Source organism: Rhinichthys klamathensis, unplaced genomic scaffold (genome assembly GCF_029890125.1).
Source record: "Rhinichthys klamathensis goyatoka isolate OS25496 unplaced genomic scaffold, OSU_Roscu_1.1 h1tg000073l_1, whole genome shotgun sequence".
Classification (NCBI taxonomy): domain Eukaryota; kingdom Metazoa; phylum Chordata; class Actinopteri; order Cypriniformes; family Leuciscidae; genus Rhinichthys; species Rhinichthys klamathensis.
Window position 1 is genome coordinate 873,616 of NW_026606616.1, and position 54,944 is coordinate 928,559.

A 54,944-nucleotide genomic window follows, 5' to 3' on the forward strand; every position below is an offset into this window, starting at 1 on the left:
CAAAATATTGAAATAATATATTGACAAAAAACATATATTTCTATAATCTATTATACACACAGATTCATAGAAAATTTTATTATTTATTGTTTCAATAATTTATTTTCAAGGATTTGTAACTGATTGACTATACTGCGTGTTCCAAAATATTGAAATAACATAGTATTGACAAAAAGTACATATATATTTCTATAATGTATTATACACACATATTCATAGAAAATGTTATTATTTGTTGTTTTAACCATTTATTTTGAATGATTTGTAACTGACTGACTGAATTATTATCTGTGGTAACAAATATGTATGCAAAGACATAATGGACTACAAAGCGCATTATGAATTTCATATAATCTATTTTCAAATAGTCTAATTTGGCCTTGATTTACATTACAGTGCTCTTGTGATTCTAATATAATGCATGTAGCCTGCTGCCTAATTAATGTGTGATTATTTTGTGAAGTAGATAATTACTGTTACTGCTATTCTAACTAATTAAATCACAAACTTAGATTTTATTGACTTTTTGCCTTTTTAATAACAAACCTCATTCTGCTTGTTATGTCAGAGTAAAGGCAAACTCTCCAGTGACCTTCTCTACAGCCGCAGATGTGGATGAACTCGAGGGTCTTGGTTCAAAATGAGGTCAGGGGTCACGGAGAGGTCCTCATATGACCCTCGGGCCAGCAGGGCTGCTGTCTGTTGATTCTGTGTGAAAGGAGAAACAGGTTGCACCCTGAAACAGAAATGTACACACCAAATGTGACATGAAAGACTGCATTATTTACTGCTTTCTATCAGATTAAAAATGAGTTTGAAATTCAAGGTGGAGCTTTCATTATGTATATGACAAAAGCAAAATAAAATGATGTGGGCGTAAATTTATATATAAATTTATGCTTATGGTGCTTTTGCATCCTTCTTGAAGCATAAAAGCATAATGACATGTGAGGACCGCAACAAAACTAAGGGTGAACATTTTGAATATTGTGTAAATGAGTTGAGCTGTGCTAATGTTGATGCTGTTAAGCTTTTTTGGCAGGACAAGGTTAATTGAAGCTGTGATGCAGAAATGATCGTTCTCAAACAAGCAGCACAGCAAGGCCTCGTTGAACGCCAAGGCATTGATAAAGACGATATATTGTGTGACTATGTGGGCGCAGATGTGTTTGTGTGGACAACACTATGTCTCAGCATGTGTTCCTTAGCTTGCACACAACACGCAGTATTCATGAAGATGATCGAGGGGGTCGGAAAACAGATATTTTAATCACTGTTGTCTTGACGCGAGTGGCAAATGTTGTAATCGGTATAATGACGGTGTAATCTGCATGTGTGTTTACCGTCGAAACAGCAATGCGTGAGCCACAGGAGCAGACGAAAATTCTCTGTAACGCCACCTACTCAAATTATGGAGCAGGAACATATTTGCCAGGGCGATGTGTTAGTGGGCTGGTGAGCTCAGTTTTGATTTCTCACTATTCAAAATTTTCACAGCGCGATTATGAGCCGTACTTAGTTCGCCGATACCAAATAAAGCAGGTTTCTTTTTATGTCTTATGTCACCTATCAAAACAGAAGGTCTTCCTCAGGTAACAGAAAAAACGCAACATTTATGAAAGGACATTAATGACTTTATTTTAAAGGAATGAAAGCCAAAGGTGTGGGTGTCCGAGTGTGCGTTTGTTTGTGTGTGTGAGTCAGGTGTGGCTCATGCCTGGCTGCACAATGACCGATGTGAGGCTGTGTGTGTGTGTGTAGGGTGTTTTTGTGTGTCTGTGCGGCCCCCCCTACACAGTGAACACTGGCAAATAGCTAAAAGCTTCAGCAGAGAGTGCCATATGTGAACAGAACTAAGCCAAAGCAGGGGAGCCATATGCACTTCGACTGCTTTTTTTAGCTAATTATCCCAAAATGTCTGTTTTATAGAACAAATCCGTGAGTTACACTGCAATTACAACATAATGAGCACTCACACACAGAAAATGTGGAAATATCTACAAACAACATAAACATAGAGATGCTGACAGAATTTTTTTTTTTTTTTTTTTTTTAGGGTGGGTGGGGGATAATGAATGTATTAATTCATTCATTTTTTACTAAATTTTTTCTAAAAATGTCTAGATTTCTAAAAGAGTGTTAATAATTACAAAGATGTACAGGATGTAACACTGAATTAAATGTGAAATTTGAAGTAGAATTTCTTGTAAAACGTATTTCAGGATTGTTTGTTTTATTTACAACTTTGAAAAATCAGTTTTACAGTGTATGTGTGTAATCCTGATTACTCAGCTATTTTCTCTGTCTGGCTGAAATAATATGATTTTATTCACAAATACCATATGTGTTTAACCTCTTAACCCTGCATGGGCCCGCCGGCGGGCCCATTTGCCATTGCATATTTAAAACAATAATATCTTAGTAAAAACCTAAAGTAATATTGCCAAACTATATATCATTTGAAAGCTTAAAATCTCTAGTTTTCATATTTGGTGGCTGTTATCTAAAATATAATACAGAGGAGCAGAAATTTATCAATTTGCAACAAGAATATTTCATATTCATTAGGAGTATTTAGGCCTTTATTTTGAAATAACAATAAACATGAAAAATCATGAAAGATTGGTAGAAACCTCAGTTTGTTTTCATGCCATGAGTTCAAAAGATAACACCAAATCCATTTTATGAGAAAAAAAGGTCTGAAAATGTTTTAAATATAAAGAAAAATTTATGGATTCTCGATTTGTAGTGCGGCTGCGAGCTATAACGCTATAACGTAGTCTTTATGCATTTATTAGAGGTTTAATTCAAATCAAATACTGCCAAACCACCCCTACTACTTCTGAATAGGATGTCTACTTCATAAATTGTATGAAAATTATGGAAATACATGGTTCAGATCACTCAAAACATATGAAAATGGAGGCGCCCTTATATGGGCAGTAATGGAGTCTGGTGTTCACCTAGTGAAAAAGTTGGGTACTGCGCCCGAATAAAATCTTACTGAAAGCTCATTTTTTGAGAGATCAACCTAAAATTTGGAATACAACTTGTTCAGATATTTGACTTTAATTTTCTTGCAGTTTTAGAGTAAAATATATTTTGTAATATATATATTTTATATAAAATATTAATCATTATATTTTTACATTATACAATTTCATAAACTCAAACTTATATAACTTTTTCTCTGTTTCATTTTTTACAATTTCTGGACTTCTACAATAATCTGGAAAATGTCTTCTTTAAAACAAGACCAGCCATAGGTCTATATTCCAAAGCATTCCTGAATTACAACCATTTAAGTTTGGATAGTGATTTTTATGTCTATGCAAAAAAAAGGGGGGTGCCAGTTAACAGGTTAATGATATCATTTAATTATTTATATAATAAAATAAATTGCCTGAGACACCAGATCCAGCTTGTTGTATTTCTGGCATCAGTTTTTTTTTTTTTTTTTTTGTCTCTAACCATATATGCATGCACTTATTTTCTATAAAATATTTAAAATTCATGTATACAATATATATATTTATAAATAAGAAATATTTTGAGGTTTATTTTCTGAATATACATAATTGTCGCACTATATGATGTCACAGTGAAACCTATGAAAGCTTGTTTCCACAACAGAATAAAAAATTAAAAAGGTAATTGTGACTGTTATCTCACAATTCTGATTTTTTTTCTCACAATTGAGTTTACATCTCACAATTCTGACTTTTTATCTCAGAATTGTGTGATATAAAGTCGCAATTACGAGTTATAAAGTCAGAGTTGTGAGATATAAACTCACAATTGCGAGAAATAAAAAAAGAATGAGATAAAAAGACGCAATTATCTTTTAAACAAAACAAGCTTCCATAGAAACCAGCCATCAAACAGACTAAAATTGAATTTTTGTTTTTAATGTTTTGACTTAAAGGTGCATTGCGCACCTCTCTGAGTTTTTGCAGAACTATGCCCCCCTCTGGCGACAAGCGAAACTGCCTTACTGTCTTTGTCTTGCGTGGAGTTTGCGTTGGGGTTTATGAACTACAAGACGGTCTCTTTGAATCCATCTTCTACTTTTGTCGAAAGTTGAGTGAAGTTTTGTCGCTCGAGTTGTCTTCCCTAATACGGAGAATGGCGGCGAATACACAAACCTGCCAGACATAGCCAGGGGAGCGTGAACGCGCATGACGTCACGCCCAGTCTCACGTTCCGGCCCGAATCCCTCTTATTTATTTTACTGTACAGGATTATAGAGGCAATCGCAGTGATCAGAGAAGGGCTCATTCAGCCCATCAGGCAATTGTTTAAGCATGTATGGGTTAGAAAAACGGGTATTTTTAACATGAAATGTTGCGCAATGCACCTTTAAGAAAATATACCACCCATAAATATTTTTACCAGCCATGAAACTGTTTTTGCAAAAACAGGCAGTTATGACACCAAAATTTTAGATACCAGTGAAAATACACAATTACAATTTCGATGCAACATCTAAAACTACCAGCCTATAAATGTAAAACATAATTAAAGACAAATAACAGTAGTTGTCAGGGAGAGACATAAAAAAAAATAAAAAAAAATAAAAAAAAATCAAATGTAAAATAACACTAGATAGTCTTCACTGTATAAATTCAACATAAATTACCCCTTATTAAAGTTACAAAAGCTATTCAGTCAATGATTTGTTTTTGTCCTTTGTTGTTTGATTAACATTAAAAACACAGACAGCATTAGAAATGTTAGGCTGCTGTCACTTTAAGACCTAATCCACGGATCCATTACACTGATACTGATACACATCTTTCTCTACTGTTTACGTTCACTTAAGTCATAACAAAATATGTTTACTAGGATACTTGTTTGACATTTGTTTGTGAATTTGTCCATTCAAGCGCAAGAACACAAGTTCAATTCAGTATTAGATGTATGAGACGCAGCTTTCTGGGCCCGGATGTGACAAAACTTTCCACACAGCGCGTGAGTAACTAATTGAGTTCTCTTTTGCATCATCTTGCACTAGAACTTTTTTATTTAAATTGCCAAGGCTTAAACTCTTATGATGATTCAGCACTGGCCCATCAACTGTCCCGAGTGTCGTTCACCTTTGTTTATGTTTTCACAACACTGCATTGTTAGAATTCATAAAAATATTACTGGCCAACTAGTGATTGACACCGTTTCATATAGTCGCCAACGACAATTTTTCATCGCATTTGGTGCTTGGCGAGTGTTAATTTTAGGCCCTGGATATATCCCTTGTGATAACTTCCCTGTGTTATAGCCTCTCGGTATATTGTTTGCTGATGTTTTTTTATGGTCTTACAGTATGAACAACCCCGGTGTACCTAATTTATTTTTGTGTAGTGTCTGTCCTAATGTACCTCTCTGGTGACTGGGAAAAAGAAAAGCACCTGCAGTGTTGTTTTCCCCTTGTGTCCTGGCCCTCAGTGTCAGAGACAGCAGAGATACAGTATAGAGAGACCTCATCAAGCTCTCAGGGCCTCCGATGGAGTAATGGGACGGTCTCTCTTCTGCTCTGAGTTTGTGGCTGTGGCTGTGAGTGTGTGCGTGTGTGTGTGTGTGTGTGTGTGTGTGTGTGTGTGTGTGTGTGTGTGTGTGTGAGAGAGAGAGAGAGAGAGAGAGAGAGAGAGAGAGAGAGAGAGAGAGAGAGAGAGAGAGAGAGAGAGAGAGAGAGAGAGAGAGAGAGAGAGCGAACCTGCCACTGTGCTGTAGTGCTGCATTACAGCCGCACTGTGGATATGAGCCTCCTGGTGGAGCTCCGCCTGAGGGCCTACTACAGGTGGGTCAATCCATCAGTGGGCCGGAGGGGGAGGTGCTGCAGGGAGAGAAAGTTCAGCTTCGGCCAATCAGAAAAAGGCATTAGGATCAATGCTATCCATTAAAGAGCACACTGACCTTCCAGTCACACTGCAACCTCAATGTGTGTGTGTGTGTGTGCTTCCAAGGGAATAAATTCTGATCTTTTAATTATGCTCTGTCCTCAGTTCAGCCTCACCTACATATCAGATTTTGTGGGTGATTAAATAATTTCCATTTTTGTGAGTGCAAAGGGTCTGTGGGAATTTATCTCGTGCAGATTTCACATCGTCACGCTGCTGTCCTCAGATCACCCGGAAGATTTTCGGAACATTGTTTTTCACATATTTAGACATAAAAATTCCTGCTCAAGCCACGCAGCTCTTGACGTCATCTCTATGGGTTTCTCTGACACGTTTCGATTTTAGAAAGGAGTCAGAGCCATGGTTTAGCATTAAAGGGATGGTTCACACAAAAATGAAAACTCTGTCATCATTTACTCACCCTCAAGTTGTTCTAAACCTGTATGAATTATTTTCTTCTGCTGAACGCAAAAGAAGATATTTTAAAGAATGTCGGTAACCAAACAGTTGATGGGCCCCATTTTTTTCCATCAATGATGCCCATCAACTGTTTAATCTCCAGCACTTAAAGTCAATATTAAGTAATCATTTTCACTTGAATAAAACTGGTTAATTTAGAAGCCCTTTTTTTTTTTTTTAGGTTACTTGACAAAACATTTTATACAGTGTACTAATTCATAAGCTTTTTTGGGACAGATCTAATACATAAAACATTCAATATTTTACACAATTTTAAGTCGATTTTTAATTCGAAAGAAATTAATAATTTTATTCGGCAAAGAAGCATTAAACTGATCAAAAGATACAGCAAAAATAATGTTCTAATAAAATAATATAATGTTACAAAAGATTTCTATTTTTAAATAAATGCTGTTCCTTTAAACTTTCCATTTATCACAAAATCCGGAAAAGAAATTTATTAAGCAGCACAACTGTTTTTAACATTGATAATAATAAGAAATGTTACTTGAGCAGCAAATCAGCATATTCAAAATATTTCTATTTTTACTGTATTTTTATTCATGTATTTTTAACATATGTCCTCTTAGTTGTATGGTGTTTCCCCCAGCATTTATTTAACTGTTGGTTTATAAAAGAGAAAAGGAAAATAATAAAATCTTAACAAATAGTTGTTTTCAGTTGTTTTTCAGAAATATAAACAGTACATACATACTACCGGTACATACATATACATACATTGTTACATACATATATAGTTTGGATTATTGCATTATAAATGAACACTGTATGTACAGTAAGTCTGAAGAGTCTATACAAAAAAGAAAGAGCTATAATGAGAGTCCGCTGATAATCTGTTTCATTGTAAACCCCTTTTACTAGCAGATTTGGTGTGATCTATGTGAGCTTTCAATAGTGAAACAACTGCTTCAGTCATGCTGCAGGCCAGTGCCACCCCTCCTAACACACACACACACACACCCTCGCCAGCTCGCATGTCCTTAACAATCTGAAGAGCCTTTTGACAGCTGCAATTAAGCATGTTAATTAGAGGCACAGCACAAAGAATAATATTTACTGTGATTGGGTGTCCTTCGACGCCTCGCCAAATCAGATCTGAGGGAGCTCATTGTCTACAAATGCAGCCCCCCCTTCCCTCCCCTCCAACCCCCCGTCCCACCCTCGTATTGTACATGACACCTTACAGCCACTGCGTCTTATTTCTTTTGCAGTATGGCAAAGCTTAAGATGGGAAAAAATGCTTTTAAGGCATGCGAGGATTAACCGTCTCTTGTGAAATACTAAGGCATCTCTGAGAGCGGGCGAATATCTGAGGAACCATTTCCTCTTGCTTTTGTAAGCTGAACTTTACATCAAAGTGCTTGATTAATTACTGATAAGGGACTAATAAAATATTAATGCATTTTGTAATTAATGGGACCTCAGAGCCGCATGTCCTACCACCCCCAGCTAAATGTCTTTTTGAAAATAAGTTGTATTCCTTTTTTTGTGTGTCTCTCAGCTGTCTAACGCCTCTGCATTTTCTTTATATCTTTTTTTTTTTTTTTTTAATGGAAATGATTCATAATTAAACGTTTATCCAGGAGGAGCATAAACAAAGCGAAATGTATATTTCCTTGGAATAAAAGAAACAAGACATGTTCTTTTTTTTGTTCAGTGGCTTTGAAAGTATTGAGTCTGGAGGGCCTGAACTGATGGTCACGCCATTTCTTTTTCATTTGCTGGGGCTGTGGGCTAATGGACAGAATTTTATAAGCCTCCATACTGCATCTCACCACTGCTAACCTCATTTCAAGTGTTGTCAATAATGCCCTTGTGCTTCATTAAGAGACAATGACAACCATCCTCTTTAAAAAGGATGATTTTGACTTTGAAAAACTGTGTCTCAAAATGTGGGTTAGGCTTCAAATAACACGCCGCATACTAAAATTATCCCCCTACGTGATCCGCGTCATTCTGCGTTCATAATGAAAAGATTTTTCTGCTTATATGGAATATGGACACCCACCCACTGAATAAAACTAAATTGTCTCAGCAGAATCACATATTAAGTGGATTTGTCTCGAATCAAACAAATTATGCTTTATTATACAGTAATTGTGATATTTAAAAAAAGTTGAAGTAAATTCAAATCAATCTGACCCCTCTGAATAATTAAATATTGCTGCATTAAAATTGGTCTGATGCATATTCGTATTTGCTTATCAGCAAACCATTTTGTATTTCAGATTTTAGTATTATTGTATATACTATTAAAGTTTTTATTAATATTTTGAATTGGCTTTTATTTTTTCCAGTTGTTATTTTAATTTTAGTTTAATTCTTACTCATTTATTTATTTTTTATTTATTACTATTTATGTTTAATTTATTTTTGCTTTAGTTTTTACTTATTTCCAGTAACTTTAGTGCTTTAAATTAAAATGATTTCAGTTAGTTGCAAAAGCAACATTTGAGATTTATTTAGTTTTTCATCTAACATTTTATTTCAGATTTTTTTTTATTAACAAACATGCTTTAATAGTCTTAGTTTTTTTTTTAGTTAAAATAACCGTCTGTTTTGTTTAATTACTTTTAGTTTGTTTTTGTTTTGTTTTGTGTTTTTGATGTACTTTGTATTTTGTTTTTGCTTTGCTTTCTTATATCTGTTATAAATCAGACAAGATTCAAAAACATTTTAATGCTAAAGATGAGTTTTAACATCTAATATAATATTATGACATCTCAACAAACAACTCACTTTCATTTCATATTTAGCTCCGGCGCACACTAAACGTGACCTAGTCTGTGGCTCAGACTGTATGCAAAACCAGCCAACATTCCCCATTCTCCTTCCTGAAGTGCATCACAAGCATTGCACAATAAAAACTATACACATTTGTTTTGTTGACACGAAGCAATCCACAAATATCAATATACACAAAAGCCTGTATAAAAATGCATGATACGGATCAATTTGACTGAGATTAGAAATCTGAAATGTACAAGTGACAAATGACAGAGAGGTTTTATCGGAACGGGGGGAAGCAGACGTGCTCGCCGTAGTCTCTCCCTGCTCTTATCTGGAATTGAGGGTGTGTTTTAAGCATAGCCTCATTACTGTCTGATGGGTTCAGTGACAAAGCTAATACAAAGCTTTTTCATACAGACCAAACGCATCCCTGTGAAATTAGGCCCCGGTGCAAATCGTGCAAATGTGTGTGTGTATCACAGAGACAGAGACAGAGAGATTGAGAACATGTGCACTTGTGAGTGTGTATCTGCGTGCGTTCGTGTGTGTGCATGTGCTGGTGTGTTGCAATATGATAAATGTGTTCCACCCCATAATCTATGTGTTTCAAAATATGATGTATGTGAGTATGAACTTTGAATTATTTCCTAAACAGAGGGCCATAAATCTTGTAACTTTGGTGAAGAGTGTGCGTTCTCTCTCTCTTTCTCTCTCTCTCTTTCTCTCTCTTTATATGAATAATGCAGTCGAGACTGGCCAGCTGCTTAGAGTTACAGAGTGAGACTGACTGCTGATGGGAAACAAACGGCTCTTTCCTGCTCTAAAGGTAGGGAAAAAAAGATACACTGGGTGGCAGATCAGACTGTCTGAGATGTTTTGCTTTCACCCAGCACCAAGGTCACGTCAGGCAGCAATCCTTTAACACAATGAGCGTGTGAGAGTGTGCGCGTGACCTTGGGACTGACGTAGGTGTATTTATGTGCGGTAACCCACCCTAAATGACAGAAAGCCATGTAAGCAGACCTGGCCCGAATACACCTGATGTAGAGAGGCTGTTATGGGTCAAATATGGGCGCATGTATACACTGTGGAGAATGAAATCCCATAATACACTGCAAAAAGCTTGGTAAAAGAAAATGAATTCAAATGATACATTTATTGGAAAGCATCAACAATAGAGTTTAGTAAACTATTTTATACAGTGCTGTGTGTTTTATGCTTATTTGAGTTCCATATCTTCTAGCAACATTCAAATCAATCATGTGGCACACAGAGTTGCTGCTCTAAATCGGTCATTTTTTAGACTATACAGGTCAACAATGGTAACAAACATGCACAAAATGCAATATTATAGTAAAAATATAAAACATGCTTTTATATTCCTAGCGATTGATTAGATCAAACTTGGGTTACACTTTATTTTGATGGTCTGCTTTAGACATTCTTCTAAGTAACTTTGCAACTGTATAACTAACTCTCATTAGAGTATTAGTAGACTGTATAGACTGTTAGGTTAAGGTTAGGTGTTACAGTGTTAGGGTTCGGGTTAGGAGAATAAGTTGGCATGTTGAATGTCTGTTTGGGGAACATTAAAATAAAGTGTTAGCAAATATTAAACAGACAGTCTTACTAATACTCTAATGACTGGTAGTTGACATGTAGTTGCAAAGTTACTTATAGTTAGTAAAATGTCTAAAGTGGACTATTGAAATAAAGTGTTACCCAAACTTGCTTTGATTTGACCCCAAACGTCTCGGTTACTGATGTAACCCTCGTTCCCTGAAGGAGGGAACGGGTGACGTGACGTCGACATGATGACGTAATTGGGATCATTTCAGGGAGCCCTATCAACTTCGAGTGTCTACAGAACGAGCCAATGAACGTTGGCGTGCGTGAGAAGCGTCACGCGCCCCGCCCCGCAGCTCGGGTATAAACAGGAAGCAGGCGCACGCACTCATTGTTTTTCGCTGAGGAGCCGAGATTGTGATGGCCGTTCAGCGATGGTCAGCAACTGTGGCGGCGGGACGTCACGTCTCCCGTTCCCTCCTTCAGGGAACGAGGGTTACATCAGTAACCAAGACGTTCCCTTTCAGTCGCTCACGTTCGACGTGACGACGTAATTGGGATCCCATGGAAAACGCCATCGGTTGCTGCCACATCCAGCGCCCTACGCAAGACTCTCAGAGCCCCAACTGGCTGGGGCGGAAGGTTCGGACTGCTGCTCCGTTATAACCCACACAGTGGAACTCTTGGATAACATTGGGAAAGCGTGCCTTTCCAGGGGAAGGGGACGCTGCGGAAGCCACATCCTGCTCGAAGGGAGGTAACATGTGGAGAATACACATATGGACTGGCCGGTAGGGGCAACATATGGAATGTCACTGGGGTGGCTCCAGCCTAAGAAGGGGAGGTTACACCAGATAGTGACGGCAGAGCGGACTCTGCCAAGGGAAAGACACGGGCTCACCGCAGGGAGCTGGTCGTGGAAGAATACTCATATGGGATCGCCGCAGGGATCACCACATATGGAACCCAGCCTAGCACAAGTTACACAAGCATACGAGCACTAGGCCTGGCGTCGGACGCTCCGCAACGTCCGACTGCCGAAGGGGTGCAGAGGATCTCACAGGGTTCGCCTGAGTGGGGAACTCGACTGGAGCAAAAAGCGCACGTATCCGCTCCATGGAGTGGAGCCTTCTGCTGGCCTCCATAACAGACGAAGGGCTGATCTGAGGTCCTGAGGGTTTGCGTTCTGTCCACGTACAGGCGCAGAGCACGGACGGGACAGAGAAAAGCCAGGGCTAGGTCTGCCTCCTCCGAACGCAGCGCTTGCAGTTTCACCACCTGGTCCGGGAAGGGAGTGGTAGGAACCTTGGGCACGTATCTGGTCCGGGGTCTCAGGATCACATGAGAGTTAGCCGGGCCGAACTCTAGGCACGATTCGTCGACCGAAAATGCATGCAGATCCCCTTCCCTCTTGATGGAGGCCAATGCAACCAGGAGTACTGTTTTACAGGACAGAATTTTTAACTCAGCTGACTGCAAAGGCTCAAAGGGTGGTCTCTGAAGAGCCGAAAGGACCAGAGACAAATCCCAAGGCGTCCAAGGCGTGTCCGCTTCCTCCAATGCTGTGAAAACAGCAGTTGTGAGCTGTAATGCTCGCGGCCACCGCTGATCGCGCCTTCACACCAGCGTACAGAGTATTCTCTTTTTGAAGTCTCCAACGATGCAGCAGTCTGCAGAAACTGCGGGGCGCGTGACGCTTCTCACGCACGCCAATGTTCATTGGCTCGTTCTGTAGACACTAGTTGATAGGGCTCCCTGAAGTGATCCCAATTACGTTGTCACGTCGAACGTGAGCGACTGAAAGGGAACCTGATTTGCTAGGTAATCAGCGTTGCCATAATACATAATAAATGTGATTTTCTTCTTGATATTTTTGAGTTTCGACGCAAGTAATATACAACATGTGTTGTCACATGGAGTATTCAAAAACAAGTTAAATAAATAAATATACACTATGATCCAGTTTTTTTTAAAGAACTTAGTACTTTTATTTAGTAAGGAGGATGCATTAATTAATAAAAAATTGACAGTAAAAATTCAAACAAATGCAGTTCTTTTGAACTTTCTATTCATCAAAGAATCCTGAAAAGCTGTATCATGGTTTCCACAAAAATATTAAGCAGCACAAGTGTTTTTAACATTAATAACATTAACATTAATAACCATAAGAAATGTTACTTGAGCACCAAATCAGCATATTATGATTTTTGAAGGATCATGTGACAATGAAGACCGGAGTAATGATGCTGAAAATTCAGCTTTGCCATCACAGGGATTTTAAAATATTGAATTAAAATATAAAACAGTTATTTTAAACTGTAATAATATTTCACAATATTATAGATTTTACTGTATTTTTAATTAAATAAATGCAGCCTTGGTGAGAAGAGGGACTTCTTTCAAAAACATTTTAAAAAATCTTACCGACCCCAGACATTTGAATAGTAGTGTATATAGAAATATATACCAATTTATTTATATATATTTAAATAGTCACCTTCATTTCATTCCAACCCCACATATTAAGATTAACAGTGAATAATGAAGTAATTTTTGACCTGCTCCTAACTAATTTTTGGAATTTGACAGTAAAAATCACCATCCATTTTTTTTTTGGGGGGGGAAAAGAGCAGTTGCCAACTTCTCCGTTTGTGTTTCACAGAAGACAATATGACATAAGGAGGTGTAAATAACGACAGAATTTAAATTTCTGGGTGAACTATTCCTTTAATCTCTCTCTCGCCGCACACAGCGAGAGTCTGAACAGTCCTGTGGCCCATTTTGTTTGCACATAACAGTGTGATAACTGTCAATTGAGATAAATATTTAGGTTAAACATATTTCAGTGGAGCTAGAGGAGGGGTTGCGTTAAAGGTTTGGGCCAGATCTAGCGAAAGCATCTTCAGAACACCCTTAAAACCAAATAAAGCCACTTTAGCGTGGCGGGGTGTGTTTAACACCTCCCTTATGCAATATTAAACGTACGTGTGTGTTGATTTAAAATGAGTCTGGGAGTGAATGAGGGCGAGTGTGTGTGCGAGTGTGATCAAACCAGGACGCTCCTGACTTCGCCCTTGTCAACATTCTCTCATGTCCACCATCATTCATCCCCCCCCAGACTGAACCCAAAGAGACCAGCACAGGCCAGTGCAACTCAGCACATTCCTCCCTCATGAATTTTAATTAAACACGCTGCCTTCCTTTCACTCACTCCCCAAAATAAATGGTTGGAAAATATAAGACATCTGCCCGGGATATATCATTTACATTTCTCTGACGATAAATCACCGGCCGCTGTTTCAGATATCAATTAGATGAGTTGCATTGATTGAATAAATTCAAACTGTCTCGGGCGGCCAGGATGTATGAGGGAGGCCTGCAAGGGGTGTGGCTGTCTTTCCACGGAGGGGAGGGAAACTCTGTGTTTGATCTGATTAAGTACTTTTAAATCACATGCACACACACACACACTCACCGATAGATTGCGTCGGATCTCACTTTTTACAACGGTCACAGCTCTTTCCATCCAATCAGAGGCATCAGAGGCACTTTCCTGTCAGATCTGGTTTGAAAAGAATCAGAACATCACGCCAATATTTCAGTAGGAACTGTCAAAAGATTCAAATGTTTAATTGAATGAAATACATTACACAATTTAAAAAAAAAAGTGTCGATATTTGCAAGAACCCAAATGAAGATTAAATCAAGAAAAGCATTTAATAGACGTTATAGAAGTGCCTTTATAAGTTAATGTATACTGTTTTATGCGTGACTACATTCGTTAACTTGTTCAATCACACTACCATACAAACATGTTAATGTTTTTTGAAAGAAGTATCTTATTGTAACGAGGTTCAGTTGTTATGGGAAAGATGCGGGAACCGGCAAACGTTCAACAATTTTAATAATAAATAAACAAATACAAAAATGAAAGTATAAGCCAGCAGCCTCTCGCGGACGACTGCTGGCCACCCAAAACAGAAACAAAACACAACATAAAATCAGGCCTGTTCCTCTCTCGATCTTCACTGTCGTCGCTCCTCCTTTATGCTTCCTCTCCTCCGTGAGAGATACGAGACCAATGCGTCGCGCAGGTGTCGCTCTTTATCAATCACGCCACCGGCCTCGCGCCGTTCTCCCACGGCCCTCGACCTCGTCCTGCTCGCCACATATCCCCATTGGCCCTCGCAGGCAGGGGGGTACCCACGAGACAGTGTCTACCCACACAACGCCATACACGCTGTCTGCCATCTGCCCTGTACAGTGAAAACCGGGATTCATCCGTGAAGAGAATACCTCTACAAAGTGCCAGACGCCATCGAATGTGAGCATTTGCCCACTCAAGTCGGTTACGAAGACGAACTTCAGTCAGGTTGAAACCCCGATGAGGACGACGAGCATGCAGATGAGCTTCCTTGAAACGGTTTCTGACAGTTTGTGCAGAAATTGTTTGGTTATGCAAACCGATTGTTGCAGCAGATGTCCGGGTGGCTGGTCTCAGACGATCTTGGACTGGGCTCAGGTCCTGGGCTGGTGTGGTTACACGTGGTCTGCGGTTGTGAGGCCGGTTGGATGTACTGCCAAATTCTCTAAAACGCCTTTGGAGACGACTTATTGTAGAGAAATGAACATTCATTTCACGGGCAACAGCTCTGGTGGACTGTGATTCCTGCATTGTGCTGTGAGATAAAACTGCACATTTTAGAGTGGCCTTTTATTGTGGCCAGCCTAAGGCACACCTGTGCAATAATCATGCTGTCTAATCAGCATCTTGATATGCCACACCTGTAAGGTGGATGGATAATCTCGGCAAAGGAGAAGTGCTCACTAACACAGATTTAGACAGATTTGTGAACAATATTTGAGAGAAATAGGCCTTTTGTGTACATAGAAAAAGTCTTAGATCTTTGAGTTCAGCTCATGAAAAATGGGGGCAAAAACAAAAGTGTTGCATTTATAATTTTGTTCAGTGTTACATTTTACACTGACAGAAAGTGAATAATGAAAGAAATTTGAGGAGAGAGAAAGTGTAACGAACACACAAAACGGGAAGATAGCGTTAGGTCCCAGGGGCGGGAGTTTATTAACAGACTTGGTAAGGAACAGGTAGAAATGCAGACAATAACACAAGAGCGTGGCTAGCGGGTTACAAGATATCAAGTATTTGGCAGGCTGGATGCCGGATAAGGTAATGTGCAGACAAGGTAATGAAGAATATTGTAAAAACATACAGTCTTAGAACAGGATACAGTCACTTAGCTCTCGTTCCAGCTAATCGACCGATAAGATGGAAATCAAACACCACAACAGGGGAAGTCCAACGTAACAGCAGGGAGTATAAAAATACAGAATACGGGAGGTACTCTGATCTCCTAGTAAGGATCAAACTTAAACACTGGATTATCTTCTACACAGGCAGCTTCATAAAAGTTCCAACTCAAAACAGTCACATTAATAGGGAAACAAAGGAGTCTCTCTAAAGGAGTGTCACTTATACGTTTAGAAAACAACAATATGCTTAAAATGGAGAAATTGTTCCTTTTGGTTTTCCACGTACAGATGACACCATTGTCAAAACGATCTCCATTCACACGGATCCGTGAAAACGACTAAAAACACTGTATTCTGCTGCCAGGCCATTAGATGGCGATGGAACTCTATAGATTGAACACAGAATACGCATGGGCCTTGTGTCATAATTTTTTACAGATTCGCTTTTTTATAGTTTACACGGAGACCGCTTTCAAAAACTTGCACTTTGAAACCCGTGTTCAAAAGTTTGCGTTGTCATGTAAAAATGAATGGCCAAAACTCTTCCGTTTTTAGTTGAAAATGGTGTCGTGTAGACAGCCCCTTAGCTTAACTCCAAGTTCTTTTCACATTCATCCATTAATCAAGTCCACATGGTTTAGATCAAATAATTGTCCAACAAAAGGTTCCCAGACCACTTTAACAAGATAGGTAAACATAAACACAGGTAAGGACAGTCAATGAACAAATAGTCCGTAGAACATACACAAAGGCCAGACAAAGACCGACTGGCTGAGCTGAGCTTTTATACAAGTCCAAACAACCATAATTAGCAGCAGGTGTGTCCAATCAACACTCAACACCGTGAGAACGGGTAAGTGACAAGCTGCGTCCTATATTCAGAGGCTGCATCTTTCAAAGGGCACATTCGAAGGCCGAGTGACGAGTGTGTCACCGCAGGGCGACAAAGACTGTCCAAATTCAAAGGCTCCTTCAAATGCGGCCTCCAAATGTGGCCTTCATTTTCGTGAAACGAAGAATACAACAGATGGATCTTTCGAGGCCTTGCCTACCACAGAATTCATTGCGCGATAATGACGACAGGATTTTTTGGAAGGGAAATTGCCAAATTACACTTGAAGAGTTTGGTTCCAAAACGCGATAAACGCCATTTAAAAAAAAAAAAATTAGTTACTGCAAAAATCAGTATATTATCTGGTTGGTATTGAAAAGTCAATGTTTAATTTTAAGTAAAATGCGATATCCGCCATGTTATTCTGTCATGTTTTCTCCCTTTCTTTCCAAACCGCGACAAACGCCAGTCTCCCTTCTCTGCAGAATGCGATATATCCGCTCTCAACCAATCACAACGCACCATTCCACGCAATGTAAACAGTAACGGCAGCGCCTTAAATACACCCGGCTTCCTAGTTTTTCTTATCTATTTTGTACTTTTCGATCAACAAACAAACAAAAAAATGAATAATTTTGACGGCATTAATGAACCTGTGGTTGTTTCTGCGGTGGGTAAGAAAGGTAAGGCATCGAAATCGAATCATTTACGCGAGGAGATTAAGAAGATGAGCCACTCGGGAGGAGGAAAAATGTTTTCTATCTTCTTTACAGTTCTTAATAAAAATATTATACTAATAAACTTACGTTGTTGTGTATTTTCAACAGTTGTTTATTTTCAACAGTTTCAATATGAAAAAAAAAACTTTTATATTGATTCAATCGAGTAATTGCATTTTGAATTTAAAAAAAATGGATTTATTGCATTTTGGGGGAAAAAATTATCCGTTTTTATAATAAATCTTTGAAAATCAAAACCTGGATGTAAAAATTTTTTATGTGAAAGCTATGTGAAAGTTTGAAACAGAAAATAGTGGTTTTCATCTTTCCACTTTCTTGGTAAAGAAAACACATTTTTACTCAAATTAATCTAAATGGATTTATTGCGTTTTGGAACCAAACTCTTCACTTTTAAACATAAGTATTGAGTAAGTATTGAGTTTTAACTTACTCAAATATCTAATGATAAAAATGAAAAAAAATAAAAAATAATTAGCAGATCAAATGTTGTCATATCTTACTAAGATGCGATTATATATAGTTTATATACTTTATTTTATACAGAAATGGACCATGGTGAACATATTTGGACAGTTTGTGAACCCTGTTTTGTTTAATATAAATAAATAAAAAGTCCAGTAAAAACGTTACTGCCACTCATTAACAGCAGCTGTCACAGTTGATAGGCGACAAGAACAGTCCTCAGTAGGCTGGACCGTCCCATTTAACAACGCTCAGTCTGACCTTCACGGCATTCGAAGGATGCAGTCTTTGAATTGGGACACAGCAACAGTGAGAGCAATCCTGAGTGCACATGTGACAAAAAAAAAAAAAAGAATGAGACCAGGATGTGACACAGTCCAGACTGAAAAACCTGCATCTATGGGATTACTAAAAGAAGGGTCCAAACCATACACCATCCAAGTGCCAAACACAAGTAAAAATTGGCTTTGAGTAAATAAATAAAACTCTTCAATTGGCTGGTAACTTTATTAGAAAGTGCAACATAATACGCTCTCTAACTGTAAGAATGATTATCTGACTCTAGCAGTTGGAAGTTACAGGAGCTATTCAAATCAAAGACATACTGTCTACTAAAGAAAACATTTGTCACACGTCTTCTAACTTTTGCCTCAGTGGAAAATTCACCATCATAAGTTCATCAAGCGTGCCTAAAGGTTTTTTTTCCCTTCAGAACTCCATGTGGCAACACATATGCTGAATATTCCTTGTGTTAGGCAACCAACACAAAGCTCTAAGGCACAAAATCACATATTGTGGCATTGTTGATTTCATGTTTTGTGGCAAGGCTCAAATCAGAGCGAATTTGATCTAAATACTTATAAGGAATACAAATTTGTGCAAGAAAGGTTTAAGGGGTTTTTATGATTGGTTGAAGCTTACTGTAATATTGCATGTTGTGTATGTGTGTTACTATTGGTGAGCTGTACAGTCCCAGAAGTGAAGTGCTGGCTTGCTGGAACCATTCATTATTGCAATAGCTGCTTTTAGTATGTTGCTTGTTATTGTTAGCCGTCTCTGTGTAACTTTGTCGCAAGACATAAATAAAGCCATCTTAAATAATACAATTTGTGTCAGACCTCACATCACCTCCATAACTCAAATCTGATGCTTTGAGTGGCACATTGACACATAATAACAAAATATATACACTATCGTTCAAAAGGGGTCATCAAAGATGTGTTAAATTTATCAAAAGTGACAGTGAAGGCATTTATAACATAACAAAGAGACTATAATATTCAACATACACATGAATATATAATATACATTATATTCAAATAAACGCTGTTCTTTTGAACTTTCTATACAAATAAACCTAAAAAAAGGATTTTTTGGAGGAGGAGGAAGAAGAACACTAAAAAGAAGAAGAGGTGGAGGAGGAAGAAGAACACTAAAAAGAAGAAGAGGTGGAGGAGGAAGAAGAACACTAAAAAGAAGAAGATGTGGAGGAGGAAGAAGAACACTAGAAACAAGAAGATGTGGAGGAGGAAGAAGAACACTAAAACACTAGAAAGAAGAAGAGGTGGTGGAGGAAGAAGAACACTAGGAAGAAGAAGAAGAAGAAATGTTTCTTGAGCAGCAAATCAGCATATTTGAATGATTTAAGAAGCATCATGTGAAGCATCACTGAAGACTGGAGTAATGATGCTGAAAAACTCTACTTTTCCATCACAGGAATAAATTACATTTTAAAATCGGTTAAAAAAGAAAACTTATTTTAAATTGTTGTAATATCTTACAATATTACCGTTTATAACTGTATTTTTTATCAATGTTTTTTAAAGCTTCAAAACTTCAGAACGGTAGTATAATTATGTACCAAATAATACAAACTGCAGCCCTGTGGCTTAAAAATATTAACAGCTGGTACATCTTTTTTTCAATTCACCCACCATTAGCTGGTGAAGCAAAAACGTCACTACTCTATCACTGCCCCGAGAAGATAGTTTTAGTTTGTTTCCCAGGAAAAACAAAATGAATGCTTTGTACAAGGTGGTATCAATCCATTTAGTTCCACTGGGGTCAGGATTCAGTCCTGATTCCACCTCATTTCATGTTATCAGGACAGTGGGGACTGTGGAGGTAACAGCCAGGTGCTTATTGCCTTACATCTGATGGAACGACAGAAGTCACTACTCCATCTTGGACTAATTGAGTCTCTCTGACACTGTAATCTGAACAACTTTTACCCCAGAAAAACACGCGTGCTAATTAACAGAAGCTTCATTAGGATACAAAGAATAAAGTAGAAAGAGGACAGCACTGAATGAGATCCCTTAAGTGATTAACAAACAGGGCAATTCAGCACAAGCTGTGATACCCATCACTTACTAAATAGGACACAAGACAACTGTTAAGTTAAGGACTTTGGTCAAATTCATCCGGCATTATATACTAAGTTAGATTTGAGATATTCCTACTTGATGTCACAGACCGCAGACCAGGTGGCACGACACTCGGAAAATATGTATAATGAAACAAAATTCCATTTGTTTCACATTTGTGCAGTTAAACAGAGAATAGATCATTTACCATTTTTAGCACATCTGTTCTAAATATATGAATGAAGTTTAATTTATTGGTGAATTTTAATTGCTTAAAATAGAATTTTTGGATGTCATACATGGATTGTGCAACATTCAGAATTGAATTGAGAATGCCTTTTAAATTCCCATTCAGTTCCTTGATTTGAAATGGATGCTGAATTCCAGAAAATTTGAACGCAATGATGTCTAATTAAAATGGACTGAATGTCAAAGAAATCCATATAACTTCCTGTGGGATGTAACGAATTTATTTAAATTCCCACTCATACATTAAACTGAAGCTTATCTTATATTGTGAGGAGTTCAAATGGTGTTCTATTTCACTTTTACGGGTTGGATGGAACCCAGCATTAGCATTTGTTTTAAGATTCTGAGAGGATTTCGTTTCTAGTAAAAGCATATCAATTTGCAAGTCGTCAGTTATATTGATTCGGTTGGCATATCTTGTTGAGCTCTCAGGTATCACAACAGCAACTCGCCGTAGACGCCAGTTAACCAGTCTGTAAGCCTTTTTCAGGAGGATCCAGTAAGACTTAAACAGGTCAGTTTCCCGCGACAGCTGTGTCCAAGGCTTGATTTAAAACGGTCACTTTAGGCGGGAACACATACTGACAGTGTCTGCTTAAACCCTGAGAGCACCTGGCAGGAAAGCGGCAGCAAATAAACCTTTTCCCTTTAAAATGTAAACGCCATCATGTCAGCTGAGGTAGCGCAGTTTTCCTCACAATAAAAAGTGATTTATTCAGTGTTGGGTGGCTGTCAGCGTGTTTCTCCAGGCCTTGGGCGACTCTAATTTATACTTAAATTGCCTCCGAGGAGATACGGCGGAACAAGCTGAGAGACTAGGGGTGTCTGACTGCACCCCCGTTGACTCGTCTGCCCGAGCCCCCGGCCACGCCCCACCCATTTGCCCCTGCCCTCTGCCTGTCTCGGAGGTGAAGAGCTGGAAGAAGGCGTCGTAATGGTCTCATCTCCTAATGCCATTACCATCACTCTGAGGTTAAAGAGATCACTCCCAGGATCAATGACGAGCAGAAGACGCCAGCAGACACCAGTCACAGAGTGCCGAATTAATGGTTTGCCTTCTAATTGATCGAAAAGTGTTGCCAGAAGGTTCAAAGGTATTAAAAAAATGACTGTTTTGCTAATTTACAGGCGCTGTCAACCGGAGAGAACGGAGGGAGCGGAATGGCGGTGTCTGGGTAATGGGCTAAGGGCAGACTTACGTAGCATGCTAACAGCACACTGTTGACTAAATGGCTGCTTTTCTGTGTACAGGTCATGAGTCTGTAATTTATGACTTCGATTTTGAAGGTTTCTTCTCCTCTCTAGATATGGTTTGTTTTAATGACTCGCGGAGGCTGCTGCGAAATGCATAAACTTTAACCCTGCGCTTTTTCAAGAGGTAAAGCACCTTTATAGTGGAAGAGAAGTTCGGAAATGCTAACAAGTAATTTTGGATCTGTTCAGAAGACATGAATGACAAACCCAGCACAACAGTTTTTAACTGATAGTAATAAGAAATGTTTTTTAGAACACCAAATCAGCATATTCGAGTGACTTCTGATGGATCATGTGACACTGAAGACTGGAGTAAAGGCTGAAAATTCAGCTTTGTCATCACAGGAATAAATTACATTTTAAAACATATTACAGTAAAAAACATACATTTTAAATTGTAATAATATTTCACAATATTACAGTTTTTACTGTATTTTTGAGGGGGGAAAGGGGGGGGGGGGGGGGGGGGGGGGGGGGATGCAGCCTGAATGAGCTTAAGTGACTTTTTTAAAAAAATATCTTACCAGAACCGAAATGTTTGAACAGTAATGTATCTTTTATAAAACAACAAATAAATAAATAAATACATGTTTTGCTGTTAACATCTTCTGATGGTTCACCAACTAAAACCAGAATAAACCAGCCAGGACCAGCATGGTAATTCATGCATTCTGTGCTGCCATCACTGTCATACCAATCATGCAGATATCTTCAGCTTCTTTTATTGTTATTTTTTCATTTCTAACACCATATAGCATAACCACAGCCCTGGGGGAGAGAGAAATAAAGAAAGACAGATAGACTGGGGGTATTTCTGCTCTTTTCCATTAGCTCATGTTCTTATCCTGCTCCACAGCTGACTGATCAGCAATCAACACCAGTTTGTTTCAATCAGCCACTGCAGCCCTACCTGCTAATTTACTCTATGGCCCGTTAGAGGAAAATTTGTGTGCTTGTGAGTGTGACAGAAGAGAGACAGGAAGACAGCAGGATCCTGGGATGATCTCTCATTAGTGGATTCATTACCTAAAAGGCACCTGGATTTAGTGCCCCTGCACCCAATTTGTGAGGTCCTAAATCTATAAAATGTGTTGTTGTTTTTTTGTTGTTTTTTTATGTACTTCAAACCACATGGAATTAACTTCTTGATGATTAACTAACTAAAATCAGAGACATTTTAAAGGGAGAAAACAGACTCTTATAAAAATAAATTGGAGAAATCATAACACCGCTAGTTCTACCTTATACATCTAAGAGCCAATCATCTCTTTCTCAAAGGTATCAGCTGTCTGCTTACTGTTGAATGCACAATTAGCTGGACCAGCCTAAAAATAGAAGCGCAATTTATGATACAAAAATAAGACAATTTACGAAATAAAAGAAGCACAATACACTGGCTACGTTTACATGCACAACTTTTGTTTCAATCGGACTGAATTCATTCCAATTGATGAATTCGAATGTAGTGTTTACATGAACGCTAAACAAATGATCGGGTTGATGTGCTCATTTATATGTCACAAGCTTCAAATTGGAATAGATTTTTTGACATGCGCACGCTGCACGAATAAACAGAGTTTCCTGCTGTTCTCCTACATTGGTTCTTTGTTTTAAACAGCAGACTTAATTTATTTATCCATTTCTGGTCATAATCTGGAGACAATGAGCGGAGTAAAAATGCCCAAAACCAGTCGTCTGCGGATGGAAATCTGAAACAAGGACTGGTGGGATGTTGTCTACTTCACAGACGCTGAGGAGTGAACGGAGAATTTTAAAATGATGGGACACTCATTTATACGACACTTTATTGAACAGGAAGAACAGCTCGTTCAGCGCTTTCAATCCGATCGAAATTTCGCTCGGATCGAGCTCAATCGGATCAATTAAGGTGTTTACATGAAGGCTTTTCAATCCGATTACTAACGGATTATTTGGTTGCATGTACGTAGCCACTAATGAGCCAAAACATTATGACCAGTCACAGGTGAAGCAAATATAGTTGATCATCTCCTACCAAGGCCACAATATTAAGGTCTGCGTAGATTAGTTGATGAGAAAACAATTCTCATAATCACTGTGTAGGATGCAGGACAACTGGGCAGGAATAAAGATCTGTGCAACTTTGGCAAGGACCAAATTGTTATGGCAAGGCGACTGGGTCAGAATATTTCTAAAACGGCAAGGCTTATAGGTTTTTCCCAGTCAGCAGTGGTGAGAATTTCCCAACATTGGTCCGAGGCGGGACAAACCACAAACCAGCGACAGGGTGTTGGGCGCCTGAGGATCATCGATGAACGAGGGCAACGAAGGCCATCCCGTCTGGTCCGAGCCAACAGAAGGTATACTGTGGCAGAGGTCACACGAAATTTGAATGATGGCCATGGGAGGAATGTATCACACCACAAAATGCATTACACTCTGCTGTATATGGAGCTGTGTGTAGCCTCAGACCAATCAGAGTGCTTTTAATGTCCCCTGTCCACCGTTGAAAGCGCCTACAATGGCCACGCAAGTGTCGGAACGTGTACGTGTGCGCCATTTATCTGGGAAATTGATTCACTGGGAAGACGACAAGCCGGTGGAGGAAGTGTGATGCTCTGCGCAATGTTCTGCTGGGAAACCGGTCATCCATGTGGATGTAAATTTGACACATGCCACCTACCTAAACATTCTTGCCTAGCGGGTAGACCCGCCAAACACCGCACACATTGTTCAGGAATGGTTTGAGGAACATGATGAAGAGTTCAAGGTGTTGCCCTGGCCTACAAATTCAGTAGATCTCAATCCAATTGGGCATCTGTGGGATGTGCTGGACCAAAAAGTTCAATCCACGGCGGGTCCACCTCGCAACCTACAGGACTTGAAGGATCTGCTGCTAACATCAGATACCACAGGACACCTTTAGGGGTCTTGTAGAGTCCATGTCCCAGTGGGTCGGCACTGTTATGGCAGCACGTGGAGAACAACAGCATATTAGGAATGTTGTCATAATGTTTTGGCTGTATATGATACAATTGTTGTCAGATTTTATTCCTGATTTGAAATGTTATTTAAAATACTACATTGGCAAATAGTAAAATAGTATTGTTCATATAACTTCAGTTGTAGGTTTCATGTAGATAAACAAATCACTGTTCACGTAAATGATTCATTGATCAAACTGATTCATTTTAAATCATTCATCTTTTTTGGTGTGAAATATTAAACAAAATGCTGCTGTTTGTCACTGTTTCTAATGTTATTATTAGTCTAATTCGAATTTTTGTAAGTTTTGTAAATAAAGTTAAATTTTGCACCAAATAAATGCTCCATTTTCAGAAATCTGACAGTTATACATTTACTTAGGATATTGTCCCTTCAGTAGCTTCAATGCAGTTAGCTATTTTAAAAAAAAGTAGGTAGACGGCAATTATGAATTACGATCAGCTTGACAAACTATAGTGTTCAAGCAGCTTCCCCAACACAATTTGGGTGTTTCAAAACAGCGCATCTCTCTTCTTCCTTCCTTAAATTCCCCATTTAGTCAGATAATGTCACGTTGGGAGACAGATGTGGATGCGGTTGGCTTGTATTTAGCCATGCCCTTACGCAACTGCCGCATGCCGAGCCAAGATGGAGGATGTACAGCATATTCAGATACATTAACAACCTTGTTACCACTGATAAAGGCCTCACATGGCCTGGAATCTTCTCTCAGGCAAGACAAATCTATAAATAGAGTATACACTACATGTGTGAGTGAGAAAGATTAGCTTTCAACGCGTCTGATTTATATAGAGCCGGGGCAATCCCTTACAGTGAGGGTACAGCAGTCATCTCTTCATGTCTGTAATTCCCAGCATTGCCTGTGCGTGAAAGCCTCTGATACTCTTTTAGCCCCAAGGTGTAATGTTTGATAATATAACTACTGCTTCTGTCAAAGCGTTTTCTGTGCAAATACATTACAGGCGCCTGGGACTCTAAACATTTATATTAAAGAGCAGAGAATGAGGAAGGAGCGAAGAAAGAAGAGTGGAAAAAATATGCATTGATTAAAAGCCCGAGATAGTCCATCCAATACCGCCCAAAGAACATCAGTTATTTTGCATTCTGACAAGCCGATTGATAACTTATACGCGCGAAGCAGGAATGACAAATGCAGATGGAAAGTGGCTTTGACAAAAACGATAACAGCATCAGTCTCCGGGGGCCACGGAGGTACGCATGCGAGCTGTTTAAAATATTTAATCATTTTATGAAGGCTGCAAGATGTTGTTTGACCCTGGAGGGAGCGTGAATGTCACATGGATCAGAAAACTGCAGAGACTTTGAAGTGAGACAAGGAAGGGAGCAGTTCCCGTAATGACTCCTACTTGATGTATTGTAATTTTCACATGTTATTCTGTCTCTGTGTCTGGAGGATAAGTAGAATCATCTAATCCTGAACAAGATGGGAAGAGAGAGAGAGTGAGCGAGCGAGAGAGAAATCAGGGTGTTTGTGAAGACTGAAACGTTATCAGATCCGAGCATCAGGCCTACAAAATGTTTTGCTTGTCCGTTTTTCATCTCTGGACAGAAAGCAATAAAAGTGGTGTGTAAAACACCTCGGGGCCGAGGCTGTCGGTGTCAAAGGTATCAAGATTTTTAGCATGTTAGCTTATTTTGCTGCTTACAGCCATGTTCGTTCTTCAGACCTCTCAAAGTGTCATTGATCCGAGTTGTTGTCCTTTATGACAGTTCAGTTTGTCTAGCGTGAGCTTTAATGCTGTAGCTCTTGTTGCAGTTTTGTCAACAGTACATTTACATTTATTCCTTTGGTGTACGCTTTTATCCAAAGTGACTTACAGTGCATTTTAGGCATTTTATCAGTATTGCCTGGGACAAATGTTTATATTCCTTAAAAAAAAATTATAATAAAATATGATATATATATAAATATATTAAATATATATTTAAAATATACACAAATACATATAAAATACTAAAATGTAAAAGACTGAAGGTATAATATGTTGTCAAACCATTTATCACATTATCACAGTTTATTCGCTATAGTTTTGAAAATGGTAATGAAATATGACAAGAACTCAGTTATCAAATCAAATATTTCACTGGTTTTTGCCATCCTTCTGTTAGACTGTCTCACAAATGAATTAAATTTAACAGCTGACAGCTATTGAACCTAAGTAAACAGTTAGATAATACCAATTTAGGTCAACCAATGACCAAGAAATCCTTAATTTTGTTCAGTCTGTTGTGTAAAAAGGTCGCAATAGCAATTAACCCTCTGGGGACCAAGGGGTTTTTGGGCCCCTTGGGATGTTTTGACATGCACTGACATTTGTGCTTTTTTCAGTTATTTATAAACATGTTAATGGCAAAGGTGTAAATTCACTCTATATAGCACAAACGGGGCTACCATAATCTGTGAGCAACATGTATGTACATGTTTGTATTTTTGAGAGAATATTATTTATGCATGGTTATTGAAAAACTTTAAAGTAAAAGTTTCTGAAATAAGGCCACAAAACACATATTGATTATTTCTTCACAAGACTTTTGAAAATTGTATCACATAGTCTAGAATATTTGCTCCAAAACTATGTGAGAATCATCCTGACTACTCATTCAGATAAGTCAATAAAGTCTTTTAGAATGTGTATGACGTGTTTTGTTTGAGAAAGCTTTATGCGAGGAGGCGTGATCGCTCATTAATATGTATGGCATTTCACACCTGAGAAAGACAAAGACCCTCCCATAATGGCCCTATTAGGTGCTATCAGGCCCTATCATTACGAGGAGCCTTGCACAAAGAATGAGGAGATTTAAAAAAGAATGGCTTTTAGATTGTTTGGATTTATTTACAACACAACATAATCCAAAGATCCACAACAAAGGACGAAAAGGCACATTAGTAAGCACACTGATCTAAAGACAGAGGCTTGCACAGTCACACAGCATTGTCCCATTCCTGGAACATAGTACATACCTGTCATTTCCAAGGTGTTTGATTTTTAATTTTAGTATGTTCATGTACAGTCTCCTGTGAATGTTAAAGTCAGCAGGACTCATCAGTGGCATCTTATCCCTGTAAAAAAATAAATAAACACCTGTGAACATGCTGATATCAAGAGAAACTATATGGCTGCACGACTTTGGGCATGCATTGTAGATTTTTCTGGTTAAAATTGCTTTTTAATTAATTTAACACACACACACTGCTTAGAATAAGTGAACACACCCATGCTAAAGTTGACTAAAAAGAGGAATAAAAAATCTTAATGCCTTAATTAAAAAAATGAGGAAAACTCCAACCTTTAGGGACATGAATAATGTCCCTGAATTCTTTGTGAATGAATAATGTATCGCAAATAATTAAATGTTCTTCTTTAAAATACAGGGTGCATACGTCTGGACACTTCTATCCCCAGAAACTCAGAGGAATGTTTCCAGCACCTTGTTAAATCTACTGTATGCCACGAAAAATTAAGGCAGTTCTGAAGGCAAAAGAGGGTCTTAGCAAGATGTACTTAATAAAGGTCTACCTATAGTTTCATTATAATATATAATTTATCATTTGATTTTTTGTTCTGACATATTTAATAGTGAAACTAGATAAAACACAGGGCAAGAAACTGTCTTTATTTTGAAGCTTATTTGAAGCTTATTTGATGCTTATTTGATTTGAAAAACTTTATCCAAAACTAGTCAACGAAATGTTGTCTTTTATTTCGTCTGTAACAGTGCGTATCTGTGCGTTCATTCATTCATTCATTCATTCACACACACACACACACACACACACACACACACACACACACACACACACACACACACACACACACACACACACACACACACACACACACACACACACACACACACACACACACACACACACACACACACAGAGAGAAACATGATTCACATTTAAACAGTATGCAATTTTTCCGTTTACAGACACTAACGTTATTCTATATCGCGATTAGAACAAAGCACAAGCATAAAACACTTACACTTCTCAGCTGAATCTGTTGCTCCTCCTCGAAGTGAAAATAAACCAGCACTTGTTCTGTGGTAAATGTCCCAGGATTATTCCTCATAGACGAATCTTAATCTGACTAAAAAATATAGTGTGTTTACAGAGTTTACAGCATTTGCCTGGGGGCGTTTATCTATTTTGCATATGGCCTAAACACATTATCTTATGAATAGCGCTCTGCGAGTGGGTGTGAACAAATTAACGATAATGAGCTGAGACAGGAGAAACTGTCCTTCTCTTTAGTTTCATACAGATTACATTGCAGGAAAATATTTGTTTTAAATGTTAATTGTTTTATTTAAAAGTAGAAATTTAAAGCGTTCTTTAGACGCATGTTTCATGTTTGTGTGATAAGTATTAGCTGAGTTTCAGTTCATTTTCCAGACATGTTTCAGAAAGATTTTTTGCGGAGACAGAGTGAGCTGAAAGCACACCCTGTTTATTTGATTTATAAAAAAAAAAAAAGGTTTTGATGTTAATGTGAGTGTACACAAAAAAAGAAGACCCTCTATAGTTTATAATCATGTATTGATTTTTTTTATATGACCATAAATGACGGAGTATTTTAAGTCTATGTTGCTGCTATGTGAAAAAAAAAAACAGCAAAACGCGCCCCCAGAGGGTTAAAGAAAAAACACTTAAGCAAAACATGGGCAGGTCAAAGTGTCTGAATAATTTCCCAAAACAGGTCCCAAATTTTTATAAATTTTACTGGTAGTCCACTGTATGTAGAATTGGTATAATGTCACAGTTTACTTTATTTTTCTATCCTCACTTACATAAATTAAGTATAGCGTCCTGCACACCCACTAGTAAAACAATATCAAAAATTATATTTGGTGTCTGAATAATTTTTGGTTTGACTGTATATATAAATACTACATATACTTACAGTAATTACAATAATCACACATATTGTGAAGGAAATGAACACCAAGTTAATGGGTTTGACTGTATAAAATAGATATTAATGATATTACACTGACATTCGTAAAGACATCACGACTGCAAGTGTGATTTTGCTTTTACCACAGTTCAGTATGCAAATTGTATATTATGTAACTTACATTTTACACACAAAGACACACTCCCTTGAGTGAATGATTTACTAACTTACTCAAAGACAATCTGTTTTTTCTTTATTGAATAATTCAGCGTTTTTTTAATAAATTGGTTGAATGAATAATTCAAAGACTTACTCATAAAGACAGTCACTCGTTTCGTTACTGAATGAATCAGCATTTTTTGAACGAATCGTAAATTATTTGATGACTCGCTGTTGTTTTAATCCTAAATTACACTACATAATCAGATTACTTTTTTCAAGTAACTAGTAAAGTAACGCATTACTTTTAAATGTACAAAAAAACAATCAATTACCTTTTTCAAATAATAATGCAAGTTACTTTGTTTTCCCATTTATTAACTAAGTTAAGAAATTAGTTACTTTTTTGGGGAGTAACACAATATTGTAACGCATCAGCCTACTTTTAAGTCATTTTCACTGATCACCTACTTGTATATCGATGTAACCTGCAAAGTTATTACAATGATATGCAAGATTAAATATATAATAATATTTATTTTATTATTATTAAAAATATTTTATATTTGAAAACAAAAAACTAATTCCAACCTCTTAGAGCATGTTTTCTTTTCCATACAGACATTTTGCCTCTAAAATAGGCAAAAGGGTCAATGTCCTCTCAACATGATTCAGATCAAATAGTCATACTTCAGCTGTTGTAAAGAAATATTTTCTCTATCCTCCTTAGAGTAAAATTGTAAGATCATCTCACCATTTGGCCATAAATAATCCATGATGGTAATGTTTGTCAAGCAAAATTTGTCTGGTTGAACATTAGCTAATTGGCTTGGCAACATAAACTGTTTCACAGATGAATGGAAATTTCTAGTCTTTAAGTGAACACATGTTTGCTCTCGTCTCCCCCTCTTATTCCAGACATATTCTCAAGTAATTTTACAAACACACATCGTTGCAACCTTCATTAGATCTGTGTGTTCAAAGCCCTGCAGTGCAAAAACATACAAGCTCTGAGGGAATAAGTAGTTCTTCCCCTTCCTAGTCGGTCCCGGTCAGTGTGGGGTTTTTGCAGTTTGTCCAAGGACTCGGCTATAGTCTCTGTCCATATGGCTTTTCCACATTCCTGTCAGCAGGGTGCTGCTCATATCAAAGAGTTTCAATCCCATGTCCAGCCAGGGGCCCTGTCCTACTCTGATCATCAACTCTCAATATGCTAGCAAATTAGTCCAACAACATCCGCTATTGCAATCGGCTTACGCTAAATCTGATGTCTGAGAAGCAACTCTGACAATTAAGAGACATTTGTTAATGAAGAAGATTAAAGGGTGATATTAAAGATTTAGAAAGAAGAAAGAGAACGAGCATTCAGACGTTTCTGAGAGCCGACTGAGGAACGAGTGCACTGTCTTTGCGAGACATATTAGATATACGTTCCACTGAATACGCAGTTTATAAAGACAAAATGAGAATGACCTACGAGAGACGGAGGGCTGAAAAAGAGAGCAGGCTAGGACATGTTCGACATCAATGCTTCAGAAAAAAAAAGAGCGATTTCCATTTTAATGTGTCGATGGTCGTGTCCTGAGGACGACTGGAAGACCTACCACGGGCTATCATTCAGGAACAATCTCCTGCGCTGCTACGCCATGTAAATCATTGCACAGGGCTTAAGGATATCTGCAAATAAAGGCTATCAAACGAGATTGATAACAGCTAATGTAGCCCTCAGGAATCAAGAGACAAGTCATATGCTATATTTCCTGGCCTGAGGGCCGGGCTATTATTGTACACCCATGCTGCGTATGGAAAAGGCTCAATGCAATTCAACATCCACTTCATTCTCAGTGCCATGTGTTGGTCCAGGCTGTCATAATTGATGTACATTTTATATAAATGCCTTTGGACTACGGTAAAGTGGGAGATGTGTCTTGGGTTTCAAAAGCAGTTTTTTCAGCACTAAAGTCACACAGAGCCGGATTGCATGCGTGCCCACTGATGCCACACATCCTCTTGAAATGGATAGCAGACATGCCCAGATAATTAAACGCATCAGATAAGCTGGGCTATTATGGTAATTAGGAGATGTTATTACTGTGGATGTTGATATGAGATTTGCCTTTAGGCCTGAGTTACCCCTCTCACCCCCTCCCCCCAACCCCACCCATGCCCCGCAAATGTGATACACAGACCCGCCCTTTGACCCACTTACAGACACTCACAAACTGACAGCACATTCTGATCATTCACATTCACTATTGATTGACTGTAAATGTTAAAAAGTTTTCAATGTTAAAATATATTTTCTCATATCTAAGTTTGTTTAATATACAGTAGCCAAAAGATTGAGTTTGGAAGCACATTTTTGCCTCAGATTAAGAGAAATAAAAAGGTAATTGTTGGTCATCTCCCAAATGTGAATTTTTAATCTTATAATATGAATGTGTTTCCATGATTTCAACTTTATAACTTGTCATTAGTGTTGTTATTGTTAACTAAAACTAAAGAAATGGCTAAGGATGAAGATGTGGTGTGCCGAAGTGGATCTAAAATAGCAGCATAACTTAATTTAACAAAACAAAATAGTAGAATCCAACAAAGTGTAATCCAAAAGAAAGCGTATAGGCAATGCAACAGTGTGCACGATACACAAACACCAGACAATGAAGGAAAGAAACTGAAGGCATTATTTACACATGAACTAAATGAGTAACAGGTATGAGTAATCAATGAAACAATGAGTAAATATGAGTAAATGACAACAGAACGAAAACAGGAAATGACGAATATCAAACTAAAAGTCCATGAAAATGAAACCCACATTCAAAAAAATGGATCCACATTCACAACAGCACAGGTCGTGACAATTAGATGAAAAATGTACACCTAACTACACTTTTAGATTTGTGAATTAATGACTAGGATGCTGTAGTTTTATTTGATGCTTTATTTTATTTTACAATTGCCAAAGTTTTTACCACCCCACCCCACAGAACTATAACAAATCAGTCCATATGTTAGTTAGCGGCGTTTGCCACAACACCATCTCCCCTGTATTCTATAAATACCCTGTACTATCTGTGTGCCAGCGTCCCTCCCCTTGTCGCTCGAAAAGGAAGTGCTGTTCTGTCCACCAAGCCTTGCACTGTGTGCCACTTTGCCTTTCCCTGTGAGTCCTGGCTGCTCTCCCGCTTCACCCACTGTGCCCTTCAAAATGCCAACCCTCTCTCACACCTGCAACGCTGTCACACTGGCACTCGTCAGTCCTTGCAGTCGCCCAGAAGCGCCATGCCCAATAAAGCTGAGAGGTACGTGATCCACTGTGATTTTTGAGCTAAAACACAATTTTTTTATTATAATTTTATCAATATTAATTTATAATAATATAAATAATATAATTTTTTATATTATTTGTAAAACATGATATATATATATTTTCAGATATTTCAGAAACTGCTGATTTACTGGGATTTTCACGCACAACCATCTCGAGGGTTTACAGAGAATGGTCCGAAAAAGAGAAAATATTCAGTCAGGGCTCGCCAAAATTGGACAATAGAAGATTTCTGCAGCAACATTCAGATGGTCGGGTCAGAATTTGGCTTACACAACATGAAAGCATTAATCCATCTTGCCTTGTATGTACGGTTCAGGCTGCTGCTGGTGGTGTAATGGTGTGGATATTTTCTTGGCACACTTTGAGCCCCTTAGTACCAATTGAGCATTGTTTAAGACTAACTGAGTATTGTTGCCCACCATGTCCATCCCTTTATGACCACAGTATACCCATCTTCTGATGGCTACTTCCAGTAGGATAACACACCATGTCACAGAGCTCAAATAATCTCAAACTGGTTTCTTGAACATGACAATGAGTTCACTATACTCAACCACCCTCCACAGTCACCAGATCTCAATCTAATAGAGCACCTTTGAGATGTGATGAACAGGAGATTTGCATCATGGATGTGCAGCCGACAAATCTGCAGCAACTGCGTGATGCTATCATGTCAATATGGACCAAAATCTCAGAGGAATGTTTCCAGCACCTTGTTGAATCTACTGTATGCCACGAAGAATTAAGGCAGTTCTGAAGGCAAAAGAGGGTCCTAGCAAGATGTACTTAATAAAGGTCTACCTATAGTTTTATTATAATATATAATTTATCATTTGATTTTTTGTTCTGACATATTTAATAGTGAAACTAGATAAAATACAGGGCAAGAATTTATCAAACTGATTTTATCAACATTAAAAAAAAAAAGTTTTGGAAAAAAATCATTACATTTTAACCAAAGATAACACACTTGTTTTTCATTGTTCACAATAGGACCAAGAATGTGTATTTAGAAAGTAAACATCATCATTTTAATTTCATGCTGACTTTGAAAATTGTCATAGCATAAACAGACAAACACCACGACTCCTTATCCAGAGAGCTTTAAAGTCGTCTGTGAATGATTCGCTGAAACAAACATCCAGGTAAAACTGTTATGTTGAATGGCAAGTGGTAAATGCATGTGACATTGGAAGACTATAAGCTCCTTATTGTTAATTCCAGCCTGGGCTCGTATTGTTCATTATCATTATTCGACCAGCTGAGAAAAATGGCAAACAGTAAAAACAGAGGGCTGATAGGAGGAGAGGCTAGAAACAAATAAATATATAACCAACAGCAGACGTAAAGATATCGTATGGGTAGCAAAAAGCGAGAGACAAAGCATGAATGAAAATTGATTTCTGAGTTTTGTTTGTTTCAATAAAGGCAGCATTACCTCAAAGCTCCGTCTTCAGAAAGACTTCTCAGAACAAAATGTGCTATTAAGACAATAATAGGATTATTATTCCTGTTTGTTTGTTATGGTGGATCAACTAAATCAGGGTTAAAAGAGAGGAGATTAACTCGGCCTTGTTATCGTCGCTTCATGAAATTAGCACCAGACGCAAGACTCATCTGCATATTCATTTATTGTTGTGAGAATCTATCCCTTTAATTAGACATTGAGACGAGATAGGCACTTTTTTTCGATAAACACGCAGTGACAAGCACATATCCGAGCCTTGACTACTAGCAGACTTTTTTTCATATTCTCTCTCTTATTGCATTAAAAGTGTTCACACCACCTATATGAAATGGCGAGAGAAAGAAGTGGGAGGTGATTTCTTTTTAAGTTGCATCAAAGTTGAAAAGCAGACGGCATGTAGCGGAATGTGAGCCAGACGCACGAGTGTGTGTGTGTGTGTGTGTCTGTCTGCACGCATATGCTTATGCAAAACTACTAAGGTACTGTGCCTATATTTATGTTTACACGCCATTGAATGTAGCTACCTGCGTGCATTTCTGCGAAGTTTGCTTTAGAGGTTTAGACGAGCAATTAAACAGTCAAATGAAATTGTCATTTGATTTTAATTACCGTGTACAAATTGAGACAGCCCTTGAAGTCAGCTGTGTTTCTTTCCATTTCTGATGATATGTTGTTCAATGTGAGAGGATAATAAGACAGGCTGTTAATTAAAATCCCTCGTTATTGTCAGACGGAGTGACTAAACATTGTCTATACCTTCTCTGAGTAAAGCTGTTGACACACAATATCACGCAGACTAAATGCATTAAATCACACCTGCGGTAATTAGAAGCACTCCACTCATTCACAGCTTAATACATCTGACCTGAGATCAGATTCCTGCTTCTCAAACGCGAATCAGGGCAATACAGGTCACACTGTTTACAAAACACATGTTGATGATTATTAACCAAAACAAAAGGGATTCAGATAGAAGATATTGAAACATCTGCTTCAGGCTGTCCGGTAAGCCAGATGTGAATTGAATATTAATAGTCGATACAAAAACCATAGAATCACATTGAAATCGTGCACCTAACTATTTAGGGGTAAATAAGGTACAAACATTTCTCTTTGAGGGCACTGCCCCAGTTGTACCCCTAAAGATAAATTTTTTGCACTTTTTTTCCTTGAGTGTACCTTAAAATCTTAAAGGGTTAGTTCACCCTAAAATAAAAAATGAAGTTAATATTTACTCAGCCTGGTGTTGTTCTAATGTCGTATGCCCTTGTTTCTTTTATGGACCACAAAATGAGATTTTTTTTTAAAAAAATGTCCCACTCGCGCTCATCCATATCATGGCAGTAAATAGCGATCAGCATCAAGCTTCAAGGCAAAAGTGTCTAAGAATGATCCCATGCGACACGTGCCATACATCCCAAGTTTTCGGGGGGTATAAGATGCACAGAAGCAGGAAAGAGGAGTCTGTCTTACTATGGCCCTTCGTCCTGGAATGAACTCCAGTCTAGGCTTAAGATTGGTGCGCTAATTTCCTTAGCTGCTTTTAAAAAAAGAATATCTGACATGCTGAACTCATTGCATTTTTTTTTTCTGTGTAAATATTTTGTAAACTTTGTGTGAATCTGTATTGTATTTTAATGTATTGTTTTTCAGCTTGTGGTTGGAAATTGTGCTATACAGGACTCCCTTGTAATTTATACACTCACCTAAAGGATTATTAGGAACACCTGTTCAATTTCTCATTAATGCAATTATCTAATCAACCAATCACATGGCAGTTGCTTCAATGCATTTAGGGGTGTGGTCCTGGTCAAGACAATCTCCTGAACTCCAAACTGAATGTCAGAATGGGAAAGAAAGGTGATTTAAGCAATTTTGAGCGTGGCATGGTTGTTGGTGCTAGACGGTCTGGTCTGAGTATTTCACAATCTGCTCAGTTACTGGGATTTTCACGCACAACCATTTCTAGGGTTTACAAAGAATGGTGTGAAAAGGGAAAAACATCCAGTATGCAGCAGTCCTGTGGGCGAAAATGCCTTGTTGATGCTAGAGGTCAGAGGAGAATGGTCCGACTGATTCAAGCTGATAGAAGAGCAACTTTGACTGAAATAACCACTCGTTACAACCGAGGTATGCAGCAAAGCATTTGTGAAACCACAACACGCACAACCTTGAGGCGGATGGGCTACAACAGCAGAAGACCCCACCGGGTACCACTCATCTCCACTATAAATAGGAAAAAGAGGCTATAATTTGCAAGAGCTCACCAAAATTGGACAGTTGAAGATCTCGATTTCTGTTGAGACATTCAGATGGTAGAGTCAGAATTTGGCGTAAACAGAATGAGAACATGGATCCATCATGCCTTGTTACCACTGTACAGGCTGGTGGTGGTGGTGTAATGGTGTGGGGGATGTTTTCTTGGCACACTTTAGGCCCCTTAGTGCCAATTGGGCATCGTTTAAATGCCACGGCCTACCCGAGCATTGTTTCTGACCATGTCCATCCCTTTATGGCCACCATGTACCCATCCTCTGATGGCAACTTCCAGCAGGATAATGCACCATGTCACAAAGCTCGAATCATTTCAAATTGGTTTCTTGAACATGACAATGAGTTCACTGTACTAAAATGGCCCCCACAGTCACCAGATCTCAACCCAATAGAGCATCTTTGGTATGTGGTGGAAACAGAGCGTCGTGCCCTGGATGTGCATCCCACATGGATGTGCATTGGACCGGTAAAAAATTGATCGGAGAAAACCAAAGAATACACCACAATCCCAGACGTAGTACTGAAGGCAGAGCCGGCCGAGCCACTAAGCGACCGTTGCAATTGCAAAGGGCCCCGTGGCCAGCAGAGGGCCCGGTTGATTTGCCATAATACAGAACTAAATAAATAACAACTCTGTGCTTATCATGATGCCTGATAAAGAGTGCTGTAGGTCCATTTCTTTTTATTTATTTATTTTATGTTACTTTTGTTGTGCGATTTTTCCCCCCACTAGCTAGCAGTGACTCTAGGGGGCCCTCTGCTGGCCACGGGGCCCTTTGCAATTGCAACGGTCGCTTAGTGGCTCGGCCGGCTCTGCCTTCAGTACTACGTCTGGGATTGTGGTGTATTCTTTGGTTTTCTCCGATCAATTTTTTACCGGTCCAATCAGCGAACAGAGGGAGTGGCTGAGAACGATGACGTTGATGTTGTGCGCTGGTTGGAGTTGTAGACATACGTCATGACCAAACATTAGCGACTGGTTATGGCAGATCCAGAGTGACTCTGGGCAGATCCAATAGTTTTAAACTTCAACAGAGTACCCGCCTACAAGGAATTTAACGCTTGTCAAGGGAGAGTGGCCAGACTCTCTGTACAAATGAAATGTGTATGAGAGTCTGGTAGGACCAGGCTAGTGAACTGCAGCGCTAATAGATTCTCACAAATGCACGCGTTGAGCAGCCGTGCAGAGAAGACCAACGACCAAGTCAAGAATTTTGCTAAATAACATATTAAATTTATTTTATGGCCCATAAAAGAAAGAAGGACATAAGACATAAGAACAACACCAGGGTGAGTAAATGATGACTTCATTTTCTGAACTATCCCTTTAATAAATCGTAACACTTTACAATAAGGTCTCATTTGCTAACATTAGTTAATGTATTTACCAACATGAACTAACAATGAGCAATACATTTGTTACAGTATTTATTAATCTCTGTTAATGTTAGTTAATACAAATCCAGCTGTTCATTGTTTGTTCATGTTAGTTCACAGTTCGTTAACTAATGTACAACATATGTATATAGATGTTGAAATTTAGCATTAACTAAGATTAATAAATGCTGTAGAAGCATTGTTCATTCTTCATGTTAACTAAAGTAGTTAACTGATGTTAACAAATGAAACCTTATTGTAAAGTGTTATCAATAAAATCAATATGGGATCTCCTTTAAAGCCGCTGTCACATTTTGCGTTCTGTTTACTTCCATTAAAGAAGTCGTTCACCCAAAAATTACAAAATAAAATCCCATCATTTTTTTTCTGGCGAACAAAAAAGATATTTAGCAAACTGTCTCTGTGTTTTTATATCCATTCAATAAAAGCCATTGCAGCCCAAACAACATCTTCTTTTGTGTTCCAAGAATTAAAAAAAAGGCACACGTTTGAACTGCAAGTAAATGATGACAAACATGGAAGTTTGGTGAACTCTGACTGGCTAATTCATATAACACAAAGATACTGTATGTGAGCAATAATGGCTGCCGTCGCATCATCCAGGTGGATGCTGCACATTAGTGGTGGTTGAGGAGATTCCCCCCTTCCATATGTGAAGCGCTTTGAGGTCCCAGAAAAAGCGCTATATAAATGTAATGAATTATTATTATTATTATTATTATATAGGATCTCAACACCACAGACTGACCTCTTAAAACTTAAAAGCTGTTGGAGAGAGTGGTTCAGATAGTAGCACACCTGCCCAAGACATGTGTATTAGCTGCTGGCTCAAGGGGACCTGAGAAAGATTCTGGACCTCTGTAAGTCATGTCCCAATCTCCTTCTCACATCTCTCTTGTCTGCCTTCCTGTTTCTCCACATGTTTCTGTAAGAAAACAAAAAACGAAAATGAAAACCTATACAGTTTGCAGGTATAGAGGTATAGAGGCCTTCTTGTGTTTGGTTCCTGTTTCCCTTGTTGTCTTGCCTGCCTTGCTTGTCACCATAGTTACCCTCATTAGTTCCCATGACTACTAATCACTGACACTTGTCCCTCATCAGCCCCTTGTTAACCTGTCTATTTAATCGTCAGTTGTTGTTTGTCGGTCGTTGATCCTGTATGTGTGTTCCTGTTGTTGCTCTCCTGCCTTCTCTGTGTGGATATATACTCTTGTTCTTGGATTATTCTGCATTTGTGTTTCTCTAATAAACTTGTGCTTGCACCTGGGTTCTCGCTCTCTGCCTCCCCTGCTCACACGTTACAATAGTGTATGTGAAAATCAGTCTGAATACACAGTATTCATCAAACATTAGTTGAAAAATGACCTGAATGACCTACTGCATTCACTAAGATTCTGCAGCGTGCAAACGATGGCCACTTTACTGGAGTCCATGGGAGTTAATGAAAAATAATAAAATGGCAAACTGTTCTTTTCAAGTCTAAATGTACTTGTTTAACATCTCAAGTAAATCATTTTCCAAATGCAGTAAATACAGGAAAATATTCATACTGCACACTTGCATGCCTTTTTAGCAGATGCTTTCATCCAAAGTGACAAAAAGATTCCAAAAGATTCTAAAGAACACACTTCATTAACACTAATTAGGCAAATCCTTAATTGAAAAAAGGGCAATTACACAATCTCAGACACCGCTACTGAGGAAGAACTGTTCCGTCATTTTGTGGTTCATTTTCGATGGGCAGTGATGGCTAACTGTAGCACCTATAGTAACCACAGGAAACTTGTCCCAAATAACATGGAATACACTCTGCACTTGTCCTATGCACTATTTACTCAACCGTTCTGTATATGAATTTTAGATGGTTATTTTGACATACAGCATGTCTACACTGACTCAGTATTGTTGTCTTGTTATCCAGTAAAAATATCTAAACATTCTTAAATAGAGATACAATGATGCTTGAGATGCAAAATGACATAAGATAACAAGTCTTGTTTTCAGACTTTATGCTTAAAACAAGAAAAAAATGTCTGCCATTGTGGTAAGAAAAATAAACTTGTTTTCCCTTTAAGTTTTTTTTATTCCCCCATTGACACATTTTTAAGCATGAAATGTTAATGTTTTAAGCATAAAATCACTTCATTTTGATCAGTTTTTCAGAAAAAAAAAGTAATTTATGATTTAATATCATAAATTATTTTCTTCTCAAGTAAATGTACCTTGATTTAAGAATGTTTCGATATTTGTACTGAAAAAAAACCAAAACAAGACAAATATACAGAGAAAGAACGTACATTTTTGTAGTGTAATAGCCCCTGCCCCTAAGGAAAGCTGCACATGTCAAATGCATGAAGTGTCCAACATTCCACACCGGAAAACCATCTTAAGTGCATCATCCAGATATTTCAAGTGCACTTCTTGTTGGACTTTTCAGCATGATCACACTTCTCTCAATATTTATATTATAAAATGGCATAGATTAGTGCATAAGTATGCGAATTGGGACGCGCCTTTTGATTACCAAAAGCAAACTGTAAGAGCAATTTGTTAGCAATATTCTCATTGCATATTCTAATAACCCCTGAATTTATTTTCTAAGCACGAGACGCCGGAGAGGTGTGCGTCTAAAACCAAACGATTCAAATTTAGCCCTGAAAACTATTTATAAAATGAAGAGTCCTCTTAGCAAGCCTCTAGTGTGTGCAGCACTACATTAGATTTGGTTTGTTTTATTCCCACTGCTTTACTGCCGTTCTCTCTGTAATGTAATGACCACTTTAGGCTCATTTTGGGATAGGGCTCTGTTCACATGGCTGCACAGAACGAGCTGGTGCAGCATCCCCCCTTCCCTTCCACCTGCTCTCCAGAGAGAAAAATCACACGGCGAACAATCTCACACAACACTCGGCAGACAGAGCGCTGGAACATCAGAAGATGGACAAGATGCCATGCTGTACGTCTTTCTCCCTCTCTATCTCTCTCTCTCTCTTGTTACATGCTGTGCCCTGGTGCTGTTGAATGTCTGTCCATCACACAGATCAAAAAGCTGCTCCCCTGCCCCGCAGCTTCATGGGCAGACTGTTCAAATTAACCCTGTCACTGCTGGGGTTAACAACACAGGAATCTTCTCCCACCTCGGTTAAAAATCATGACGCAAACTCATGGGCGAAATATTTCCAGCACTTTGGCTAATGCTAATTACCAGCAATAGCAACTTGCTAACATGTTTAAGCAACAACGGTGTAACAGAACAACCTTTGTAACTCATCTACAGTCATGACATGTGGTCCACAGCTCCCTCATAAGACATCATTTTCTGATTTTACTAAGCCCTTGGTACAGCCAGCTGTGGTAAATTTGGATTGTAAATCTTGATGGTTTGAATGATGCTTCGGGACAGATCGGGATACCAATGAGGGGCGAGGTCATGTGATCATCACCTGGTCTGGGTTCTCCTGTAGCATCTTTGCTCTGCTTAAAAATAACAATTATGAGCGAGGTTAGAGAGAGTTCAAATGCAGCTGCCTTGCCTAGCAAAAAAAAAAAAAAAAAGACTGTCTTACAGAAACCGGTTGCACATAACATCATGTCTAATGAACTACATAGAATTTAAAGGGATAGTTCACTTTGAAATTAATTTTTGGTATGTTTTAGCTTACCTCAAGGGCATCCAAGATGTAGGTGTCTTTGTTTCCGCAGTAGTTTCAATTTTGATATTTTTAGGTCAAACCGTTCTTGTCTGTCAGTCATATAATGCAGGTCTATGGTCACCACCTCAAAGAGCATACACAGAGAAGTCCAAATTAAACATGATTTAATGACTCGTAAATGTAAGTACACATTGATGGCCTAAGACACGAAACGAGCGGTTTGTGTGAGAAAATGAACAGTATTTATATCGTTTTTACCTCTTGTAACCACAGCCACGTCCAAGTGATCTGAGGGCGCGGGCGCTTCGGTCTTTTCCGGCAAGCGCCGGAAGTGATCTCTCGCGCGTGTACGACACTCATTGTTTACACAGAACAGAGATTGTAGGTAAGACGGCTAATTAAAATGGTACTAATTTGCGCTTATCCGGGATGTTTAAACCGTCGTAAAAGAAAACAATTAAAAAAAATAAAACAATTGTATGAGTGTCGTACACGCGCGAGAGATCACTTCCGGTGCTTTCCGGAAAAGACCGAAGCGCCCGCGCCCTCAGATCACTTGGACGTGGCTGTGTTTACAAGAGGTAAAAACGATATAAATACTGTTCGTTTTCTCACACAAACCGCTCGTTTCGTGTCTTAGGCCATCAATGTGTACTTACATTTACGAGTCATTAGATCATGTTTAATTTGGACTTCTCTGTGTATGCTCTTTGAGGTGGTGACCATAGACCTGCATTATATGACTGACAGACAAGAACGGATTGACCTAAAAATATCAAAATTGAAACTACTGCGAAAACAAAGACACCTACATCTTGGATGCCCTTGAGGTAAGCTAAAACATACCAAAAATTAATTTCAAAGTGAACTATGCCTTTAAGTGAATTTTAGACAAAACCAAGCAAATGTTTAATGACTCAATGTTACTTTTCTGCAAAAATACTAAACTTAATTTAGAAGAAAAGAAAATGTCAGTAAGATTTATTTTAACTAACTTATTCAGCAAGGATACATTGAATTGATCAAAAGTGACCCAAAAATGGATCACACTTTCTACAAAAATATTAAGCAACAAGAATTTTTCTTGAGCTGCAAAACAACATTAGAATGATTTCTGGAGGATCGTGTGTCACTGAAGACTTTGCCTTCGCATGAATAAATTACTTTCTAAAATACATTAAAACAGAAACAGTTCTTTTAACCATATTCACAATATTACTGTTTTACTGTATTTTTTATCAATAAATGCAGCCCTGAGCATGAGAGACTTCTTTCAAAGTTGTTTAAAGTCTTACCGACCCCAAACTTTTGAATATAAAATATTAATAAAATAGTTATTTTATATTATAATAATATTTCACAATATTGCCATTTTTCCAACTTAACCACTGACTTATCTTCTAAACATGATATTCATTCAGTGTGGCAATTTCATGTACCATACTTTTTTTTAATGAATTTATTGCTTTATTTGTTTCTGTGTGGGAGAGTTTTGCAGTTTACTTGAAAGAGTTTTACAGTTCTTTGAGGGGCAAAATTAAAAAATGTGCTACACACATTTAAAATACATTGCAAAACTTGCTCAAACAGAAACACGTGTGGCATACAATTCATAAATTCGTTGACGCTCAGATTTCTGCATGAGACATCTGTAGGAACAAAACACTCCTCTAAACTCCCTGCGCCTCGGTACGTCTGTAACACTCACTCTGGGTGGCACATGGCTCTTCTGACATGTTTGATTTGCTGCCTTCCAACACAGCAGTGTGTGTATAAATAACAAAAGTGACTCTCCCGGTAGTGCTGTATGGGGAGGAAGGTGAGGATTGCCAGTCCTCGGCTCATCTCCCAACTGTCTCACCACTGGCAGTTCTGATCACAGAGTGATGACAGCCTATGATTGTCAAAATACGTGTCACTGACTGGCAGCCCCAGCTTTGGCATGTGCTGAAGCTCAATTTTCCCTTTCTTTTTTTATTTTGTCATCTCCCTTTCTGCTTTCTCCACAATCCATGGGTTTGGTTAACACCAGCCGGATGTGGAAGAAGAAACATACGCAGGTGGGAATTAACTCGGTGTGTGTGTGGAAGAAGTCGCACTCAGTGTCACGTTCTGCTTAGTGTGTGTGTGTGTACGTGTGTGAGGTGACAGGGAACAGCATGGGGATGTGTCAGCCCCAGAGTAGAGACCGTGGTGTCTGAGACAGCTTTCAGATAGAGCTCTACCTCTCCAAACTCCAGAGAGCGACGAGAGTGCATGATTGACAACTTGCCTTGTGGTTGTTGTTTTTCAAAGAGTGTCAATAGAAACAGTAGCAGACCACAAAGAGGTGGTATGAAAGAGGCCTCAAAAATGAACATTCTGTCATCATTTAAGGTCCATACCATACCATACCAAGAACGAGAATTATTAAGATAACTATAACAACTATATTAGCAACCACGCCAATGCACGATAACGTTCTGTTTATTATAAGCGCGTGCTGCAGTTCTGTAATGAGCTGCTTTAAAGGCCCACTGAAAAGCGCAGCTTTGTATGATGCGTTGACATAATTTCCACAGAAACAGGAACATATTTAATGGCTCCTCCCCCTTTTTAACTAGCCAATAGCTTTTAGTTTACCTCACAGACTGCTAGTCGTACCAGACACCATAGAAGCGAATCCAGGCACTGATGATACGTTGGATTTAACAGTAGAGGTGTGAATAAATTAACCAACGTACAGTTGGAAAACGGAATAAAACTCGAGCGTTTGAGCAACCGAACACACATCTCCAACCCATATTGCTCCGTGACGTGTCAATGGTCTCTATGGCCGGGTGGTATATATAGCATAGGGAGAGTATTATGCTCTAGAGAGCATTTGATTGGACAGAAGATGTGATGAGAAGCTGAAGTCTGCGGTGATGTCATAAAAATCTGTGATCCATTTTAGCGGAAGTGAGAGGCATTCATCGTCTTGAAAAATTATCACTTTAAAAGTAATTCCAAGGATACCGTTCCCCTGTGCCATTGTCATTATAGTTGTGGTGTGGACTCAATTTAGAATGTTTATTTATATCTATATCTTATCTTTATCGTTACAGTTATTGTCCTTGTAATCGTCGCTGCTTTCCATGCAGTTACAATGAACATGGACTGAAGGTTTCAGAAATCTTCAAAAAGGTCACAAAAACACCATCCGCTTGCTAAACCGTGACGTATCTAAAACTGCTTTCAAGTAAGAATATATTTCAACGGCCAGTTTTGAGGACTATTCATTAATAGCTAAGCTTTTAAAAACTCATGGTGACAAAGTCTGCGCTCAAGGTGTCACCAATATTTTAACGATTCATAAACTGTGAATCACTGTCTGGCCAACTAAGATTTCACTATATGGAGATAAGGGTTAGCATAAAATAAATAGCACCATCAGTATGACTCATGCGATCGATATAAAAGTGATCAATATGACTCATGTATTATATTCCAACCAAGTCTTCTGAAGCCATACAGTAGCTTTGTTTGATGAAATAACCTGAAAATCTTGACATCCACACTGGCTCACAAATGAGTCTTTCCAATAAATCAGTTGATTGAGATCACAAAACACTGTCTCAATGATTTGTTAATGAATCGAGTACAACTCACTGACTCAAAGATTTACAGACTGACTATGTAACTTTGACTTTAAACTTGATTCACACACAAAACTATGATTTGGCTTGACGCAATTAGATTAAAAATAGCACCTTTTGGGTTCCACAGAAAGTCAGGTTTGGAACGACACGAGGGTGAATAAATGATGACAGAATTATCATATTTGGGTGAATTGTTCCTTTAAAGACGACATATAGCTAACTCTGCTGATGTGCCTTAATAATTATTTATATGCATTTCTCCTCATTTTTCTACACACAGTAAGCTTCAACAACTATTATTTTGAGTTACAATGAATTAGGAATCGTTATGTGCTTCACAGTAGGTGCAAACCCTCAGGAGACCGCATGCTGAAAAAATCAAAGATAAGACGTCTTGTAATCGGCCGCCATAGCGTGTTGCAGCTGATACGTCTGTCCCATGAGAATCTCGCGAGGGAGATACATTTGATAGGTTGCGTGATAAAAAAACAACAAAAAAAAAACAACGCTACTTCCCAAGGTTCGTGTCAAGTCCCACTGACTTGTGTTGCTTGGCAAGGCATGCTTTTAGCGGAGATGATTAGGAAGTTTGAAGTGACAGCCACCCGATCTATCTGCTCTTCAACTTTCCTATTTATATAGCCATTCATATTCATGAAGGATGAAGCGCCAGTGCATTTAACGTTATTGCAAAGATGAACTTCACCCTGGCTGGCAGCTGACGGGGAGAGATTGCTCTGGCCGACTGACAGTCAAGTGGCAGGCTAGCGTGCTAAATCAGAGTACGGACAGCGTCCATGAAAGCGAGGCTCATCTACAGACTTGTAAAAACGCCTCTTCACTTCACTTTGGGCATTAAGTGGATTGTTTGCCAGATAATACATCTCATACAGAAGTATACACCCGAGCAGGCCTGTTAAAGCAGCGGAGAGAGACGCGCCGCCCGATACCCCTTTAATGGGCTTTGCTGCTTGACGTGCACGGTGTACTGCGGTAAAACTTGCGATGATGGTAATGTTCTTACGTGTGTTAAGCTTGAGTGTGTGTGAGAAATGTACTCTTCACAAGCAAGAAGGCAGTTAACCTTTAAACAGATGGATAATTCCAAACAGCACTGTAAAATTAATAGACTCTAAACATTGCCGCTCAAAGCAGCCAGCCATGTCATCCCGAGCATTCATACATCATTCCAAGCAAGCATCTGTCTGTGACAGTTATGGGACGTGTGCTTTTGAGGAATAAAAATTGCTAACGGTGAAAACGTTTATGAATCTCAAGTACATGCCGGGCATATCTGAGTGTGAATAAGGCCATCACGGCACTGAGAGATGCTCCGTTCATGAAGGCCTAATGGGGAACGCCGGGAAGAACTCTCAAAGCACAGCACATGGATGACCCTGTGGAGGGGGAAGAGGGCGATTCCTTAGCCAGAAATGAAAAAAGGTTAATATGCATACAAAAATACACTTATGTCACATGTTGCATTAGATACAAATATCAAAACAAGTGGCATCAGCAATCAAGGATTGCAATTCACTAGAAAGAACCAGCTCATAAGCCTCTTTCGCTCAGGAATCAGACTTCATTTGTCGCTCAATGTTTGTGATTCACTAAAAAGAACAGGCTCAGGTATGTGTCATGTCGGACTTGAAGCGTTTTTGCGGACCATTTGAAAGCAGGACTTCCTTTTCTAAAACATGGTCACAGGAGCACATGGTGTAAGAAGAAGGTACGATTATTTTCTTTAGTAATCTTATTTAAAATGACATAAACTGTACAGTACATAAAAAAAAGTTGTTGTTTTTTTATTCTGCATGTTCAGAAATTCAGTTTTTCTTTTCCTTTCCTCAGGGCAACATTGTGCAATAAGGGGTACTTTCCAAGGATGTCTTTGCTGACAATGTGACAAACATTATCACATATTATTATAACACATGTACAATATAAGCTCTAAATATAGTTAAATAAGATTTGTGATTTTGCTCTCTAAGCATTATCTTATGATATGTGAATTCATAATTTTCTCTATGATTCTTTACCATTGTTGCACAACGTTGCATTAGAACGAAAAAATATTTTTTATCAATAAAATGTTCCTAAATGAACCAAGAAATTATGTGGAATCATTTTTATCATGTACTATCAAAATGTGTGCAGTAGTGGGTTGAGTGTGCTATAATTCTTTCAAATAAATGCCACTTGGTTTAATATTTACTGATGCTTCTTTGTGTTTTTAACGAGAGGAAATACTCTCAGCCATGCTCCAAAATTTAGTGCAAATCCTTCCCTTAAAGCTGTTATCGCAGCAAAGAGAAATGAATTCCCATGATTTTAAAATGAGACGTTCAACAAGCACACACGGGTGTAGTCTTCGATTGTCCACATTCTTTTGCCCATATAATGGAGTTCAAATTAATAGGATACTGAAAAACATAGCAGGCGACATTGAACATCCACGGAGGAGAATTATCTTAGGCACCATAAACCTTTATGACTATACCGAGCTGATGTGAGCTGCCTAAAGCATCACTTCTATCCCAGCTTGTCCAAGTAAATTCCACTCAGCACCACTAGCGTGACATTAGCCCATTCCCCGTGAAGCTAACTACCGTTTAACAGATGGACTCCATACACTGCGTCAAACACAACCCCGGGCCAATTTAGTAAGTTAAAGTAATCAATGAGCTCCGTTGGCCCAATATGCAGGATTTCCCCATCGGTTCGGCCTTGTCAACCCCACTGCGGTCAGAGCAGGACCCCCAGCTGCCCCAATAAGCCCCTCGGCCTGCCTAATCTTGTTATTACAGCTAAGATAAGGATTAACGCCTCTGCAGGGGAGGCAGCCGCCAATATGACCTCTGATATGCATAATGCATGGATGGACTGATGGATGAGGCCTGTGAAATACCTACAGAGCAGTACAGCTGCATATATTAGCACTGAGCTGGAAAACAGGAATAGTATCTTTGACCTTTGATCGATTGTGCATAGATGCAACTTGAAAGGTAATGTACTGTTCGTAAAAAGCAGGACTCTGGTTTCTTGCGAAGACATGACTCAAGTACAATTGAGTTTGATTGTCGGTAATAGAATTATGGATCACTCATGATGGGTCCCAATCGTGCACCGGAGTGGTTGCTTTTCTGCCTCAATTCTCACTGAGCTTCCACCAGGGGGTCAAGGTTTTGTTGGTTAGCTTCGCTCTGTAAGCCCCTTCTGGTAGATATCGTAACTAAACCTCCCTTATGAAAAATACGTTTATTCAAGTGTGCTATCTAAAAATAAGAAAGTATATTTTCAGTCTTAATATACTTAAAATTGCACTTAAGTAGACTTGACTTATACTGACTGAAAAGTCTAAGTATATTTGGCCTATAGTTGTACTCAATCTTTTGATCAAGATAGGCTACCTAAAAGTATAATTATATATTCTAAGTATACTTGGCTTGTAGTTGTGTTTACACTTTTGATTGAGTAGCCTATTAAATACTTTTTTCACATAGTTTTACATACTGTCTTATAAACTGACATTGTTTTAAAATGTTGATTTGTAAAGAAAATATCTTCCTAATTCTGAATATGTACATTTTACTTCAAATCTACTTAACTCTTTCCCCGCCATTGACTGAATTTTCCGGCTATCCATGTTTTCACTGTTAAACGGTAGGGGGGCTATTACACAAAGAGTACAGAATCTCCGGATCAAAACACAGCTGAAGGAGAAGCAGAAACAAGTGATAGCAGACTGCTTAAAGCTGCTGTCCGTAGCTTTTTTTGGGTTAAAAATTATCCAAAATACATATTTGATAAAATACATAACCAGCCAGTGTTCAAAACTATCTGCTTGCCTTAGCTCGATGCAAAACGGTAAGCTTGTAATAATGTTTTTAATTTTAGTGGTACTGGTGGATTTCCGCGGGAGATTCGAGCATGTCTTTGCGTCATTACGTCACATCTGTACACATAAAGAAGGAGTCTCGGCTAGTATATTGCGTGTGAGGATGTTGGAGGTAGAGATTTATAGCCTTTTCTCACAGCACTTGATATAATTAAACTTATCAATTTGATGGCGGATCCAGAAAGGTTCAAATGACGATCATCATCAGTGACAACTAGAGACTCCCGCTGTAAAATGCAAAAGACTTCGTTCGGACTTCGGAGTGGCTACAGAAAAAAAGAGACTGCAACCGGACCCATGCGAAAACAAGGATAATATCGGAAGGACATTACATGATGTAGTCACGCAATGCTTGCTGACGTTGTTAACATTAACAATTTGAGAACATAGTATAGCTACTTTGCACGGTTTTGCGTGAAATGATAACTTATAAGCAATTGTTAGTTCCCTTTCGTTGTCACTCCGAGTTCCGTCGGATGACGACGAATGGGGGTTTCGCTTAGAAGCCAATCAACTTCAAATACTTCAAAACGAGCCAATGGCAAAGAAATGCCATGGGTCTGCGGAATTTGCATAGCGTAACTCCGCCTCACCTCGTGAGTATATAAGGAGAACGCTGGCAGCAAACCGGCATGTTTTCGCTTTGGAGCCAAGTTAATCCTTCGTTCCACAAGCCATTCCTGAAATTGTCAGTTCTTCAAACGAGCAAGATTCTCTGGTGTTGGTGTGACGGCGATCTTCGGCGAGCGCGCACTTCCTGCTTATCTGTCTGTGGTTCGACAGCGAGTGTGTTTCTCCCCGAGCGCTTCAACACAATCAGGTTTCTTTTTCTCACAAAAGAGCTTGCACGTGGCACGTCTTTTTAAAGATGCCTCGCCCGTGCACTTCTGGTTGCGGTAGGCTGGTTGACGACTCTGATGGGCACGGGTGCTGCATAGTGTGTTTGGGCATTGATCACGCTAGAGCAGCACTCGTGGATGACTCATGTTCTCTCTGTGGGAACATGACCATCGCAGCATTACGGTCAAGACTCGGTGATCTCGCAAGAGTGAGGGTCCCCTCATCCACACCCCGATCTACTGACTCTAGAAATAGAGCTAGTACTTCGGCTGGTGGCCAGGGTGATCTGAGGGTGACGGTTTGGAACCAAGCGCCGACTATCAGTCCGTGCCCAGCCGCACCCTCTCCAATGCTGCAACCCGTGAGTGTTCAGGGGATTCCGGCGAGATCATCTTCGGGTGTCCCGCGGGTTTCCTTTGGCGCTCCAGAGGAAGATGCCATGTCTATTGCAGCATCACAAGGTGGGTCTGAGTCTGCTGGAAGTGAAGACTCATCACAGCTGCCGCCTTCGGGTGTGACTACAGTTGTGCCAGAGTCAGATCCAGAGATGACGGCCATGCTGTCTCGAGCCGCCGCGAGCATCGGGTTAGAGTGGAACCCTCCGCCCTGCCCCGAGCGCTCGCGGCTGGATGATTGGTATTTGGGTCAGGCTGCGGATCCCCGTCCCCGTCAGGCCCCGATACCTTTCTTCCCGGACGTGCATGATGAAATCTCGAAGTCCTGGAAGACTCCCATGTCTTCCCGCGACCGCTCGATGATTTCATCCGCCTTTCCTCCCCTCGATGAGGCCGCTGCCCGTGGGTACACTGGGCTTCCCCCGGTCGAACGCTCTGTTGCGATGCAACTGTGTCCTCAGAGCGCTTCGTCTCGTGGTGAGCCAAAGCACCCATCCAAAGCCTGTAGGTACTCGTCTACGTTAGTGGCGAAGTCCTACAGAGCTGCGGGACAGGCAGCCACCTCTTTGCATGCCATGGCCATTCTGCAGGTCTACCAGGCCCAGATGCTCAGGGACATGCACGAGGGTAGGACAGACCCAGGGCTCTTCAATGAGCTGCGCGCCGCCACCGACCTTGCTCTCCGAGCGACGAAGGTGACCGCACGCTCCCTGGGTTTGGTGATGTCCACAGCCGTGGTCCAGGAGAGACATCTATGGCTCAATCTTGCCGATATGAAGGATGCCGAGCGGTCCCGGCTGCTCGACACCCCCATATCGCAAGATGGCCTTTTCGGCGGTGCAGTCGAGGACTTTGCCCAACAGTTCTCGACTGCTCAGAAACAGACTGAGGCGATCAAGCACATTCTGCCCCGACGGCCCGCTGCTGCCTCCACCCAGCCGACCGGGCAGAATACTCAGTCTGTTCGCCGCCGAGGGCGCCCTCCTGCGACTCCCGCCCCTCCCGCCCGGCCCAAGCAGCAGCCTCCACCCGGGCCCGGTCGCGGAGGAAGTCGCAAGAAGGCGCCCCAGCCCTCTCCAGCCCCGCCCCCCGCTAAACGCCGGGCCAAGCGGCGCTCCTGAGACGGGCTGCTCAGGGATGACGTGTTTTTCTCAGGAGATGGTTGCAGGACCACTCCTTCCCCCGGTGGAGGGCCGGGGGAGAATCTTTTGTTCTCCACTCCCCGCTGCTCACCCACGGGTGGGCAGTACCCTAATGTGGTTAAAGAAAGAAATAACACGTTCATCCCTGAGCACACAGAGTTCTTGGACGACACGGTGCGCCGCCCCCGGGCCGTGCACCCCTCGTCCTCCTCTGTCCCGGAGCCGGATGACAGTGCGCGCCGTCCCCGGACCGTGCCGCTCTCATCCTCCTCTGTCGCCAGACCCCTGGCAGAGCAGACCCCCGTGGAACGTTCGTCCTTCCCTGGTCTGCTCTGTCAGGACGCGGTCTATGACTGTACCCCCACACCGGGCCGCTATGCCGTCCACGTCTGGGTCAGTCATACCGCCTCGCTGCCCCACCGACGGGAAGTCTGTGGTTCGCATGACCCCGCTGGTTCAGTCCTTGGGAGCTTGGCTAGAGCTTCCCAACCTGTCCCGCTGGGTCGCACGAACGATCAGGCTCGGCTACGCGATTCAGTTCGCGCGGTCTCCTCCCCGCTTCAGGGGAGTCCGCTCCACTATGGTCGGTGGCAATGCCCCTATCATGAGAGCGGAGGTTGCTACCCTGCTGGCGAAGGGTGCGATCGAGACTGTCCCTCCAGCCGAAATGAGGTCCGGGTTTTACAGCCCCTACTTCATTGTCCCGAAGAAAACCGGTGGGTTACGGCCAATCCTGGACCTGCGCGTATTGAACCGCTCCCTTCACAGGCTGCCGTTCAAGATGCTCACCGCCAAACGCGTTTTCGAATGTGTGCGGCACCAGGATTGGTTTGCAGCGATCGACCTGAAGGACGCCTACTTTCATGTCTCCATTCTCCCTCGACACAGACCGTTCCTACGGTTTGCTTTCGAGGGACAGGCATATCAGTACGCAGTTCTCCCATTCGGGCTAGCCCTGTCTCCTCGCGTCTTCACGAAGGTCGTCGAGGCAGCCCTTGTTCCCCTCCGGGAACACGGGGTTCGCATTCTGAACTATCTCGACGACTGGCTGATTCTAGCTCACTCTCGAGATCAGCTTTGCGAACACAGGGATTTGGTACTCCGCCATGTAGCCCGTTTGGGCCTTCGGGTCAACTGGGAGAAGAGCAAACTTTGCCCCGCGCAGAGGATCTCTTTTCTCGGTATGGAGATCGACTCGGTCGCCATGTCCGCGCAGCTTACGAGCGAGCGCGCGCAGTCACTGCTGACTTGCCTGAGACAGTTCGAGGGCAAGAGTGCGGTTCCACTGAAACTTTTTCAGAGGCTCCTGGGGCATATGGCATCTGCAGCCGCGGCAACGCCGCTCGGATTGCTTCATATGAGACCGCTTCAGCTTTGGCTTCGCGACCGAGTCCCGAGGTGGGCATGGCAACACGGCACCCTCCGAGTACCAGTTACTCCGACCTGCCGTCAGACCTTCACCCCGTGGGGGAACCTCAGCTTTCTACGGGCAGGAGTGCCTCTGGAACGAGCTTCCCGGCATGTTGTTGTAACGACAGATGCCTCCACCACGGGCTGGGGTGCCATGTGCAATGGACGTGCTGCCGCGGGCTCCTGGACAGGACCCCACCGCTTATGGCACATCAATTGCCTCGAGTTGCTGGCTGTACAGCTCGCCCTGCGCCGCTTCCGAGCCGTGCTCTCGGGCCAGCATGTACTAGTCCGATCAGACAATACCGCGACCGTAGCGTACATCAACCGCCAAGGTGGTCTGCGCTCCCGCCGTATGTCACAACTCGCCCGCCACCTCCTCTTATGGAGTCAGAAGCATCTGAGGTCGCTTCGAGCCATTTTCATCCCTGGAGCCCTGAACTGTGCAGCCGACGAGCTGTCACGGCTTCAGCCCCTCCCCGGAGATTGGCGACTCCATCCCCAGACGGTTCAGCTGATTTGGGACCAGTTCGGGGACGCACAGATGGATCTGTTTGCCTCTCACGACTCGACCCATTGCGCCCAGTATTATTCCCTGACCGAGGGCACGCTCGGCACGGATGCTCTGGCACACAGCTGGCCGCGGGGCCGCAAATATGCGTTTCCCCCAGTGAGCCTTCTTGCGCAACTCCTGCGCAAGGTCAGGGAGGACGAGGAGCAGGTCACTCTGGTCGCGCCGTACTGGCCCACCCGGACCTGGTTCTCCGAACTTGTACTCCTCGCGACAGCACCTCCTTGGCCCATACCTCTGAGGAAGGACCTACTTTCTCAGGGACGGGGCACCCTATGGCACCCTCGTCCCGATCTTTGGAACCTCCACGTATGGCTCCTGGACGGGACGAGGCAGGTTTGAGTACCCTGCCACCAGCGGTGGCGGCTACCATCACTTCCGCTAGAGCGTCGTCCACGAGACACCTCTATGCGTTGAAGTGGAACCTCTTCGTCAACTGGTGCTCTTCTCACCGAGAAGACCCCCGGAGATGTTCGATCAACGTCGTGCTTTCCTTCCTTCAAGAGGGGTTGGAGCGAAGGCTGTCTCCCTCCACCCTCAAGGTCTATGTCGCCGCTATTGCCGCACAGCATGATCTTATAGAAGGTAAGTCGGTGGGGAAGCATGACCTGATCGTCAGGTTCCTGAGAGGAGCGAGGAGACTGAATCCTCCTCGCCCTCCTCTCGTTCCCTCTTGGGACCTCGCAGTGGTCTTATCCGCCCTGCGTAGTGCTCCCTTTGAGCCTTTACAGTCAGTCGAGCTTAACTTCCTGTCAATGAAGACGGCGCTTCTGACTGCATTGGCCTCCATCAAGAGGGTAGGGGACCTGCACGCATTCTCCGTTGACGAAGCGTGCCTGGAATTCGGGCCGGCTTACTCTCACGTGATCCTGAGACCCCGGCCTGGATATGTGCCCAAGGTTCCTACCACTCCCTTCCGGGACCAGGTGGTGAACCTGCAAGCGCTGCCCCCGGAGGAGGCAGACCCAGCCTTGGCACTGCTCTGTCCAGTACGTGCTCTCCGCATCTATGTAGACAGAACGCAGTGTTTC

The 54,944-nt window shown here is 40.4% G+C and overlaps 1 long non-coding RNA gene across 1 annotated transcript; it reads right to left on the minus strand.

Moving 5' to 3' along the window:
• Positions 1 to 276: 276 nt before the first annotated feature.
• Positions 277 to 14,235, minus strand: LOC130085109 (uncharacterized). Its single transcript, XR_008807108.1, has 3 exons — positions 14,146 to 14,235; positions 5,711 to 5,830; positions 277 to 736 (listed from the first exon to the last, which is right to left on the minus strand). It is a non-coding gene; the product is annotated as an uncharacterized LOC130085109 (long non-coding RNA).
• Between the last annotated feature and the right edge of the window lie 40,709 nt (positions 14,236 to 54,944).